Raw genomic sequence first — 72,089 nt, forward strand, 5'->3', positions numbered from 1 at the left:
TCGGTTACATGGCATGCCACGCATAATTGTCTCGGATTGTGATCATGTATTTATGAGCGACTTTTGGACTATGTTTTTTAGATTGCAGGGGACTCGATTGAACTTTAGTTCAACCTACCATCCACAAATGGATGGCCAAATTGAGTTGGTCAATCGAGGCATTGAGTAATATTTGAGGTTCTTTGTTGGAGAGATGCCGAGACAATAGTTGGAGTTCTTACCGTTGGTAGAGTGGTCTTATAACACCGCTTACCATAGCATCATTGGCATGACTCCATTTGAGGTAGTGTATGGACACATGGCTCCAACGTCATGCGCTTATGATCCGATGGCATCTGCAGACCGGACGAAGGTGGACTTAACGTTGATGGATAGAGACGCTATATTAAGAAGGATGCGTGCTCATCTTAAACTTGCTCAAAACCGCATGAAGTAAGTTTATGATCGTAGCCATAGAGAGCAGGAGTTCCACATCGACAGTTGGGTGTTTGTGAGAGTGCAACCGTATTAACAGGTGACCTTGCGTCCGATGTGTAACCAAAAGTTAGCACGTCGCTACTTTGGTCTGTTTCGGGTGTTAGAGTGTATTGGTTACATTGCATATCATTTGAAGTTGCTGGAGGGGTCGAGAGTGCATCATATCTTCCATGTTTTATTGCTGAGGAAACGTATTGGAGATCATGAGATTGTTGGAGCCCAACACTATTGCAGAAGGGGAATGATACGATCTCCCCTTTAGGCAAAAGCTCTGATACCAAGCTTGATACGATCTCCCCTTAGGCTAAGGTTCGATCTCTTTTAATTTCCTAATCTGAATTAGATCTGGTACAAAACTTTAAAATAAGATCCCGAAATATGCCGCCGTTGGATCAACGTGAAATTTTTATATGTTGTAGCCCTAGAAAAGAGCTTTCCAACAAATCTAGTTTTAGGCGAATCGGATGTGGGGATCTCAAGATATCATCCGATTAATGGATGAAGGTCAGGGTGGTATGTTTTGGATCTGTGGATGGAGGCACGTGATCCTAGGTATAGTGGTTGAAGGTAGACCGGCATTAATGGGGTGGCACCGGTGAAAAGTGGTGGTGGAAGGGTTATGGTTGATGGAAGGGTTAGGGCAAGTGTTGGATAGATTGGAAGAATGGGAAGGAGAGGGCCACCCCTAAGGGATTAGGGTGATTGGTCGGTCGAGGGGGGTTAGAAGCGGCGTCGCCGGGGATTGAGAGAATGGGAGCGAAGAAGACGAAGGAGGCAAGGCAAACTCAATTCTGAATAATAACTTTGGTTGCCCGCCACATCCTTTTAGAGGCTAACCACAACTCAAAATTAATCCTAACAATATAATTTTCGCCGACCGCGTTTGAACTCGCCTGACCGCGTTCGAACGCACCACGTTCGAACGCACCGAGTTCGCTCCTCTGGATTTGGGAACGTGATGCAGGCGTTCGAAAACGCGATCGAAAGCGCCTGTCGGTATTTGCGAACGCGATATAGGCGTTCATAGTGCATTCGAACGCATAGTGCACTCTCTTCACCTATGTTCACAAATCGCGTTCGAACTCACTCCACTCGCGTTCGAACACGACTTACAGAAAACTTATTTTAATAGAAATTAAACACTAAAATATGAAACAAAAATACTCCTAAAGTGAATCCATGCTCGAGACGATATCGGTGAAGTCTGAATCGTATCAGGGAAAGAACTATGGAAGAAGAAGAAAAAGAAGAAAGAAAGAAAGAAAGGAGAAGCAAAAGAGAAGAGAAGAGAAGAGAAAAGAAGAGAAAAAGGAGAAGGGAGGGGAGTGCAAACTCGGGCTGGTGAGTAGGGTACTAGCCATTGCTGACCAGCTAACAGCCGGCCTCTCGCCAGCGGCTCGACTCCGGTGAGCCCGAGCCCAAGGGCAAGAAAGAGAGAGGGAGAGAGAGAGAGAGGGAGAGGAGCTCACCGACGCTTAGTGGAGGTGGCGACGATGGGTTTTGGCGGCGGCACATCCATGAGAGAAAGAGAGAGAGAAAGAAGAGAGAGAGAGAAACCGAAAAAGAGAGGGGAAAGAAGAAATAGAGAGGTAGTGGAAGGGGGCTTGGTGGCAGTTGCATGGTGGCAGTGGGGCCCATCGCCATTGCATGGCATGGCCACGTCATGCCATGCATTAATTAATTTTTTCTTTTTAAGGGATAGGTTATTATAGAGGCGATCAAACCTTTTGATGGGAGACCGTATAACTCTAGTAATGGGCTTGCTCTAATATCAAATTGATGTGATTCGACTAATTATGATGCCAAAACTGATGCAAACCAACATGGGGTTCACACTAATCAGGATGGGTGTGCACTGAGGTCAAGTAGCCTATAGGTCGTCAACTTGCGAGTTTTTGGAAGTGGTGTGCATTAGGCTTCTTAGGTGCACACTCTTGTAGGTTGAATTGTTTGATGAGGCTAATCTAGGGCTGGACTTAAGATGGGATTCTAGGGATTGAGGGAGGCCATATTGCGGTATTGGGACTAAAGAAAAGGCCTAGTAAGTCTCAACTATGAGATGAGATGATTTAGGATTTGAATACAATAGATGAATGGCTAGGGATAATATGGATGCCGGTGGAAAATGGCTAGGGCCAAGATATAAATGATTAAAAATAGTTAAAAAAAACTATCCAATATTTTACCTAATAATATAGAAATGAAATATATCTTATTTTATATGAGATACAAATAATTTATAAATACTTTATTATCTACACTTACAAAATATTTTAGTCATTTATATGTTTTTGTTAACTTTAATAAGAATCTATTAAAAATTAACCATAATGATAGTTCTAAAAGAGTTAAAACACAATTCTGATATTATAGGTGATCAATTGGCCCAACTGCCTAATGGGGCTTAAGCTCGGCTTAGCCTGGCTCGGAAGCCCGACTCGAAGATGAGTTGAGTCTGGTGAGCTCCTTTAAATTCCATTCTAATATTTTATCCCTTTATTACTCCTCAATATTCCTCTAGTCTCCTCTTTGACTCCTTGTCTCCCTCCTCTCATCTAGCCTTGCCACAGCTATTCCAATAATCGATTCTAGCTCCCTTTCTGAAGACTAGTGTCGGAGATCACCATTGAATGCGTTGCAGCAGCGAGTTGGTTCCTAATCGTGTCGCTACTCATCCTTTTCTATCGCCACAACTACATCCCCTACGTCCCCAATCTCACCTCACAGTGAGGCCGAGTGCTATCAATTCGATCGCCAATGAAATAGAAACGGAGTAAAATGATGACGGAGCCCGTTTAGTATCTCACCCAACCCGCTTGTTAAATCCGATTCGGCCTGCCCAGTAGTCTAAGTCTGCTCTTTCACGAGTTGGTGGGCTTAACTAGCTAAACTATTCTAGCCCAGCACACCCGGACCCACCCTTGGGCGGGCTGGCGAATGTAATGCCCACCCGATTGGCTCAAATGGAATGCCCACCCGATTGGCAGTACAATACCCTTGGGCTTAACTAGCTAAAATATTTGATATGCACATATGATATTTTAAAAGTTCACCGGCAATTATTTAAAAATTCCAAACATTAATGGTATTTGGTTTACAGCGAAAATCGCTAATAAAGATTTACTCTCACTCGATTTTCTATAATTTTCATTTATCGCTCTTGCAGTTTCTCTCTCTGCTCTCTCCCGATCTATCCCCAATCTGATGTCGTCATTTTTTCCTCTCAATCTTCTTCTTCTTCTTCCCATCTAGAAGATTCCAGCAGCGAGAAGTGAAGACGACGACGTGGGCTCAAAGCAAAGTAATTTCTTGCAACCTATTTTCAGATTTTACTGCTGCCTAACTTAGAGAGTTGAGGAATTCATTCTTTATCTGAGTGTTTTTTTCTTCTTCCATCTAATAGCGATCATTAATCGGTTGGCTTCATATATTGCTTCCAGTATTTTGGTTTGTTTATTTGTTTGGGTCGATTTTTGTCCAAATAATTGCATTCATAGGTTTGCATTAAGAAGATTCATTTCTTTCAAGATTACCTCTCTTGGAAGTAACACAGTTATATCACGTCATGCTATCATAAACTGAAACACCCAAACCTCCAAATACACGTGTAAACCGCGTGGGTAAATCCTTCCACGTGGTTCATCACATGACCTGTCAGTACAAGGATTTCACAAGGCACACAACCACACAATTTCACCATAAATAACTCAACTAAAGGAGTCCGGATACAAGTTCCACAGGCCACAACAAGCCTTCCAAATATACATCCAAAATACTTTGTTAAAGTCCAAAAAGATACAACGTCATCATCATACCCTCGCAGGGGCTTAATACAACTAACATACGTACTAAAAAGAAAGAAAGCGGCTACTCCTCGCTACCCGCACCTGCGTCCCCTAGCTCTGAAATAATACGCCACGAGGGGTGAGCTTATAGCCCAGCGAGTAGGATCCATACAATCTAAAATAATGACATCACAGGTGTATATCCAATGTATGCCTATATTTGCTGACGATAACGACATGCTTATTAAAATGACTTACCATAATTTACTAAGTCAATGCAGTTGATAAAGATTACCAATCACTATCTTGGAACATGCTAGTTCCTAAACATATTATGATAAGTTCACACAGATATAAAGTTTGAGACAATCTCTTATTCGTACACATCTCAATCATAGGTTTACATGTTATGCATAGCAATAAAATAGCAGCTTAGTCATCTCATGTCTACCAAAACAATAATCATACTTATCATCGCTCACCGAGCTATTCACCACCCAGGGTAGATACTCTTACGAAACAATCATCCATCATCACATACATCGAGGGGGGATATATACACATCTAGCGGTAATGTCACCTACACGTGTATGGCGACACTACATGTGACCGGTTGTCTGTGGCCATCAGACTCAGGACCCCGGTCGTAAGCCCATATCTCACTCTCTCTAAATCATCACCGCCCTCGGCGGGAGAATCGGGAGCCCTCGGCTCATCAACAGACGCCCTAACCCTACGTCGTCGGGTACCGCTAGAGTTATATCCCCGCCTCACAATCATGTTCTTCTATCATCATAATCTAGTCCTAACTATGCAGTATAACTACCTGAATGCCACACAGGCTTCCCGACCTCAGGTGTAGGCCGCTAATAGTATAGACATATATGATACACTCTGCCCTTAACCCTGGGCTGAGTGAGTAGGGGTACTGCCTAGTCAGAATTCGACTACTAATGATAGGTGGAAGTGGTGCAGCGTTTATGCGTGTATAAAGCATGTTATAGTCATCATGATCATTATAGTCCATATTCACAGTAATCATACATCTATGCAACGGTATACCATACAGGACACATGTAAAGCATTATCATACACATTAACATTCTCATGATACTATGATGAACAGGTTATAAATAACTACATATGCAAAAGATATAACATGGAGTACCAACTGCATGCATTAATACTGACATTTCCTACTGTATCATGTTATTCTAGATTTGTATAACTCTACTCGCCTGGGGGATCTCCACGGTATGGTAAAACTCGTCAGCTAGTCTGGGATCCCAAAATCTTCCTCACGCGGTGTCAATCCTATTAATTCACGCAAGTAAAGTCATTAGCGAACTAATAGAATTAATTATCTTATTAGCACATTTATGTTTGGTACGAGTCAAGGGTATCCTAGGAATCTTATGTTATCCCGAAATTAAGAATCAGGCTAATCAATTTAGGTGAAAATGATAAACAGGGTTATAGGGTCCCAAATGGGCTAGGCTAGAGGCAAAAGGGTAGGCTCAAACCTAACCTAATAGGCAAGGGGCCAAGGTGGGCTGCAATTGGACTGCAGCCCACAAGTTTGGCCGAAGTGGGCTGGGTCCAACCACAGCCCACCAAAGGCTTGGTTGGTGGGCTGCGGTCTGCAGCCCACCCAACCCAAGCCTAGTGGGCTGGGGTCTGGACCGCAGCCCACCAAGGGGCTCGGTGGGCTGCGTCTGACCGCAGCCCACCCAGGGATCAGTGGGCTGCGGTATGACCGCAGCCCACAAAAGAAAAGGGGGAGGGGCACGGGGGGTTAAACAAACCCCCCCTCCCACCCAACCACCCACCCTCCCTCGGTATTCCCCAACCGAGGGAGGAGACGAAGGGAAGGTGGAGAGGCTGATGGGCTGCGGGGCTGCGGCGGCGCAGCACGAGGCCGGCGGCGCAGCGCGGGGACGGCGGCGGCATGGGTCCGGCACAGCACGAGGCTGAGGAGGGAAGTAATAGGGAAAAGCAAAAGGGAACGGGGAGGAGGGCTTACCGAAAAGGGGGCTGGTCGGCAAGCTCGGCGGCTTCGGCGTCGGCAACCCACGATAAGAGATGGAGAGAGGTAGCGAGGTGGAGAAATGGCGCGATCGAGGAGGGGAAGATGGGGTTTAATGGCGGTGGGAGCAGGGTAGCGTGCACGGCAAGGGAAAGGGAAGAAGAAGGAGAAGAGAGGACGCGCGGGGTGTGGGGGGTGGCAGGTGCCTGTGACGCACGTGCTTGGCGCGTGCGTCACGGGATTTTTTTTTTTTTAATTATTTTGGGGTGTTACATAAACAATGACATGAATAGTGTTGAGTTAGTTTATATGCTGAAGTTAAGAGTAAATAGTTTATGTATTTGAGGTTAGCCTGTCAAGTATTCTGGTAAATGTTTTTCGACTGATGAAGTATCCATATAATAAATTACTTTTCTTCCTTAAAGCCTTATAAATTGAAATTGGTGGGAGTGAGAGCTTGTCATAACCATCTAAGATCAAACAAATTCTATCATTTGATCTGCAAGAAGCCAAATCTTATTCTTGTTGGACTTCTGTTTTTTCCTTGATTGATGTCCCTTTTTCTTATTTAAGAAAAAATAAATTGTTCTCCGTCATCCAATATGCTTTGTGTTTTGTTCTTCTAGCAATCAGCTTTTTATCTTTTCCTACTAATAGAACTAGGTCCTAGTAGTAGTACAGATGATCTCACCAGATCTGGACTCACTTGTGTCTCTTAATTTTTATGGAACTTAACTATGGGGTTTGGGAGATTACGGTTGAATTGATCAATGCTTCTATTCAGATGATATAGGCCTTTAGTTGAGTAGACCTCTTGATTCTCAAGCTGGATTTGCCGGGTTTACTTTTCTCTAAAAACCAGAGTTTGAGTTTATATCTCTTAAACGTACTTTGAACTAGAAGATTTATTTTTCCTTCTACAAGAACTTTCTGTTTTAAGATCATGCAATGATGGTCTTAGGTGGGTCTCTGAAAAATTTGGACGACACATTTACATCATTGTTATCTGTTTAGATGCAAACAAATTCATAATGAGTTGTATATATATTGTATTGGACTTGCACATGGTTCTGGAGAGCATAATTCACTACTTTAAAGTATCTGACAAGATATACTAGAAACGGAAAATCTTCCGTTGTCACTTGGTTTGGATCACTGTTGTTAAGTTGCATTTCTTTTTGGCCTTTTGCCTTAGTGACTGCTTCCTGTCTATGATCTGAGACTTTTGAGTTAGTACACATGATAATTTGGAACATGATTTAACAACCTCCAGGTTTTATATTTGTTCTATATTCTTCCTTCTCATTTGCTGTGATAAGAAGTTATGTTTCTTGTTCATGCACTTATATTGAGGTCTGCAAGAATCAAGCATGTGGTTTTTCACTTATCTGCAAGTCTTTGTGTAAAAGTTCATGATCAATCTAAGTAATTGATAGTACTTTGATCAACTGGTCATTTTTCTTTCTGTGATTTTCCTATGTAAAAGCTTTCAACATATTGATGAGTGCAGTACAGTACACAAGACAAAAATAAATATTGGCAGATGCAAGCACTATGGTTTACACAGGATAATTTCTTGGACACTAGAAGCATGGCCATAATTCATTAAAGCTAAAACAATCAAATTAGATGAGAGGTATTATGAAAATGTTACTAAACTGGAATGAAATTAACTCTTGCAGTAAGAAATAAATGATCTATGAGGTTGCCAAGTCATTTTTCCACCTTTTCTTATTGAGCTACTGTCCTTATCATCAATCCGGTTTCATTGTTAAAGTAACTAAGGGTACTCTTGTTGCAAATGGTTCATTAGTGAGATGAACTCTCATGTTGAAGCTGTAAGAAAGAAAGTCTGAACTTATTAGCTGGTTCATGCAATCTATAGGCAGTGGCTTAAAGTGTTAAGTATTTGCATTCTTATCTACTTGTGGTGGCTTTGATTGAGTCAAAATTGGTACAAGAAAATTTTAGATTAACTCCATATGAGTTGATTAGAACTTAAATTTATAATTTTTAGCTAAATTTTAGCATTTGGGTATTGGATGAGGTCAACGTAGTCGAGCTGGATCTTCATGACTAGTTACTAGTTGAGTTGGATCATCTTCACTATTGGTTGATCTCTTAGAAGGCTTAAATACAATTGATGATGATGAGACTAGTGATGATAATGGTGATAATAATGATGATGGTGATAATGATGATGAAACTCAGTTTAAGATTGGTAGTGATGGTAATAGAAATGAGACATACGTCCCTGTTGTACAGTAGAGAGATGGTGTTTCCACAAAAGAAAAAAACTATACATATGCGACTTAAGATCAAGATCATGAGGTAAGACCTAAACAAACACAAAGAAAAATTTATTAGAGACAAAAGAAAGGAGATGAATCATCTTAGGCTCAACATGATTGCAATGGGATGAGAAAAGGGCTTGAGTTTATATGTAGCAAGATATTAAGGGATGTGTGTTTACATGATGGTATGAGTTCATCATCATCATTATCATCATATTAGTTACACCCACTATAGTACAACACCCTTATTATGCTCCACATTCACAACTTGCATATGACTATGGTGTGCCTGGGGCTGGTTGTTCCTCTGCATATTCAATACATATTTTATATGAAGAGTATGTAAGGCATTACAATAAGCAATACTATTAATGAATAAGTTTTAAAGATTATTGATAGTATTTGATGCAAAATTCTCGTGTTATTCTTGTGCCGACAAATAAATATTTTGATCCTCTTTACTATTCTATATTGAACCATGTTTTAACTTTAATTATAAAGTTATTGCCAATTAATGAATATATTGAATCATATTATGTGTTGAATAATGTTTTTACTTGACTATTGTGTATCTTTAATAAAATAGATTATTTATAAAAGTAATCTAAAGATAAAGACTCTAATGTAGGTTTTAGTAAATATATTCACACTAAAAACATCTAAATACCTTTAAAAATATATTAAAGGTGTGCCAAAGACATTGTCAATATGTGTCAATGTATGTCAATGGCACATAGGGAGCATTGCCAGCGTAGCACGTGCCTTCGACACGACAATCATTAGAACCAAGTATGCTAGTTCATGGCAATCTATAGGTGGTGGCTTAAAATGTTAAGTGTTTGTATTCTTGCTTTCTTCTAGTTTTTATCCTGCCCCGCTCCACAAGTGTGCGTGCACGGGCACGCGCACACGCACGTGCACACGCACGCATGTGTACATGCCTGCCAAAAAAATCTTAGCTTCCTTTTCAAGTTTCAAATCTCAAAACTTTGGGGAAAAGCAGAAAGTGTGTAAACCTATTTTATTGAACGTTAACCTTCATGCTTTCCTTTTCTTGTTTTGCTCGTCTTTGTCTTTAACTCTTATTTCATTTTCTTATCATATCTTTTTCTCTCTCTCCCTTTTCTGAATCCTTTCTTTCCTATCTTAGTTTTGCTGTTTACATATTCTTATATAGTCTATTCACTCTTTCTCTTAGAAAAATGATTTTAAAAAGAACATTGTTTATTTAGGTTCTAAGACTTAGGTAATTCCTACTTAGCTTTAGGTTTCTGCAGACTAGTATTGCTGACTTTGGGACATGATCTATCTATTGCTGGTATCAAGTCTTCCTGCATTGCTGCGTGCCAACGCATGGAATCTGTCACAGTTATCGTTCATGCTTGTGTAATACCAAGTCATGTTGGCTGGTTCTGTTTTTACTCTATTTGGTATCAGTACTTACAATCCACCTGTGTGATGACTTATACACTTATCTGTATTTGTTTATGATTTGCATTTCTTTTCATGTAAATGCATCTTTACATACATCACTTTTGCAGATCAGAGGTCATTATAGTTTCATCAAAAGCAGAAGGCATCGATGGCTGCTTCAGAGGAGAATAGTTCTCTTTTCCTTATATTTGTCTTAACCATGATCATGCTACCTTTAGTGCCCTACACTATATATATGCTCTATTGTGCTGTAACTAAAAAGGCAAAGACTATTTATTGTCAGTGTTCTGAATGTTCACGTTCAGGAAAGCACCGAAAATCCTTATTCAAACGGGTAATCTTTATTAACATTCTCAAAACTATAATTCATGTTTTGGTTACTTTAAAGTTGACACTTTCCTCTTTATCTTATGTCTTACTTGCAGATCTCGAACTTCTCAACATATGGTAATCTAACAGTTTTGCTACTTTGGGTTATTGTGGTGATACTGGTTTACTACATCAAACATATAAACCGTGAGGTATATCTTTATATATTTCTGAGTTAGTGTTAGCTCTAAGATGATTGCATTAATTACCTTGCAGTCAAACATATGTGCATCCCTTTCAACAATCGGCAGTCTTTTGCATTATCAGCTGATTGAGTTTTATTTTGTCACATAGGATGAAATAAGCTTTGACTTATGTGATACGATTTTTTTTTGGGCTAAGGTTAGATCTATTCCGTTTTTAAATCTGGACAGAATCTAGCATGGAACTTTGAAAATAGATTCCAAAAGATGCAGCCGTTGGATCAACGTGAAATTTTGATATGTTGTAGCTTTAGAAAAGAGCTTTCTAACAAATCTAATTTTAGGAAAATCGGACGGTGAAATCTCGAGATTGCATGAAAAGTAAACGAACGTCAGGGAGTCCGTCTATGGATCCGTGGATGGAGGCACGAGATCCTAGGTGATGATGGATAGTGGTAGACCGACAGTAATGGGGTGGCACCGATGAGTAAGTGTGGAAGAATTATGGATAATGGAAGGGGTTAAGGCAAGATAATAGAGAGATTGGAAGAACGGGCAGGAGTGGGCCGCCCTTAAGAGACTAGGGTGAGTGGTCGGTCGAGGGAGGCTAGAAGCGGTGGTGCCGGGGAACGAGAGAACAAGAGAGAAGAAGAAGACTAGGGCAAAACTCAATTTATTCAATAATGACTCTTTGGTTGCCATCCACACCTTTAGAGACTAACTAAATAATTCAAAAATGATAATTATTAACCCTAGAAACAGTGGATTTTTGCAGATCGCGTTAGAACGCGCTCGATCGCATTCGAATGTATATTTTGCGTTCTCTGTATTTGCGAACCTGATATAAACGTTCACAAACGCGTTCGAACGCACTCCATCCGTGTTCGAATGCGATATATAGGAAACTTTTTTTTCCTGAAATAAACACTAAAATAAAAATAAAAAACACCCCTAAAATGTATCCATACTCGAGACGACATCGGTGAAGCCCGAATCGTATCATTATGACTATAATTAAATGTCAGGCGTTAGTGTCATCAAACAAACATGTACAAGCTTGTATTTAGCATGGTTTAAAAATTAGAATTTAGATTTGGACTAGGATCGGTCTTTCGAAAAAATGATACATATCGGTCGTTTGGATCAGATCGGACTTTTTTAATTACGTAAATTTTAAATATTATTTAAAAATATAGAAAAAGGTAAAAAATTAAGAAAATAATGAAAGAAAAACTATGGTGCAGTGAAAACTGAAAGAAGAGATTAGAGAGAGAGCTAGTGGAAGATAACCAAACAAAAGAAAAAAGAACTATGGTACAGAGAAGAAGAAAAGAGAAGAAAAGGAGATAGAGAGTGGAAGAAATAAAAAAATTGAGAGAGAAATAAAAAAAATAAAATTAAAAAATGACAAATCAGAGTTTCCCAGAGTTAGATCTCTCTGTAAGAAAAACAATTGTTATATGGTAAGGAGAGAGAGAGAGAGAGAGAGAGAGAGAGAGAGAGAGAGAGAGAGAGAGAGTTCGGATCAGCCCTGGATCGGCCGATCCAGATCGGGATCAGCTGATCTTGTGAACCATGTATTAGTACATGCATGTGCCATGTTATTTTGCTTACCTTTGATGTTTCTTTTTTGTTAACCCGATTTGTTGGATATTTTTGCTTGTTTGACATGTTATAGCACATATAGGACAGTTATGAAAGACATACATCTTGATAGAAGAGATAGGAGAACTCTGGGTAAAAAATTAATAACATGAATTGGTAAATTTGCAGATATTGGAATGTAGAAGCTTTAAAGTTTAAACAAATTTAATTTGTAGTGTACATAGTTTAGTTACTCTTGCTATGGAGCCAAGTAGGACAATTATGAGAGAATACATCTTGATAGGACAGAGATAAGAGAAGTCTAGGGAAGAAGTAATAACATGGATTGGTAAATTTGCATATATCAGCATGTAGAAGCTTTAAAGTTTAAACAGATTTAGTTGCAGAATGTAAACAATTTAATTTTATGGAGCCAACCCTTTCGTTTCTACAGAGAGGGCTACGGAACAAAGAATGAAAGATGAGAAGAACATTCAAGAACCAATTTTGTAGTTATATAATGGTCCTTTTATTCTTTACGGAGGCTATACTATTTCTAGATAACATGGAGCCAAGTTGTTCTGTGGCATATTTGACTATTTTCTTCTTTGCAACCATCTGGGACATTTATTTGGCATACCAAATAGAGAAAGACATTTTATTACTTTTATTATTCTTAGAAAAGTTGATTGTCCCATATACTTGCTGGCATTATTTTGGAAGTGGCCGTGCAGACCACATGTGAGGTTGCATAGTTGTGACTATGGGTCAACTGCCTCGCATATGCATTATGCAAACTGCATACACATACTCGCATATTAATTATGTAATGCAGATTGCATACTCATGTGTGCCCGGATATTGACCGCCAATGATCGCATATTGACCGCACATGCATATGCTCCCTTATATGCATATGCAAGCACTATGTCATAATAATGAGATATTTATACTTTATAGCACTTCATAATAATTTTTTATTGATTAATTTTGTTGGTGCAACTTACCATTCTCGAAAATATTTATTAAATAATTATATGATTTGAAAATAGCATCTTTAGTAGATAGTATAGTTTGAGAATGATTCTCCATATAATACTGTGCTACTCTTACCTATTTATTAACTTGTTATTCTAAAATTTTCAATGAACTAGATAGGTAAATTATATATAATTTGTTTTTAATATTTTTTTGCTAGACAGCATATGCGCATGCATACTGCATAGGCACTATGCGATGACATGCTCACCTGCATACCTGCTTTTGACCAATTACATTGTGTCATCTCTCTCCATTCTGATATAATGTGTTACATCTTTACTTGTTGAACACAAACAAGAACATCTGAGAAGTTTACTTCTTAGAACAAACAGCACATTGGTGGATGCCTCGGAACATCTTCCTTGTTTAGGGCTTAGAAGAAAAGACAGACAGAAAGCATATGTACTACTTGACAATCTAGGCAAGGTTAATATTACTACATCTATCAATCTATGTGTTAATTGATTATCAATCTTAATGAATTATGAGTTCTCACTGAAACCTTTAAAGGTCCTGCTCACTATCTTGCAGAATGTTTCAGGTTTTTAGCATTCATATACCGTATTTATGGAAAATCTCAATATATATGTATCATGTTAAATGTTTTTCAATTTAGTGAATGAATTGCTCATTGAAATTCTCAGGTTCAACCATTTGAACCATTTAGTATTCTTGGGCTAGAATCAGGAGCATCAGAGTCTGATATAAAGAAGTCATATCGGAGGCTCTCTATCTTATATCATCCTGACAAAAATCCTGATCCAGGTTATAGGTGTTCCTTGTGCTCTTCCAAGTTCTATGTTATCATCTTAGCATAAGTATGATAATGTCTGCTCCTTTTCTTGTTGTCTTACACTTTATCCTTTTGGTTCAGAGGCCCACAAATATTTTGTGGAGTTCATATCCAAGGCATATCAGGCTTTGACTGATCCTGTGTCTCATGAAAATTATGAAAAATATGGTCATCCAGATGGCCGGCAGGTAGTCTAGATGCTCTAGAACTCTATATTAATTATCATTTTTATATGATTATATTTATATGGAAATTAAATATCTACACTTGTGTCTAACCAACGATCATTTCAATGTTCTTGTGGTTCAGGGTTTTCAAATGGGGATTGCTTTACCTCAATTCTTGCTTAATATAGATGGAGCATCTGGAGGGATACTTCTACTAGGAATTGTTGGAGTTTGCATTCTCTTGCCCTTATTAATAGCAGTTATATATTTGTTAAGATCATCAAAATATGTTGGGAATCATGTCATGCATCAAACTTTGTCCACATATTACTACTTCATGAAACCTTCTTTGGCTCCAAGGTTCAGAATATAGCATGTACAACAATTTCATTTTGCATTATGGTTTTCAATTTTTTCTGAAATCTAATGCTCTCAAGTTCCAATAAGCTATCTCCTTAGATATGCTTTTGCTAACTTTTTGTCGCCCCATTTGCTTAATTTCTTTTTTGACTTGTGGACTTCCTTTGCAAAAGATAGTGAATTTTGAAATACTGAAATAGTATCCTCAAGAAAGATGTAACGAAAATCAGTAATAGCGGCCACCTAGGTGGCCACTTTGGTGGGGCGGCACACTGGCCGCTCCGGAAACAAGCTGCCTTGGCAGTCTTGGTGGACCGCCAAGGCGTTTTGCTAGCCTGGAGGGCTGTCATATGACATTGCGGGTCAAAGCATAGCGGGTCAGGTCGAATGCAAATCGGATTTTTTTTACCTAGTTTACTTTAAAAAAACCCTTACTTCCACTTTCTCAATCCTCTTGAGAAAGATCCCTATTGTAGTTTTTGATTATAATACAAATTGGACATGACTAACTCGCCTCGAATTGGTTTATTTTTTGTTTTTGATAAAAATAAGAAATTCTAACTCGTGCGTTCGAATGCTTGCACAAGGTTTGCATATACAAAAGTGAAGGAGGGTGGTGATTGGGTTTGAAAGTGTCTGGGTTGAGTTGATAGGGCTAATGGGTTAAGTGGAAAGAGTTGATGGGTTTGGGCTAATGGTTGAGTGTAGGAGTGTAAACGAGCCGAGCCTGAGTGAGCCGGCTCTAGCTCAGGCTCGACTCGAAATTAGTTTTGAGCTGTAACTTGATGTTTAAGCTTGGCTCAGCTCGGCTCAACTATAGTTGAGCTAGACTAAGCTCGAGCTGAGACTAAGCTGAACCCGAGCTTGGTTAGAGGAGGACAAGGCAGCGGCAGCGACGAGGATGGTAGCTTGCTGAAGGAGGAGGAGGTGGCTTGCCAAAGAAGGAGAAGGGTTTGGAAAATAGGAATTAGTGATTATTGGGAGAGATAGTGGCTAGGAAAAATAAAATGGAGGCTAGGTCGGTCATATCAAGAGAAAGAGGTATAAGTATTTAAGAGGGTTTTGTACCCCTAGCCATGTGTTGAATGGAGATTTAAAAGGGTTTTGTCCTTTTAGCCAACAATGGCCGTGCCACAGGCACGGACTGTGCCGATCACCGGTCGGCACGGCACGGCACGTGCCGCGGCATTTGCTGGCCGTGCCGTAAGAGGAGAAGAAAAAAAAAAGAGATACTCATGTGCCGCGGCACTTGTTGGCCGCCGCTCGCCGCTCACCTGTTGTCGCCGATCGCCGATCGCCGTCGCCCAAACGCATTGGGTGCCCTAGCCCAAGGGAGAAGGTGAGATCGAGAGAGAAAGAAATCGAGAGAGAAAGAGATCGAGAGAGAGATATATAACCTGACGGTGATCGGCAATGGGTAGTTTGACGGCGAGCGGCAGAATTATTAGGAGGGGTGCCGTGCGGCACCCCTTGTGCCATGTGCCGGTAGGTACGTCGTTGGCACGGTAAGTGCTGATTGGCATGCCCCGTGTTGGTTGACATGGCCATCCATGCTTTTAGCCATGTGTTGAGTGGAGAGCAAATGAATAGATTAAGAGCCGAGCCTGAGCTGAGCCCGAGCCGAATATGAGCAGCTCGTTTATTTTGACAGCCCTAGTTGAGTGTGGGTTTGGTTTAAGTGAGGGTTGATGGGTTTGGGTTTCTGGGTTTGAGTGGGGGTTTGGTTTAAATGATGGTTGATGGGTTTGATTAGTGGGTTTGGGCTCTAGGTTAATAGGCTTGGGTTGAGTTTGGTTTGAATGGATGATTGGGTTTAGTTCAAGTTAGTGGATTTGGGTTTGGGTTAGAATTCATTTGGAGGCAAGAAGAGAAACTTGAATTTCCAAATTTGAAAAGGTAATTTGAAATTTAGGAGTTTTGGGAAGTTATAAAATAGGATTTAACCCAAAATTAATGAAACTGTTTTGAGATAAATTAGGGAAAAAAATCTTCTAAATCTGAAGTTTGAAATTCAAAATTCAAATATAAAAGAAAATAATAAAATTGAATTTCAGAATTATTTTCAAATAGAGACGCCCTTTGTTTGCTTTTTTATGATCTACAATGAAAAGAGAGGTTGATCTATTGAATAACATAGCAACTTACTTTTAATGATTTTGGAGACTCATGCGGAGATTTCGCAATTAAGACGGATTCTTCTTGTCCCTTGCTAGCTAATAGTGATCTTCTCGTGCGACTCAGATTTGAAACTCGTCGTACTCCTACGTCGGACTTTGTAGTGCTCCGATGTTTGTGGGGTGATTGATCGAGCAAAGAATAGGTGTGGTGTGGCATAGAATCTGAGAGGCAGAGTATTCATAAATTAGGAACTTTTAACTCTGATATCAAAGTTGATGTAGAACAAACTCTTTAATTGCAGATTTGAAAAGAAACATAACAAAAGTAACTAAACCTAAGGAATCAATAAACCGGGGTTTTGGAATCACCAGCAGAACACTCAGTATATCAGAACTTTCAATATATTTATTAATAAAAAGAGAGGACTACAAGCCTTTATATAAGCAAAGTAATTTAAAAGACCAAACTAACCGTGATGCCCTAATAAGCAAAAGGCAAAGATAGCCTAGTAAGCAAAAATAACAAAAATAGCCCTGCAAGGCTAGTTAAAACCCTCGTTAAGCTAAAGACCCATGAGCGCAAATCTCTTGTGCCTACGAGAATAAACATGATGAATAGCGGAGTCCACACTAGGTGTTGGTGTTGGGTTCGTTGTAGAAATTTTAATATGCGCAGTTATTAGAGAATATTCAGGAAATATTCACGACACTAAAAAGTTATGAAACTAGATCAATTGGCTCCTTAATGTCTCGATCTACATTTTTGGTATTCAGATCCTATTTAGATTTTGACTCTATTGAGGGTCTAATTAGGATCTAATATGAGATTGTTAAGGGAGTATAGGCTGGAGGCCAAGGTAGTTATAGTGGATGGTGTTGTTTGGGGCTATGGTTAGTGTTGTTGGGCGGGCAGCAGGGGGAGGACATAGTGAAGGGTGGGGTTTGAGGTTTAAGATGGCAAAAGGTGGTCGGGAGGTGTAGTGGGGCTGTGAAGTAGGGCAGCGAAGGTGTGATGCAGTTAAGGGAGGAGATGGTGGTGATAGCGTTGGTGGTGGTGATAGTGTGGATAGTGATGGTGGAGGGGGTTAGATTTTGATACTTATAGGGAAAGAGGAGGGAGGAGGGATCGACCCTAAGGGACTAAGGAGGTACCACAGTTGAGGAAGGAAGAGGAGACCGTCCACTGGTTTGAGAGAAAGTGAGGGAGAGATGAGCTCAAAAGAGAGAGAGAGAGAGAGAGAGAGAGAGAGAGAGAGAGAGAGAGAGAGAGAGAGAGAGAGAGAGAGAGAGGAAGAGATAAGAGATCCTCCATTGATTTCTTAGATTAGGTTGCTCTTCACATATATATATAGAAGCTAAATCTAAATTTACTCGAACTCGGACTCTTATTACGTCAAGCAACTTGACTATACCGAGTAATACTTGGAGTCATATAATTAACTTGATTGGACCAATGTAACTAAGTCTAAGACTCACTAAAATAGCAGGTGATCAAATATAGCAAATTAATAAACTAAGATAAGTAGGTTCAACCTGGCAAACCCAATGTCTTCCTTGAGGTAATTTGATCGAGTCCATATCACATTATTTAGAATTATCTAAAATAGTTAGAGACATGAGGATAGAATAAATGACTTTTCTTAGTGTGTTTTATTGTTCTATAGAGAATTTCCTCACAGCAAATTTTTTCCTTCTCATGGATTTCTGTTTACATATTTATTTGTGGCCACAGATGTTTTGCTATGCTTATTCTTTTATGTATCTATGAACTGTTAATGATGCAGCAAGGTTATGGATGTGTTCCTTAAGGCTGCAGAATACATGGAAATGCCCGTTCGTCGAAGCGACGATGAGCCCCTACAGAAACTGTTTGTGACAGTTAGAAGTGAGTTAAATTTGGATTTAAAGAACATTAGGACAGAACAAGCGAAGTTCTGGAAGCAACATCCATCACTAGTGAAGGTGGCTTTTATTTTTATATTTGAAACTATCATGATCTAAGCAATACTCACGTGCCGATTCTTTTACTGAACATGTAGTCATTTCAGGCTTAATTATCTCCATATCTTCTGCAGATGGAGTTACTGATTCAGGTGCACTTAATTCGGGAATCAATTGCTTTGTCGCCATCTTTACAAAACGATCTGAAAAACTTGCTTGAACTTGCACCTCGTCTTCTTGAAGAACTAATGAAGGTGCTAGATAAAAATTTCAATGTTTTCATCCAGTCTCATATTTTAGAATGATTGCAATTTTTCTTCAGTTGTTTGTGATTCCATCTGTCTTTTAGATAGTTCTCAAACTAGAAATTTCTTTTACCAGTATTTGGTGTTCTCCAAGCAAACCATTTATCAAATATGATATCTTCAATTCTTCATGTTCACCACATTTCAAGTTTTTGGGAGAGTGAATGCTTCAAATTACTTTTTTGAGAATGAAATTTAGAACATTTTCATGCAAATGTGTATTTGACAAACCTAGAAGATGATCTTTCTCCTCACATTCATTATTTTAAAAATTGACCACCTTACGATGCACCAGTTTTGATGGAGTAAGCGAAGGACTTGCTTAGATTCTGCCTAGTTAATTACCTTAGTTTCTTTGTAATGTTTTTGTATGTGGGTTGACTTTGAAATTCAAGGTCAAGCTAGTTCTAGATATTTCTAATATGTGGGTTCTAATGGTTTTGTTACTTTAGTAGTGTTCTTAGTATAAATGTGTTGTTTTATCTTATTAACTTTTGGTTTTAAATTTTTACATGTTAATTCTGGTACTTGTTTATTTTTGAGCTGCCTTAATTTTGTGCGCCCACCTAGGTAACCACCTAGCATCTAGGCATTACTGTGACCCCTTGTCCGCCTGTCTTCAACTACATTCTTTTGTAACCTCATTCACATCTACAATGGCCTTGGTTATAAGAAGGTATTGGAAAGATCTCTTTCTTGAGGCAGGATACATAACTAGAATGCCCAAAATTATCTAGGCATTAGAATCTATTAAATTCATGAGTATAAGCATGTGCATCAGCTGCTTCATTCTTTCCATCTTTTCTCAAGCTTGTATAATTAAACCTGGTTAAATATCATGTTCTTTTTGGGGTCTTAATTACCATTATGTTAGAATTTAGGAGACTCTTTAAGTTTCTCTACAGCATCATCATCATCATCTTCTCACCGCATTTTGAAGTACGTGTTACATGCAGATAGCTGTTCTACCTCGCACTCCTCAAGGACATGGATGGCTCAGGCCTGCAGTTGGAATGGTTGAACTTTCTCAAAATATTATTCAGGTGCATCATAGTCTTGTTTGAACTTTCCATTTTTAAGCCAGAGATTGTGGCATTCCATACTTGTCATTTCTCATAATCTTGACTTATATACATGGACAGGGATATGGTATACAGATATGCAAGATAGTGGTGCACATGACACAATATATGTATATATATATATATATATATACAGTTTGGCCATTAATTACACATTGGGTTTTGTAGGAAACTACGTGGAGAGAGATAGGTATTCTTATTTTTCATTTTTCCTCGGGATTAGTTTTTTTGAATGTTGAGGTGTGCAATTTTTTGGCTATTGAATATGCCTTTGGATTTGCAAAAACACATTCCAAGTGGGAGAGAGACAAGTACTCATTTTTTTCCTCACCCGGGATTAGTTATTGTGAACTCCGAAGTGTATTCAGTGGCTACAAAATTGTAAAACTATGTTTTCTTGTACCTCTATATATGTATGTGTGTGTGTGTGCGCGCGTGTGTGTGTGCATATATCTATGTGTGTAAATTTACATACAAGGGACATAATTAAACATGTGATACTTGTTATGTTTTATAATTTAGAACCAGTGATCTATTTCAAATAAGCCCCTATGATTTTTGGAAAGTTAAATATTATCCTTGTTGTTTAACTTAATGAGATCTAATACAAAAGCATCAAAAGTGTAATATTCTATTTGATTCAAATTTATACAACTTAATGCCTAAGATAATCTAAGCTACATCTTGCCAGAGGAGCCAAGGCAATTGTTGCCACTGGAGTAATAACTGTCCTAACTATGCAGTAGTGGTGATATGGATACAGCTTCGACACCTAAGATCATCATGCTAGAACTTGGTAGCATAGTTCTAAGTTTCGGTTTGGTTAAAAATGAAACATTTCGGTCATTTTCGGTCAATCTCGGTTCTAGTTTTGTTGTATTGATTTCAGACTTCTTTTGATAATTAATCTTCTTCTTTATCTTATTTTCAATGCATCACACAAAATTTAATAGCATTTAAACAATGAAATTGATATTGAGTTAGGTATAAAGTTGGATTCAAGTCAAATCCAGCTTAGAACTTAAAACATGCATTAAAAAAATTTATTAGGGTTGTTTTGGTTGGGTACTAGTTTCAAGGGGCAGTTTTGGATCGGATAGGACTGAAACACAAAACATTTTGGCGAAGCATCTCGGTTTGGGATGAGACTTCAAACCATGCTTGGTAGCCCTGGTTGCTGGATTTTGGCCTTGGCAGCCTCTATGACTGTTGTATTAGAACTACAGATTTCACCATTGTAAAATAAGATGTGAAGTGTTCCAACCTTCATGCTCTTTCATAGTTTTGTCTATTCAAACTTAGCATATTGATTTCTACATAGAATATTCAATTGTAGCTTAGTGAAATTGATTTACATCTATATCTTTGTCTTCTGTGTACTCTGCAGGCTGTTCCTCTCAGTACCAGAAAAGCAGGTGGAGGAAACTCTGAAGGCAGTGCACCCTTTTTGCAGCTTCCTCATTTCAGTGAGGCAACAGTCAAAAAAATTGTTCGGAAGGTACTTTTTAAATCATGTAAACCAATGATTGACACTGGCTACTGTTTTCACTGGGAAATAACAAACAGAAAATAGAGTTATACTTGACTTGTTAATAGATGTGCTGAATTTCATATCATCACTTATATTTATGCTTGCATTTGTATTGTATCATATTATGTGTTCTATTGTCACTCATAGCTGCTACTCATTTTGACTTTCACTTGATTGATGCTGCTCATTTTTTCACTTGGAAAACCGTTAAAAGTACGAAGCTTATCGAAAAAAGAGAAAAAAGAGAAAAAAGAACTCAATACTATTATTTAGGAAAGTCTATTTCCATTCTATGCTACATGTGAAAATGATATTTGGTGGGCTGGTTGCATCATTTAGAATATATTAATCCTAGTCTGCGTAATATAGAGGAACTCTTGTTTATTTTTTTTATTAATATTCATTACATAGGTTCCTTTCAAATAAAAAAAAATATATCTATTAGAGCAACTCCAACTAGACTCCAATTCTAGCTTCAAATTTGGAGCTAGCAACAGTGGGATTCCAAATTTAGAGCCCTACCAAAAAAATGGAGCCCGGCTCCATTTGTCTTTTCAGCTTTTTAAAAATACTAAATTTGTCCAATAATTATTGCATTCAACAAATTTAATTTCATTTGTATCCTTTATTAAATAATCTAGTTAGTTAAACTGAGTATATAATTAGTTTTACTAATCAATTTTTAACAAAAATAATATCATTGAAAAGGTCTCATCGAGACCTTTAAAATGAGTCTAATATTAAATTATTTTTGAGTTAATTTAAATTTTAAATTTTTTATTATTTATAAAAATGAATCTAATAAATTGTGTCCTAAAATATAATTACTTAAAATTATTTCCTAATGTAAATATTAAATATTAAATACATCATATATGAAATACATCAAACATGAAATACATCAATAAAAATTACATTAAAATTTATATTCCTTCATTTTCGTGCCTTTATCATAGGTGTTTAATTAGTGCATTTCGAAGCTCAAAATGAGCCTCTCTATCTTAGATTTTCCTATGTCGAGCAAGGAATCATTAAATTCGTTTATTATCATTGGCTTTCAATTGAATATTGATCGTGATCGTAAGGATAGAGAGCTTGTCAATTGATTTAAATAAAATTGAAGATCCAAATGAATGTGCTTTCTTTTAAAGAAAAAGACATGAAATTTGTAGAAAAAAGCAATATTTATTTTTAAGTCGGAGGTTCATCGGAAGATTAATATAGAGGAGGTGGATACAGTCAAGAGAAAGAAGGTGGCTACGGAACTGGAACCGGTGGCTACGGAACCGAAATCGGTGGCTATGGAGATGACTTACCAGACTATTAAACATCTATTATTTTTATTATAAAATGTTAATTTCTGCTTATTTTATGTAATGTAATTTTGATATTTTTAGTTAATAACATGTAATGTTTATTTTGATGTTTATTTCGTGTAATGTAATTTCGATGCGTTTAATTAAAAAATTAGTAATTTAAAATTACTTCTGAAACTATTGAAGATTAGTCTTATTTTAAATATCTCGATGAGAGTTTTTTTACTATATATTTTTTATTAAAAAATAATAACACTAAAAGGACCAATTAAGTAATTTAAAATAGCTAATATAAATATATATATTATATTATTATTTTAATAAATATGGAGCTCGGTGCGTTGGAGTACATCGGGCTCTTGCTCCATTTTTGGCTCCAATTAAGGAGCATCCGTTGGAGATGTTCTTACAAAGGTATCTGAATCAGAGGATAAAAATGGTTATTTTTATTCAATGACCACCTTTTGTTTATCCCACTATTTATGAGATTGTGGCATAATCATGGTGTTTCTTATATGTTTATTCTTCTAAATTTTATATTCTTATGTATACCCTTCGAACCCATACTTTTTGCATGGGTACTTTTCAGGTTCACTCTATAAGTCATGATCAAGGTTCCAAGTTAATGGGATTAGTTGCCTTAAAAATTTTATGTATTGGCTGCCTATTTCAGTTGATAATAGTATCATATTATTTTTTAATTACGTAAAATTTTAAAAATTATTTAAAAATGCAAGAAAAATTTTAAAAATTTAGAAAAGTTGATAGAAAAATAAGAAATTAAGGCAACTTAGGACTTCAATTATTGTTTTCCCTAATCATTGGCCCCTATTTCGGATCCAACCCGAATCTTTAAACAGCCCCTATTGGGTCGCTTCGATTGATACAGCCGATCCCACTGAAATTGATCCAAAACTAGCTAATTAGTTGGTTTTAGGGTGGAATTGGGATTGGCCAAAACTGCTAACCTTGGTTAAAATCTCAATAATTTAATTGATGAAAAGACAAACGATTCACTCATATGATAGAAATATATGCAAACAAGAATAAGGATATTTTTATCTTTTACAATTAGATCAATCATATTATAATAGTTAGTTAAATTTGAGGGATATCTACTTGAAAGCATGGGTTTTTACAGTTATCCATGTAAAACCCAAGCATTTTTAAGGATGTACACACAATTATCAACTTTAGAGGGGTATGCCCATAAATGAGATTTTAGAAGGGTATACATTAAAATATCCTAAAAATTGGCTCAAGTCTGTTACGTAACAGCGTGATATTGATTGATGCTTTACTAACCGACATATGATCATAATTATATATGGTGCTGCTTTGAATTTATATCTCCTGTATGTTTAAGGTTGTGTTAGAGCATAATGACTAAACAGCACAAAAGTGCAGAAGATGGAATTGAGGTTGAATGCACTTAGATAATTATTATTGATTAAGAAGAATAAAGGTTCTTAACCCTTAAGTATGACAGAAAAGCATTTGCCCCAAAATCCTCAATCTATTTCTTTTGATTTCTACTGTAGTATTTGCATAGCATAACATTCCATTTTACAGAAAGTTTGTACATTTCAAGACCTCCGAGGTATGCAGGTAGAGGAGCGCACTGAGCTATTAACTCAGGCTGCTGGGCTTTCTGCTGCTGAAGCACATGATGTTGATCTAGTACTAGAGATGATCCCTTCTGTGTCAATTGATGTCACATGTGAGACTGAAGGGGAAGAAGGAATACAGGAGGGTGACGTTGTCACAATGTATGCTTGGGTCACACTCCGACGAGGCAATGGCCTAACTGGTGCCCTTCCCCATACTCCGCTTTTCCCTTTTCACAAGGAGGAGAACTACTGGGTGCTTCTTGCGGAGACAACCTCAAATGATTTATGGTTGTCTCAGAAGGTCACTTTCATGGACGAGGCCGCTGCCATTGCAGCTGCATCCAAGGCAATTCAAGAAACAAAAGAGGCCTTGGGTGCAAATTCTATTGATATAAATAGTGCTGTTAAAGAAGCAATTGAGAAAGTGAAGAATGGTAGCAGATTAGTGATGGGCAAGTTTCAAGCTCCTGCAGAGGGGCACATATAATCTGACCTTGTACTGCTTGTGTGATGCTTGGATAGCCAGTGACACGAAGATGAACCATAAATTGAAGGTTCTGAAACGAAACCGTGCTGGGATGAGGGGCCATATGGCTGAAGAGGGACCAGTGGCAGATAATGGCATCGAAGAAGAGGAAGAAGAGGAAGTGGAGGAATATGATGACTATGAGAGCGAATATAGTGATGATGAGGTTGATGATAAGAAAACAAAGGGAAAGATCTCTAATGGAGGGGTGACTCATCAAAGAGGTAGCTCAAGCGAAGATTCAGGCACTGATGAGTGATCATCTTTGTACTTGGAGAGAATTAAAAGAAATGTTCTCTCGTTTTCTATTTATTTTTCTTTCTCAGTTGATAAAAGAACAGATTAATCAATACATACTCCCCTTTGTTGTCAGTATTCTAGTTGGATATTTTAGGTCAGAATTATAATGCAAAAATGTGCAATAAGATTTAGTACTACGTCCAGTGGAGGCTACAGGAACCAAACTCTTGTTTCTTCGTTGGATACTTGATATCTTGAATAATGTTCTCAAATAGGTGCAGAATTTGCAGTGCTGCATTGTGATAGTATAAGCACGTCAATTGCGATTAGTGAGTTGGACAAGATAATCTACAATGGAGGGGGATACATACCTCATAAAGTCAGCATTTCCTTTAATTGCTATTACTTGCTGTTGGAAGCTGAAGGCCTTTGGTCATAAGAATCATGGCTATTGCAAGCGAATCCGCATGTTACAAAATCTACACAATGGATTAGCCAATCAATATATAGATAGGCTAGTTTTGCTATTAAATTATTGTTGTCACCTCTGGTATGGGATATCGTGTTCCTTAGAATTGCTCAAGATATGAGGAATGACGAAGTATATATAACGTTAATTTGTTCTGTTCATCATTCAAGCCTTTTTCCTAACACATTTAAAACAAAAGAAGGTCCTGAAATTAGTGGTTATCAACCTGGTGTTAATCTTCTAATATTCATGTAAATACTCCCAACACATAACGAAGAAAACTCTGCCATTAATGCTCCGATCTAACACATGACATCTTGTTGATGCAAGAAAATTGTATATCAATGCGACAGCTTCCTTAGGATGCACGGCAGTCCAATGTGACAGAAAGTTGGTGACGAGGACCAGGTGGACCCGAACTAAGGCAGATTGGATCCATTATCATTTCATAACAGGAATTCTTAAAAAAGTTACCTTTTACTTTCCCAAAAGCCAATACACACGAATCAATTAAGCAACGTTAAAATGATACATTAGTAACAAAAACCTATGGCTTTCATCATTACTAAATTAAGAAAAAAAGAAGAAAAAAAAAACCTACAGCTTGGTATTAATAAAAATGTCACGCGTATACACATTCTCCCCCTCCGTATGTACGTACATAAACCTCCCCTAAAAGCAAAATGAAAAAAAAAAAAAAAAAAAAACAGTGTGGGGGAATTCAGCCACCAGACACCACTATACATACACTATCTTGATTGAAGCTTCAATTAATTCCTAAGAAGCAGCCAAGAGGAGGTCATCCCCAAATAGATAGAGAAGCCGCTCCACGGCCCAGCTGGGCTCCGGCGAAGGGCACGGCGGCTGAGTCAGTAGCGGGGCGCGGCACAGCGGACACGAGATACGGTCGTCGTGGTCAAGCCACCTGTCCAGGCAGCACGTGTGGAAGACGTGCCGGCAGTTGCGAAGCTCCCGCACGCTGTCCCCCTTGGACACGTCACTCAGACACACGGCGCACGTGGTGGTCGCGTCCTCCGGGTACGCTGCCACCGGCAGCCTCTCCCTAGCCGCCTTCCTTGCCGCCGCCGATGCGGCAGTACTATTAGGATCACCGGATGAGGTGACTGGAAGCAAGCTCAGGAGATATTGGAGGAGGAGGGAGAAGGTAAGGGAGGCTCTCGAGAGGATGCGAGTTAATACCAGGCTTGAGTAGTAGTAGTAGTAGGAGGAGTACTCCATGGCTCTAGAGAGGGAGAGGATGATGATGGTCGAGAGGGAATTTGGAGAGGGAAAGGGGAAGTATTTGGAGGACCAAAGCAGGGGATTTAAAGGCATCGAGGAGGTGTGGGTGGGTGGATGGATGGGTGGGTGTAAATTACTTTTAGCTTTATCGCAATCTCGGTGCATCTTTTGAAAAAGGAGAGGGTGGAAAAAAAAATAGAAAAGAAAAGAAGGGCACTGCGAGAACTGCTAACCCCACCACTGCGTGTGGGGGAGCCATTTTTAGGCCTAGGGGTAGACGAAATAGAAATGTAATAGTAACGTAGACTTTCTTGCATCAAAGTGGTAATTCTTGCATACTGATAGCTGTCTCCCCTTAAAGAGCGGTCAAAATTTTTTTTTTTTAATTTTTTTAAGAAAGAAAATCCAGACAACTCAATAGGAAAAGATTTCATTATTGATATTTGAAAATCTGGAATAATTCAATAGGAAAAACATACAGTAACAAGCATTGTAGCAGTGGGCATAATTTTCATCACACGTACGTACATCCAAACAGATAGATTTAGTGAAACATATCGTATCATGATGATCGAGCAGGACCAACTGCATGCGCACATTCTCTGAAACTGGAAATTAACGCTTTTCTTTTCCCCTGAGTTTGGACCTTGCTTCGCATGCATACTACTTTGGCGTTACAAAGACAGATAAAAGGAAAAGCAAATCTCAGATCATGTGCAGCCACAAGCAGTTATGTTACCTGCTCTTCCGATATTCTTGATAAATAACAGTGGAGTCTTCTTATTGCTTTTGGTTTACAACTACGTGATTTGTAGTCCTTTTCTTTAATATAATTTTTTTTTAAAATTTTAAATCTTTTTGAAAGAGATATGTAGTAGTCATGTGACGTGGTTGGGTAGTCTCAGGATGATCAACAGACAAACACGTGTTTCGATTGGCAACAAGAGGTGGGACCCGAACCAAGTCAGATGTGCATCAGATCCAGTTCGGATCGCACTATTATCACATCATCACGATTAATGCTTCTTCCATTCGATAGGATATGCAGATGCAAGCGTTCCATGATGAGATACAAATTCGTAAGTGACGATCAGACAAACGGCCTGGAGTCTAGTAACACGAACATCACTGACCACATGTGAAAGATTAAATCAAACTTTTACATATTATTGGGTCGAGTGTAGAAAACAAGGAGAATAATATCAAAGTAGTGGTCAAAATTGCAGAATTGAAAGGTTTGGGGTTTAGGGATAAACAGAAGAAAGAGAGATGAGGAAGAAGATGAGATTGTATTCCTCTTTTTTCGATATGTCCTCCAATGACTAATATAAAGACTTATTTATAGAGCTAAGCTTAACCGAACTCTAACAAACTTTAGTTAAATTGCTAACAACCTTACATCCCCCCTCAACCTTATGTAGAGAGACTAGCAAAGGTTGCTGCATAAGTATTTGAACTGAGGTGAATCTAACCCTTTGGTGAGAATATCAGCTAGTTGCTGCAAGGATGGTATAAACTGGAGAGTAAGTTCACCTCTGAAAACCTTTTCTTTAGTAAAATGTATATCAACCTCAACATGCTTAACCTTGGAATTGTGTATTGGGTTGGAGGCAAGGGCAAGAGCAGAAATATTATCATAGTGTAAAGTAGGAGAAGAAGGTAGATTAACATGAAGATCATTGAGCAAATGACGCAACCACAGAACCTCAGATGTACGATACTCTGCCTCAGTTGAAGATCGAGAAACAGAAGTTTGTTTCCTTGAACACCAAGATATAGGACAGTTGCCAAGGAAAATCACAAAACCATTAGTACTAATCCTATCATTAGGGTTTCCAGCCCAATCAAAATCTGAATAAGCTCTCAATTCCAATGGTGCTGCTAGATATGCAATCCCACAATCCAAAGTTCCTTTAATGTAGCGTAGGATTCGTTTCACTACAAGAAAGTGAACCTCAGTAGGATTTTGCATGAATTGGCAAACTAAATTAACACTATAAGCAATATCTGGATGAGTAAATGTTAATTATTGAAGGCAGCCAACAATACTTCTATAAGTTTTCACATCAATAAAAGGAGCTCCATCATCCTTAAGTAGCTTGGAGTAGGGAAGACAAGGAGTAACGCTAGGATTGCAATCAACCATACCAGCTTTTTCCAAAATGTCATTTGCATACTTAGCTTGTGAAAGAAAGATACCATCTAGAAGATAGGTGACTTGCAAGCCCAAAAAATAATGAAGAAGACCTAAGTCTTTCATTTCAAACTCTTGTTGAAGAGCATCTTTGACCTTTTGTATAGTAGAAGCATTGTTCCTTGTGATTATTATATCGTCTACATATAATAGAAGATAAACATGGCAAGATCCAGAAGTAAACACAAACAAGGAAGGATCTGCAATAGATAGTCTGAAACCAAGTTGGGGTAAGAAAGATGTGAACCTCTCATTCCAAGCACGAGGAGCTTGCTTCAGCCCATATAGAGATTTTTGTAATTTGCAAACATGATGTGGAAACCTTGAATCTCAAAACCTGGTGGCTGTGACATGGATACCTTCTCTTTCAACATACCATGTAAAAATGCATTTTTCACATCTAATTGATGAAGCTTCCAACCAAACTGAGCAGCCAGAGCCAAAATAAGACGCACAGTAGTGTGTCGAACTACTGGCCTAAATGTTTCTGCATAGTCAATACCCTCCTCCCGACTAAAACCTCGAGCTACAAGGTGTGCTTTCTGCCTTGAAATTGAGTTATCTGAGTTTCGTTTAACTTTGAAGATCCATTTACAACTGACAATGTTCTTGTTAGCTTGAGGAGGAACTAAAATCCATGTTCCTTGTTTGGTTAAAGCATCAAATTCTTTTTGCATAGCAGCCTTCCAAACTGGTATTTGCAATGCCTTTTTGTAAGAATTAGGCTCATTAGTTGTAGGATTAGACAAAATATTGACTAGAAAGGCCTTTGGTTTAAATATCCCATTCTTACTTCTCGTAATCATAGGATGAGTACCTTTGTCAACAGAAGTGGACACAGATTGAGGTTGAAATGCTAAAATAATACTAGAAGTAGCCTCAGATGGTGGATCCAAATTAATCTCAATATCAGATACAGGAATATAGACTTTTTCAGGATGTAAAATAAATTTCATAGAAGAGTTAGGAATATCATTTTGAAGCTGAGATGAAGCTTGAGGTTATGCAGTGTCAACCAAAGACGGAACCTCATTAGGAGTTGTAGCATTTTGAAACTGAGATGGTGGAGCTTGAGGTTGTATAGTGTCAACCACAGATGGAATCTCATTAGTAGCTATAGGGACAAGTGAGGTATGGTGCTGCTTTGAGATGGTCTTGGAGATATATGTATGTTTATATGGATACCTGAGAAGAAACTGAGTAGGTGGAGGATAAGATGGATGGGAAGAAAAAGTTGTCTGGATGGGTACAAATTGATAAGGAAATGATGACTCATCGAAGACAACATGTCTTGATGTAAGGAACTTAGAACTTGAGTAATTGTAACACACGAAACACTTGTACCCTAGTGCATAGCCGAAAGATATGCACTTAGATGTTTTGACTTGAAGTTTGTCGGAATTATATGGTTTAAGCAAAGGGAAACAAGCACACCCAAAAACCCTTAGATTATCAAGACATGGAGGTTTAGAATAGAGTAGGTGATGGCATTCTGTTTATAAGAAAGACTGAGATAGCACAAGCATGGAACCAGAATTTGGGAGGAAGATGAGCTTGATGAAGAAGTGTTGATGCAGTTTCCACTATATGTCTATTCTTTCTTTCCGCAAGGCCATTTTGCTGTGGTGTACATGGGCACGAGATTTGGTGAATGATACCAGTTTGAGAAAGAAAAACTTTAAACTTGTGACTCAAGTATTCACCTCCCCTATCAGTTTGTAGAACTTTAATGGAAGATAAAAACTGATTAAAAACAAAGGAGTGAAAGGCAATGAATAAGGAACAAACTTGTGATTTATTATTCAAAGGAAAAATCTAACAAAATCTTGTACAATCATCTATAAAGGTGAAGTAATATTTGAAACATTCAACGGACAAATGAGGAGAAGGACCCCACACACCTGAATGTATAGTATGAAATGGTGCAGATGATCTAGTACTAGACTTTGGAAATGGTATCTTGGCAAACTTACCATCTAAACAAGATTCACAAACAGAAGTAGATGAAGCTATAGTAGGACATATTTTGGTCTTTGTTAACATGGAAGTTATAATGATATTGGATGGATGACCAAGGCGTTGATGCCAGAAAGACTGAGATATCTTGGAGCCAATGTAAGCTATAGGTTGTAATGGAAGTGAATGGAATAGGTTCTTGGACATATACATTGGAATAGGATAGAGACCATTCTCACTAAGGCCTTGAAACAGCACCTGACCTGTCACCTTGTCCTATATAAAGAAACAAAACTCATCAAAGATCATTCTGCAGTTGTTGTCCTTGCATAATTGAGACACAAAGCAATTTCGCTGCAAGTTAGGAACATGTAAAAATATTCTTTAATGTAAGAATAGCATGTTTATTAAGAAAGATAGAGCTATTGCCAATATGCTTAATAGAAAGACCAGCACTATCCCCAATTTGAACTTGAGCACCATTAGAATATGTGGTCACATTGTTGAGACTATGAGCATCTGAAGTCATATGTGTAGAGACTCCAGAGTTTGTGATCCATACTTCTTGAGAAGAAGAATTTGGTGTGTGCAGATGAGATGCAATCATTGCTGTAGGTTGACCTTGAAGAGTAGCAAATTGCTGTCTCTGATTAAAATCTATAGTAGTATGATTTGTTAAACCACAAAATTGACACACCATAGCAAAAGATGTCCCATAACCTTGAATCTTATTGAGATGCCAACAAATTTGTGTAGAATGTCCAGGTTTGTTGCAAATTTGACAAACAATTCGAGGCTTGTATGAAGAGAAGCCACAATTAAATTGATACACTTAGTTAGGATCTTTTCTTATTGCATTAGGTGTTTATTTTTATTAAAATAAAATTTTTGTAGGTCGCGTTCGAAGGCAAGTAAGGTCGCATTCAAACGCCCTTATGAACGCCTACATTAGGTTCGCAAATACAGAGAACGCATATTGTGCGTTTGAACGTGGTCGGGCGAATTCGAACGCCCGCGTTCGAATGCCTGTATCGCGTTTGCACATCCACATATAGGGCTTTTTGAGTGCGTTCGAACGCGATTGACAAAAATCCTCTAGAATTAGGGTTTCATATTATTTTAGGACTTGTTGGCTAACCTCTATAAATATGTGGAAGGCAGCTAACATTATTATGCTATTGGATTATTGATTTCTTGTCTCATATCTTCTCTCTAGACTTCTCCCTCCTCCCTCTTCACCATTCTTCCACCTCTACCGTTGGCAAGGTTTCTTCTAACTTCTAATTTCACTCGACTATCGAGCCACTCCTCTTCTTTGGGATCTTGACCACTTCGTTTTCCTCGTCTACTTCCCTTAATTACTTCTACAATCCACCCTCATCTTCATACCCATCCACTTCACCCGTTACCACCACTATCACCCACGTTATTCCGTGTTTTTGTCCCTGTTACAGTTTGAATCTGCGAAGGGCATTAATATGAAAGTTGTAGATTAGGAAGTTACGGATCCAATCCAATTAGTTTATAACTACTAGAGAATATCTGACGAATATTTTCTCATGATTGTGCGGATTGCTTCCTCCAATAAATTCAGATCTTAAGGAATTGTTTCATAGCCGATCTTTTGGTTCCAGATCCTATCAAGTGGTATCAGAGCCTATTAATTTGGTATCAAAACCCATCAATTGGTATCAGAGCAAGCGAACCTCAGACCTCCATTAATGGTTGAAACAAGGAAGATGACATCAATAAGGAGACCTATGGGGAGCACACCGACAAGGGAGAACTCAATGCACGATGATCCTAACCATGAGGCCGATTCCTTTGGAGCGACCATGGCATGACCGATTCAACTAACGTCTATGTGTTCGAATATGAATGAACTTAGGAGCCTGTTCTACATATTATTGCATAGAGTTAATAACATGCAAAAGGATCACAATGAATTCAATGAATATATCGTGAATCGATTGGGTTCGTCATCTCCTCGACGACGAACGGAGTTTCAAGAAGGACCAGCGGTAGGACCCCATCGAACCGATACTCCACAGGTCCAGGTGCGTCATATGAGTGTCAATGATCCCCTCCTACCTATGCCTTAACATCATCCCCCACCTCTGTTATAAAACTCAAGACCGACGGTGGTGGAACCCGAGAGGCGTGAGGCACCAGTGTGTTTCGTTGATGAGGAGGTTTGACACTATGAGGATGAGGTTGATCCCTATGGAGATGGTGATGGACGTGCTCGAGGATTTAGAGAAGATGATCAACCTGCACAAAAAGTTTAGACCTGAACCAAGGATCTTTCACGAACCCGACAACGCTATTCAGGGGAGAACCGCACGCTTGGATTTTCTAAAATTCCAAGGCGGTGATCCAACGGATTGGGTGTTTCAAGTTGAATAATATTTTGATTATAAAGGTACAACGGAAGATGTAAAAGTCCAGATGGCAAGCTTTCAACTCTAAGGAACGGCATTGCATTGGTATAGATTGGTTATTCAAGGTGGTGAATTTACTAGATGGGCTAATTTTTATAGGAGGATTACACGCAGATTTGGGACAGCAGCATATGAAGATTTTGCAGCCACATTAAGCAAGATGGTTCAGAGGACTACCATATTGGAGTACCAAACTGAGTGTAAAAGAGTTAGTTATTATTGTGAGCCACCGTGGCCCGAACGTACATTGATGAGTACATTTATTTCAGGGCTGTGAGAGGAGATACAAGTGGATGTTCGTGCTTTATGTCCTACTACTCTTGAGGAGGCCTTTGAGAAGGCCGTGAGGATGGAACAAAAGCATAGGGCTCTAAAGATGGCAACAAAAACTAATTAGGGCAACCGAGATGCATAGTTTGCACCTAGAACGCCGGCTGAAAATTCTGCTGTTTTAAAAACAGTGGCTGCGAGTACTAGACCATGACCACCTTTGAGACATTTTTCAGATGTTAGAGGAGGCATAAGACCCCCCGTTCGAACTCTTACACCCGCCCAGGTGGAGGAGCGAAGAGCCTTTGCTTTGGATGTGATGAGTGTTTCACCCTCGGTCATCGGTGTTCTAAACCGATCGGGAGTGTGATGCTTATCGATGGTCCTAAGGAGGATGATGAGATTGATGATGATGGAGAGTGTCTAGAGGAGACCCATGAGAAGACCGTTGAGAAAGGCGTAGAGGAAGATATCCAAGCTGAAATATTGATTCATGCATATTTGGGTACTTCCGCGTTGAGGACGTTACGAGTAGACGGACTCGTTAGAAAGCATTATGTGCACATCCTCATCGATTCGGGGAGTACACACAACTTTCTAGACGAGAGGCTAGTGAGGAGATTGGGTTTGGATGCTGAACCGACTATGGAGTTTGACATTACTATTGGAAACGGGACGAAGCTTAGGGCAGAGAGCTTGTGTCGCTGAGTCGGTATGCGGGTGCAAAGACACGACATCATTGTGGACTTGTATCCGTTGGCGCTACGAGGAGCGAACATTGTCCTTGGTGCTCAGTGGTTACAGAGTTTGAGATCCGTCACATTTGATTTCCGGAGCATGTGGATGAAATATATGCAAGGAAACAAAGATTTGCGACTTGATGGTGTTCGGTCTTCGCTGATTCTTGTGATGAATTGTCTAATTTATTAGATAACTTTTTTGGACTGTTTGAGGAGCCGCAGGAGTTGTCACCGAGGAAAGCGGCGGACCATTGTATAGAGATTGTACCCGAGGCCATATCGGTATCCACATGTGCAAAAAGAAGTTATCTCAAAGATGGTAGCCGAGATGTTGGAGCAAGACCTCAACCAAGTCATAGCTCATACTCATCCCCCGTGCTTTTAGTGCAAAAAAAGGACGAAACATGGCATTTTTGTGTCGACTATTGAGCACTAAATGCTATTACCGTCAAGGACCGCTATCCCATTCTAGTTATCAAGAAGTTGTTGGATGAGCTTACAAGGGCGACTATATTTAGTAAGCTTGACTTGAGGGCCGAGTATCATCAAATTAGAGTTCATCCGGCGGTTGTGCACAAAACTGTATTTTGGACTCCGGACGGGCATTACGAGTTCCAAGTGATCCCTTTTGGTCTCACCAATGCTCTAGCTACTTTTCAAGGGCTCATGCATGATATATTTCGGCCTCTCTTGCGAAGGTATGTCTTGGTATTTTTTGATGATATTTTGGTGTATAGCAGGATTGAATTGGAGCATTGGCGGTATTTAGAGGACGTGCTGAATTTGTTGGAGCAAAACCAATTCAAGAAGTCCAAATGCTTATGGGGAGTACCAAAGGTGGAGTATTTAGGACACATCATTTCAACGGATGGTGTAGTGGCAGATCCTCAAAAGGTTGCATGTATGACCGTTTGGCCTATTCCTACTACTACCATAGGATTGAGAGAATTTTTAGGGCTGATCGGATATTATCGTTGGCAAGATCGCTGCTCCTCTCACTTCTTTGTTGCAAAAGGACTATTTTAGATGACGGATGAAACCACTTTAGCCTTTGAAAAATTGAAAACAGCAATGACGACGACACATATTTTAGCACTACTGGACTTCACCAAAGAATTCATTGTAGAATGTGATGCGTCGGGTATTGGCATAGGAGCTATACTAATACAAGAAGGATGTCCCATTGTCTATCTTAGCAAGGCTTTATCACAAAAATCTCAGCAATTATCAACTTATGAGAGAGAGATGTTGGCAATTTTGCATGCGGTGATAAAATGGAGGCTTTATTTGATCGGTATGTGATTCATTATCCGAGCCGATCAAAGGAGCCTTCCATACTTTATGGGACAATGCATACACACTCCAGTATAGCAGCGATGGATCACGAAATTGTTGGGGTATGATTATGAAATTCAATACAAGAAGGGAACGAAAAATAGAGCGACGGATGCACTATCGTGCCAACCCGATACCGCCGAGCTTGCAGCTTATTCATTTCCTACCTTTCCCTTCCTTGATGAGTTGAGGTATGCATGTACATCTGTCCAGATATTTTGAGATTGTTGCAGGAAGTGATGGATGATCCAGAGCACCATCCCGAGTTAGAGAATCAAGGCGGTTTACTGCTAGACTGCGGATGCATTCAGATGCCCACAAATGATAGATTGCGATTGAAATTATTGGAGCACTTCCACCACACTCCAGAGGCTGGTCATGAGGGTGTCTTGAGGACTTATAGGAGGATATCTCAGAGTTGCACGTGGCCAGGATTGAGGCGGGATGTGAGGAGTTTTATCCGTGCTTGCGAAGTCTGTCAAAGGGCTAAAGCAACCACATTGAAATTGGCCGGATTACTATAGCCTTTACATATACTGGACCGTGTTTGGGAGGGCATTTCTATGGATTTCATAGAGGGTCTTCCGCTGGTACGTGGTTATTCTGTTATCTTTATGGTGGTTGACAGATTGAGCAAGTATGTGCACTTTTCGGCATTATCACATCCGTTTTCAGCCAAGTCGGTGGCTGAAATTTTTGTTAGAGATGTTGCTCGATTACATGACATGTCACGCACGATTGTCTCAAATTGTGATCGTGTATTTATGAGCGACTTTTGGGCTGAGTTTTTTAGATTGCAGGGGACTTGATTAAACTTCAGTTCGGCCTACCATCCATAGACGGACGGCCAAAACGAGGTGGTTAATCGAGGCATTGAACAGTATTTGAGGTGCTTTGTGGAAGAGATGCCAAGACGATGGTTAGAGTTCTTACCATGGACGGAGTGGTCTTATAACACCGCCTACCATAGCAGCATTAGCATGACTCCATTTGAGGTGGTGTACGGATGAACGGCTCTAATATTACGCGCTTATGATCTTGTGGCATCTGCAGATCGGACGGAGGTGGACTTAATATTGATGGATAGAGATGCCACATTGAGGAGGTTGCGTGCTCATCTTAAACTTGCTCAAAACCGCATGAAGCAAGTTTATGATCGTAGCCATAGGGAGCAGGAGTTCGACATCGGCAGTTGGGTGTTTGTGAGGGTGTAACCGTATCGACATGTGACCTTGCGTCTGATGCGTAACCAAAAGTTAGCACATCGTTACTTTGGTTCGTTTCGGGTGTTGGAGCGTATTGGTTCGATTGCATATCGTTTGGAGCTGCCGGAGGGGTCGAGAGTGCACCTTGTCTTTCATGTTTCGTTGTTGAGAGAGTGTATTGGAGATCATGAGATTGTTGGATCGGTTCTACCAGAGCCATTGGAGGAGATAGAGATCGTAAAGCCAGTTTGAGTACTTGCTAGACGCCGACGACGACATGGTGCCAGATTGAAGATGGAGATTCTAGTTGAGTGGCTTGGCAAACCATCTGATGAGGCGACATAGGTATTGGAGACTAATATCTTGGAGCGTTTCCCTGAATTTTCACCTTGAGGGCAAGGTGGGGGAAGCGTGGTGGGCTGATACACTTAGTTAGGATCTTTTCTTATTGCATTAGGTATTTATTTTTATTAAAATAAAATTCATGTAGGTCGCGTTCGAACGCAGGTGGGGTCGCGTTCGAACGCAGGTGGGGTCGCGTTCGAACACGGTCGGGCGTGTTCGAACACCTGTATCGCGTTCGCACATCCAGAGATGGGGCTTTTTGAGTGCGTTAGAATGCAATCGATGGGAATCCTCTAGAATTAGGGTTTTATATTATTTTAAAACTTGTTGGCTAGCCTCTATAAATATGTGGAAGGCAGCCAATTTCATTATGCTATTGGATAATTGATTTTTTGCCTCCTATCTTCTCTCTAGACTTCTCCCTCCATTTTCACTATCCTTCCACATCTACCGTTGGCAAGGTTTCTTCTAACTTCTAATCTCCCTCGACTGTTGAGCCACCACTCTTCTTTGGGATCTCGACTACTTCATTCCCCTCATCTACTTCCCTTAATCAATTCCACAATTCACTCTTATCTCCATACCCATCTATAACCCTAACATCCACTTCACCCGTCACCACCACCATCACCCATATTATTCTGTGTTTTCGTCCCTACTAAAGTTTGAATCTACAAAGAGTATAAATACAAAAGTTGTAGATCAGAAAGCTACAGATCCAACCCAATTAGTTTCGTAATTTGTTAACTATCGGAGAATATCTGATAAATATTTTCCTATTATTGCGCGGACTGCTTCCTGCAATAAATTCAGATCTTAAGGAATTGTTCCGTAGCTGATCTTTTATTTTCAGATCCTATCAAGTGGTATCAGAGCCTATCAATTTGGTATCAGAGCCCATCATAAATCCATTGCCATTGTTCCCAAATTGTGAATTTGCACCTCTATTATTCCAACCATTGTTCCCACCATAGTTACTAGGTCCACCATTGTGGTTTTTGTAACCTCCTCTAGAATTATGTCTAAATCCACCATTAGATACTCCATTATGTCCACCATTATCCCTATAGCCTCCCCTATTCTATCTTGGACCATTACCTTGAGCCAATAACCCATTGTAATTAGGTGTTGACAAGATTCCTTTATCTTGATTTTCTGAAAAATAAGAATTGTTCTTGGCCACCATGGCAGACATAGAAGGCAATACAAGAGATTTGGACTCACAATCCAATTTAGATTCAGTAGCAAGAAGCAAAGAACGTAGCTCAGACATGGATATTGGAGCATGTTTAGCCTTAATCATCATCATCATTCTCACAGTACTAAACTCTGAGGATAAACCCTTAAGAACAAGAATCATAATATCTTCATCTTCAATCATAACACCAATAGCTGACAATTGATCCTTAGCATTCTTAACTTGCAGCATACATTTATCAACACTATCTAACCCTTTTCAATAGATTGCAAATTAGACTTTAGCTGAACCATATTAGAACGAGACAAAGTAGCATACCTATCTTTTAGAGTATTCCATACCTCCAAGGCTATGTTACAGCCAACCACATGAGACAAAGCTTTAGGAGATAGAGTTGCAGTAAGCAAAGAAATGAGATTGCAATCCTGCTCTAGCCAATCATCATGATCTTCAGAGGAATTTTTTGTGAGACAACTATCATCTAAAATGGAGTACTGAGATAGACAAGGATATGAACCATCAACAAACTTGAGCAAACCATGACCTTGAAGAAGAGAATACATCTGGAAATGCCATGTGGTATAGTTGTTGTCATCAAGCTTGACAAAGATGATGTTAGAGAGATTTGCAAGAAGAGAGACAATAGTAGAATTCACCATTATTGTAGAGAGTTCTTGATCTTGAATCTTGAATCTTGAGGATTGAGAGATCGAAGAAGAAGAAGAAGCAAGCAAAGGAGGACTTAAGAACCACTTGGCAGCAGCTCAAAGTCGCATGAAGTAGGTGTACGACAAGGGCCACAAAGAAAGAGAATTTGCGGAGGGAGATTCTGTCTATGTGAAGGTACAACCGTACCGGCAAGCGACGTTATGACCACTACAAAATTAGTAGTTGACACACAAATTTTCTAGACCATTTCGCATTGAGGTGTGAGACAGACTAGTGGCTTATCGACTCAACTTGTTGGCTGGGACTTGAGTACATTCAGTCTTCCATGTGTTGAACCGGATCTAGTTGTGAGAACTAAGCTACCAAAGCTCTTGATATAGGATGCAGTCGAACCCGTGAGAGTTGGCCAAACGGAGGTGTCGAAATGGAGCTAGACTTGAGATGGAGGTGTTAATCGAGTGGTTGGGATAAGTGACTAACGAGGCTATGTGGGAGCTTGAGACGGAGATCTTGAAACGTTTCCCTCACTTCACACCTTGAGTACAAGGTGGGGGAAGTGTGGTGAACTATTAGGATACGACTTGTGGTCCCATTTCTTGTTTAATTTCTAAATTTCCTTGGAAAATAAGGTTTCTAGCAGGCGTGCTTGAATGCTTGAGTGCTTTCACAAATACAGAGACCCGATTTTGGGCATTTGAATGCACTTGAGAGCTGTCCAAATGCACTCAACGAGGGTGCTTGTATTAGGACGACATTATTAGGTCATTTTTGCTAGGTTAGCCACCAATAAATAATGTAGAAGGCAGCCTCATTAAGGATTATCAAAGAAATTATGGTTATTTATCGAAAACCCATTTGGTATTCGATTTGGCAGGCAAGGGTCATTTTGGGTTTCTCTTACACTTAAAGCTTTTTTCGTACTTTTCTTCCAACTTTGCTTTTTTTATTGTTTAGTGCCTTATTAAATATTGACAAGACACTATAAGGAGAGAAAAATGACCCGTACTCATCATCTTCTTTATCTTCTACTTCATATGCTATTGGTAATTCTTCTTCTTCTTCTTCTACTACTTTTTTTTTATCTCTTAATCTATTTTTTTATACAAGTCTCTAATCGCTCTCTAATATTTAATCTTCTTCTTATACAAGTCTCTAATCACTCTTTCTACTTCACCATTGAAGTTGTTAAAAGACAATGAAATATGTATTGAAATAAAAATAAAAGTTGTTAAAAGACAAAGAAATATAAATTCACACTACTCTCTCTAATTAATATCTTATTTTATTAATTAAATAGCGATTATACAAACTTGTATAGAAAAAAAAAGATAATGATTAATAGAGACTTGTATAGAAAGCGTATTGAAAAAACAATGAAAGTTATTATTATATTTGTGAAAGTTGTTATTATATTTACAAAAGTTATTATTATATTTACGAAAGTCATTAATATGTTTCTTCTTCTTCTTATTTTCTATTGTTGCTTCTTCTTTTTAATCTACTTCACCGCTGAAGTTGCTAAAAGATGACGAAATATGTATAGAAGAAAAAAAATAAAAGTTGTTAAAAGACAGCGAAATGTAAATTTTTACCATTATCTCTTGGCAGTGGGTTAGATAGTCTTTGTACGGGCACAACCCTACTGCCAAGCATCATTAAGGCCGATTTAAAATCAGAAGTTGGTTTTCAAATGCGTCGTACCGGATCGTGGAGCAGATTGGTCCAGTAACATATCTCTTGGAGTTACCTAAGGGACCAAGGGTCCACCTGGTTTTCCATATTTTGGTCTTTAAGGTATAGGTTATACACGAACAACTCGTGGGACTAATTTTGCCCAAACCAACCATAGGAGATGGACCCCTTGAGCCACTCTAAGTATTAGGACCAAATTGGAGACCAAGCCACTAATTGAGTGGCTTGATAGGTCGATAGGTGAGTCCACTTGGGAGCTAGACTAAGACATCATGGATCACTTCCTAGATTTCACACCTTAAGATCAAAGTTATGAAAGCATAGTGGATTAACACAATTTAGGTCAACTCAGTTATCTCGAGCTAACCAGATAGTAGCCAAAACCCGTTAGTTTATTTAATTAATTTGCTTTCACAATTTAGCCCATATATTAGCTGAATTTGTTTTCAGCTCTATTTGATTTCACTTAAGTTAATTTTGTCGCACTAACCGAACTGTTTAGTACCGTGGCCACCTATATATACTTGGGCAGACCACATTTCATTTTATCAATCAAATTATTCTCTTACCCTAATACTCTCTTTCTCTCATGTCCCAAGCTCGACCGTGGCCATGGCCACCAAACTACCCCTTCGTCCGATTGACCCCTCTTGTCTTGAAGACAGTCATCTTTTGCTACCTCGTCTAATTCTCTCTCCCATACTCACCATCACTCTCTTTCTCTTTAGCCCCGTCCACCTTGCCCACCGAGTCCACCCCGTCCATCCCATGGTCCTAGAACTTTGGTCATTGTTCTGAATATATCTCTCGATTTAATTGGCCAAACATCGTGATCTAGGATCCATTGGTCCGCCCTAAATTTTACATGGCCTGTCCTAAATTTTACAACGGTTAGATCTCCTGAAATCTCACATGGTCCACCTCAAATTTTACGAGGTTCCAAAGGCTCCACGGTTAGATCTTCCTTGTATTTTGTTCCTCCTATAACTGTGTATTGAATGAACAAGTCCAGGAGAAAGCGTGGTGTTGTTATATTAAACTTGTAGTGTGGCATCATTATATTGACCAAACAAAGTTTAAGCTTTAGTATAAAAAAATTCGTTGAGAACTATTTCAAGTCCATGAGAGTAAAGACGCATGTTTCCATAACCTCACAAAAGTTGGAGTGTAGGTATAAAAGTTCGTAGAGAACTGCTTCATGTTCTTGTGCGCACTTGACTTTTTTTTCTATTTAAATTTTTTCCCCATAGTTATATATACAGTTAAACAAAGTTTACTAGTTTGGTAGCAAACTATGGCCACGTTTTATGGACGTCAACGAGCATAGGTACAATAAGTTCACAGAGAAGTATTTCAAATTCGTGGGTCCACTTGATGTTTTATAAAATTTTCACATAATTTTGTACTAACTCAAACAATCCATAGGAGTATAGAGGCAAAGTATCCTTGTTTTTCACAATAATTGAGCATAGCTGTAAAAGTTCTCTGAGACCTTGTGAGTTCTCGCAAACAAGTCCAAAGGAGCATCAGGGAAAAGTTTTGCCTCTGTCCGTTGACATCGCACAAATCCGGGAGCTTAGGTACAAGATTTGCAGAGAACTATCAAGGTCATACGCCCACATGATATTTATAATATATTTATTTTTCCAATAACTGTGGTCTGACGGAAACCAAGTCAATCGGTATATTAAGGCAAAGTATGGCTTCGTTTCATTTACCTCACAAAGGTTTGAGATTCCTAATTGGACTGCATAACATAGCCTATACTTCTCTAAGCAAGATTCTCTTGGACGATTAATTTTTGAAGCCAGTCGTGTCCCAGATGTGGTCAAATTCCTTTTTCACATTAGTCCAACGGCCGGAGGCGGGGACTCACAAACTTTCCAACATGGTGATGATGACTGATGACAGAACGTGAGTCAATTTTGATGGCAAGAGATACCCAACTGACGACAGAGCAGCAGAGCAAATAGTGAAGCAGAAGCACTTGGAGAGGCGGACTGACATCATTCCTCGTGGAGGGGGGACCTTATCATGACTTCTTTTCCTTTACATTTACCTTAACCTTTACCTTTACCTTTACCTTTATGCTTCATGAATATATACGCACTTCAAAGGCTAAGATTTTGTCAGGAGGACACTACTTTCCAAATTCTCTACCCAGTTAAGCACTTATCACTTGTCAAGATGACAATATATATTTCGGACAACCTTATCTGTTGCTTCAAAAGTCACCACACTACTTTCAATTGAATGGGACTTTGATGACGCATGGATAGAGACCAGCTAATTACAATCCTGTGCACCCACCATATTATCATGGGTTTTCGACCATGTTTGCTAAAATGTGATTATAACGAAAAAGTAGAAGAAATCAAATTCGATTCCACTTCTCATATGTAAAACGGATAAACTGAGCTTTCTTGATGTTCCTGGAAAATAATGAGAACAGGATAAAAGAAAAAGAAAAAGGGAAAAGGGAATACTTCAGGAAGGGGCATACAGACCAATAGCTTGACCAGATCAGTATTGTCGAACAAACAGAGCTCATTCGGCGTAAATCGTCATGTAAAGACCATTACAAGATCCACATGAATATAACATTTTTTTTTTGATAAATGGAAGTGGGAAAAAAAAGAAGATAAGATAATATATTTCCCACGAAGAGCATCCCACAAAAATGAAACTCAATACATCTCATGCAGTGCACAATGGCTAATTTAGCAGGTAGAAGGACTAACGCAGGATCAGAACTCTTGGAGACCTGGAAAGATCAAGAAGCCTTCTGAATGGTCAAGATCCTTGGGTCTTGGTAAGTTCTCATTTTCATCTTTAAGTTGTCTATCCAAGATTGGAGGTGAACAAGGATTATAGAAGCTTCAAACCACCAGTCACATCGTCAACCACATCAGCCGGTCCTGTGCAAGCATGCTAAGAAATCAGCTATCAAAAAGTAGTTCTTTTATTTCAAGTCTTCAATGCAAATACGTAAATGGTCTTCAAGTAATATGTGAAGTTTTTCATATACTAATAATTAATGTATAATAAAGGAACTCATTTTAGAAAATAAAATACAGAAATACATACATCTTTTACCACTAATGTACCTTGAAATGGCTTATATCAGTAATAATCTCAAAATGGCTCCATGTGCTTCTAACATATAGTTTTATACTTTCCACAAGGTCATTGCTCTGCTAATAAGCATGTATGACAATGACCAAGTTCATCCTAGCAATTTCCTGGCCAGCTCTACGGTCTCATGTATTCTGTTTCTCATAATTTTAAGGAGGCTGGTACAAGCTTCTCCTAATGATCAGGTAGATATTTCTATCTTACCAACCTTTCCGATCCATTTGTTTAGAGGAGAACAAGATATTGGACCATTAGACAAGTTCAATACAAATACAAAGCATTTTATATTCTTCAAACCTATAACTTTTCTCCTTGTGTTATTTTCTTGATTTTCTAGTCTATTGTTGTTTCTACTATTGAAATATATATCTTCTATCTTTGACTTTTCTACTTTGAATCCCTCTCTTGCCCACAGTGCAATTTGGAATTTGGAATTTGGAAACATTAGCTTGGTGTAGTTTGGTGGACTTGATCCCTTCAGGCTTGGTTCAGTTTAGTGGAACCCAATCTTGTTGATCAATCTAAAAGGGTTCGGATTAATCTTCTCTAGCCTGAAGCCTAATCACCTCGGCTGGTCCTTCCAAGTGGTCACCCTTTCGGCCTGAAACACAAGGTAAATTGCAATGCAAACATTTAGTCAAGTCATCCAGCTCAACTAGGTGTGGGTCTGCCTTGAGTTCCCATGGAACTACATGTAGCTTGTCCTCGTGTGAGACCTCCATCATGCCCGCCACCTTCAGTCCTGCCCATTGTGTTCGAGACAGCCCCACCATGGAGTGCAAGGTGGGGTTTGTCCTTGTCTTCACGCCTTCAAGCCATTCTTCTCGCCTGCCCCTCCAAATTGCTATCCACACGCGAACGAAGTCAAATGTTACTACCCTCAAACTCTACGAGCATTGAATGTCTAGGACTGAGTCCACTCCTTGAAGAGCTAGTGGCTACAAGTCCATGACAAAAGTAGAGTCTTGCATCTGCAGCAAGATGCCTCGCACAACCCAACGGCCTTGAGCATTGAGCCTTCGCCTACCATCACCACTAAATCCACCATCTACTCCACTTTGAGTCCAACCTCCCCTAGGAGCCTTTTGTCCAGGAAGTTGTGGGTACTTTCTATGTCTACAAGATATGAACCATGGCTCACTTGATCATTCCATTCACTCGCAGCGCTCTTGGTGTTGTGATACGATTCAGACTTCACCGACGTTGTCTCGAGCATGGATTCACTTTAGGGGTGTTTTTATTTCATGTTTTAGTGTTTAATTTTCATTAAAATAAGTTTTCTGTAAGTCGCGTTCGAACGTGGTTTGTGAACGGGGTTGTGAACGTGGGTGAAGAGAGTGCACTGTGCGTTTGAACGCGGTGCATTCGAACGCACTGTGAACGCATGCATCGCGTTTGCAAATACCGAGAGGGGGCGTTCGATCGCGCGTTCGAACGCCTGCATCGCGTTCGCAAATCTAGAGGAGTGAACTCGGTGCGTTCGAACGCGGTCTGGCGAGTTCGAACGCGGTCAACGAAAATTATATTTTTAAGGTTAATTTTGAGTTGTTGGTTAGCCTTTAAAAGGATGTGGATGGCAACCAAAGTGGGAATTGATTATTGATTATTGAGATTGAGTTTTGCCTTGCCTCCTTCATCTTCTTCGCTCCCGTTCTCTCAATCCCCGGCGGCGCCGCTTCTAACTTCCCTCGACCGGCCAATCACCCTAGTCCCTTAGGGGTGGCCCTCTCCTCCCCCTTCTTCCAATCTATCCAACACTTGCCCTAACCCTTCCATCAACCATAACCCTTCCACCACCACTTTTTACCGGTGCCACCCCATTAACGCCGGTCCACCTTCAACCACCATTACCTAGGATCATGTGCCTCCATCCACGGATCCAAAACAGACCATCCTGACGATCGTCCACTAAACGGACGATATCTCAAGATCCCTAACTCCGATTCGCCTGAAACTTGATTTGTTGGAAAGTTCTTTTCTGGGGCTACAACATATCAAAATTTCATGTCGATCCAACAGCGGCTTATTTCGGGATCTTATTTCAAAGTTCTGTGCCAGATCTAGTCTAGATCAGGAAATTGGAAGAGATCGAACCTTAGCCTAAGGAGAGATCGTATCAATTTGGTATTAGAGCTCCATAGTCCAAGGCGTGATCGTATCAAGCTTGGTATCAGAGCCACCGTTCCTCGGACAAGCGCTTCCTATGACGACCACTAGATCCATGGCTGCACGGAGAGATGATGAAGAGATTCTCCCAATAGAGGAGAGAGAAACGGTTGTAGGGACTTCCACCCACGGAACCGCCCGATCTAATCGGAATACGGAAAAACCTAGCGTTCAAGCCGTGTTGGGGTCTCTTTCCGAGCAAATGGCCATCAATAATCAAATGATGATGGAGATGATGCGGGAATTACGAGCGACAAGGGAAGCAATGGCGAACGGGAATGCACTCTCGACCCCGCGACGCGAGTCCACCCCTTTGAACCCACCGCCACCGGTTCAGCCTTTGCAACCACAAGAGCCGCTACTACCACCACCCTATGGGCAGAGAGGCAAGCAAGGATGGTTACACCAGGTCCAGTTGCAGGTGAACCCATCCGACGAGCAAACCACTATGGAGACCACCTTGGAGATCAAGATCTGTGAGCGGGTCAATACGAACCGGAACCACGGCGAGTTAATCAAAACCGAAGGAGGGATCATCAAACCTTCATGGTGCATCCTCCCTCGGTTAGACAAGGACTTGGACATGATCCGGAACGAGACAACGGCATCCGTGGACAAGTCGTGCGTCTCGAATTCCCCAAGTTCAAAGGTGGCGATCCGATCGATTGGTTGTATAGGACGGAGCAATTTTTTGCATACCAAGGTACGGCGGAAGAATACAAGGTGATGCTTGCGAGCTTCCACCTTGAGGATGCGGCGCTTCATTGGTTTTGAGCAACCAATGCCATAGAGGCCATCGAAACTTGGGCTGAATTTTGCGCCGATATCACACGACGATTTGGAGCATCGGGGTATGAAGACTTTGATGCTCTCCTCTCAAAGACCATGCAAAAGACTACGGTTGGGGCATACCAAGAAGAATTTGAGAGGATTAGTAGCCGATGTCATCCACCATGGACGGATTAGCAACTTCGCAGCACCTTCATCTCCGGGCTGCGGGGTGACATACAAGCCGATGTGAGGGCTTTAAGGCCTAGAACCTTAAAGGAGACCTTCGAGGATGCAGTGCTTATGGAAGACAAACATAGGGCCATGAAGATACACCTGAAACAAAGTTGGACGAGCCAAGGAAGCCACAATCAATCCCAACCAAACATAACGACAGGAAACATCACCGAAGTACCAAGAGTTGCTGCTACAGTGGTACCTCCTCGAGCACCCTTGAAGCCATCCCAAGATGTGAAGTATGCACCTAGAGGTCTGGGACGAGCACTCACACCTTCCCAAGTAGAAGAAAGAAGGGCCAAAGGCCTATGCTTCCGTTGTGATGAGAAGTTTGTACCCGGGCATCGCTGCGCTAAATCGATGGGATCGGTGATGCTAATCGATGAATTGGAGGAAGCTAAGGATGAGTTTGCAGCTGAAAGTGCAGATGTGGCTAGACGTCAAGGAGAAGAAGCTGAGGAGCAACCTGTGGAGGACATGATAGCCGAAATCTCCCTCCACGCCTATTCGGGAACAGCTGCGCCAAAGACCTTGCGGGTGAACGGTGTAGTCAAGAAAACCACAGTGAGAATCTTGATTGACACCGGCTCAAGGGCAAGAAATGGCTCTACCTACTATACCAAGGGGGTATTATATTATAGAAGAATTGTCAAATTCCTATTAGTATAAAGACTATGTGGGATATTACAATAATCAATACTATTAGTAGATGAGTTTTGAAAATTATTAATAGTATTTAACGCAACATTTTTATATTATTCTTCTACCAACAAATTAAGTCTTTGATCCTCCTTGTCATCCTATGTTCAACAAGATATTAGTTTGTTTTATTAAACTATTATTAAATAATATTATTTGTTTAATTCTATTATAGAGTGTTCAATCATTAATATTAGTTTTAATGAATGTATTCAATTATATTATGTGTTGAATAATATTTATATTTAATTGTTGCTTTATTTTTAATAAAATAGGTCATTTACAAATATAATCTAAAGATAAAACACTATAATGTAATTTTTAATACATATATTTAAACCAAAAACCAAAAATTGGCATGCTGAAAACTTAAAAATATCTCTAAATATCCTAAAATTTTTATTAAAATTATTATAAATACATAGCAGTGGCACATCGAGGCATGCCGATAGTAGCACGGCACGGCCATCGTTGCTACTAAGACTAATTAAACCACATAAGCAAATAAAATAAATAAGGTAAATAAACTCAATCTATCGAATCCAATGCCTTATGATGTGACATTACTAATATTTGGTGAGTGACAAGTAACTTTTATTGTAATATTTGACAAGTGATAAGACTTACAACTTGGATGTCAAAATTTCGATTTGCTTTGATCCAAATTTTCATGAATAGTTCTATGTTAAAATTTGAAATTGGTGTGGTGCATATTTTTATTTTGATAATTTGATATTACTTTATTGTATTAGAGGTGTATTGTTTTTATAATTTATAGGTTAAATCTTAAATTTCAAGCTTTATTTTATTTAACTATTTAACCTTAATTCAGGTTAAATAGTCCTTGGGCTCATTTTAAGGCTTGGCTGCTTGGGCTTGTTTTAACATAGAGGGCTCAATTGGCTCAACTTGAAAAATTGGTTCGAACCAGCTCGGGATGAAAATATGCAAGTTTTAGGGTTGATCTCAGTTCAGCTCAGACTAATTCAACTTGAAAATAGGCTCATTTCAAGCTTAGGCTCCACTCAGGCTCGTTTTGGCTCAGCTCGACTAGAGCTAAGCCGAGCATAAACTAAAATATAGGCTTAAAAGTAATTTTGAGCCAAACCTGAGCTAGAGTCAGCTTGTTTGGGAAAGGCTCATTTAAACCCTAAACTCATGTAGCATATCATATTAAACAAGACTGACCAGTGCAATTCTTATCATTAACAAAGCAATATTAGAACGATTTCAAAGTGATATAACTATTTAGAAAGTACATAAGAAGAACAAGAGATCATGTTCTGAAGGTTAAGTACAAAAGTATATATTTAAAAAAATACAAACAAAAATAACTTACCAAGAATAGCCATGACTGTCCTTGAATCTGCAGGAAGAAAACAACTGTGTCAATCGCTAGAATTTGAGTTTGGTTCCTCAAGACTATATTTGGTCATGCAGTAATCTTAATACAAGTCAAAATAGAGATGCCCGTGTTAGTGTTAAGTCTGTAAAGTTATCAATGAATAACAGATAGAAAATTATCAGAAAATATCACAACAAGAAAGAGCTAAGCAACTCACTTGGTGCAATTTGTGTCCTACCAGCATCAATAGTTACATGGGTTGGGAGCTTCAACGACTTCGCTCTTTCCTGCCAACAAAAGATGTATAATAATTTTGGAAGATTAACTTTCTAAGTATCATATTTTAATACACCAAACAGCATCGCTTCCATTAGTTAGAGATACAAAAGAATCATAAACATAGGACAAAACAATATTATGTACAAATTACTGAATCTTAGAATATTTAAAAGTAGTCCAAAATTGACTGTATCTGACTTGATATTCAATGTAAAACTTTAAGAGTTAGCTCACTTCTAATAAAGCAGAAAGAGAAAAAGCAATTCAACGTCAAAAATTAATAATTATAAATTTGGCAAAGTAACAAGATTCTGGTATGAAATGAAAATGATTCCAGTCATCCAGAGTATCTGATTGAGGTTAACTGCAATACTAAGGCTTACATTATTAAATTCAGTAACTACCATTGACTTCAGGCAAGATGCTTTAATCATCATTAGCCTGGATTCTGCAACAACAGATCTACTAAGATGCCCCATTTTAAACATTACCAAGTCAGCAAAGAGGGTTTCTGGACAGGTGCAACTTGAAGGAAGCATTTAGATCATGGATAGCCATGCCATGGCACAACCGCACAGCACGTGTCGCAGCACTTGCCGGCTGTGCCACAAGAGAGGGAAAGAAAAAGACGAGGGAGACTAGTAGCACTGCGTCGTCGTTATCATCGCCGCTGCTCACTGTCGTCGTCATTGCCAACCTCGTCATCCCCATCGTGCTCAAGGTCACCAATGATCCACAACTTAAGTTTCTATTCGAAATCAACTCGACCCATTAGGGTCATCTTCTTCCTCGAGCCAGCAAAGGCTAAGGCATCCACATCATAATCAGCAACCTCAGGCACAACGGGTTACGGCAGAGACGACGACAACGAGCAGCGGCAACGACGACGATGACGACGAAGAGTCTTCAGTAAAGCGTTGCTAGGAAGGGTGCCGTGCGGCACCCCTCATGCCACATGCCAATACGCTGCCGGCACGGCCATCGTTGATTTAGATATGCATATATTGATGTAAGTTAAGACATGCCAACTAATTAATAACTCATGATATTTTGCTTTTGTGTCCATGCAAGTCTATGCTGATATATGCGTTTTCCATATACACTTCCAAACAATTGAGAGACAAATATAACTTTGCATTAATTAAATATGTTACTGAGTGTACTTGTAAAACGAGCAGCTCCTCTTCACTTTCAATCTTCAGAACTACCTTAACTTGTCCACACATTTCCCACCTGTAATGAAGAAACAAAAATAAATCAAAACAAGGTAAATAAACCTGTTGTAAAAGTTATAAATTCAACTTGCACATTTATCTTAAGAAGTGCCCATACCTGCTCAATGCTTTAGGTGCCCTATGAACGAGCTTTTTATATAAACCCAAAGTTGCATGGCTGGCAAGAACATGCACAATAAACACAAAACAATACTCATACAACAGGTTGCTTTTGATGCTTGTAATCACAAGAAAAATATCAAATAAGCAAAAGAACATGCATTATGAACAACATAATACACAATAAGCAAAAAAATATAACAATAACCAAGGCTCTCAGTATCGGGATTAGAATCGGGAGATTAGCATCGGCCGTTCATATCGGATCATACTATTTTTAATTACATAAAATTCTAAATATTATTTAAAAATGCAGAAAAATTTAAAAAAATGACAGAAAAATAAGAAAACAAAAATTATTTACATATGAAGTCTATAAACTTAAAAAAAGTATTAACTTATTCAAAATTTAAAATTTTGATGAATACCGAGCTGGTTTTTGTAAATTTCTACAGTCTCATCCTCACAATCACCATAAGCTTATAAATAATGATGCCTAGGACCTGATACTCCAAAGGTGATTCTATCATACTAGTCATATTAAATTAATCTTGTTGTGTGACTTACGTCTAAGGAGGTTAATAACCAGCATATGAACCTTGTGTCTGAGAATACTGAGGATAATAACTAACATATGGATCTTGTGATAGCTCCAAACAATAAATACTCGATATACCATAATCATAAGAAGCAACATTCTCATAATAATGTCGCTGATATGTATATACAAACTTAGTTTCTCTGTCTTCACTCATTATGCCTCCTTGACTTTCCTCAACAAATGTAGATGGGATGATCTCACTACCAGATATATCATCAGAATTATGACTAGTACTAGTAGGTATACTATTTCTCGCTGCTGAACAACTTGTACCAGCCTCTATCCTCGTGGTCTCCCTTAATATCTCATCTAACCATGAGTTATCGCTATCATCTAATAATCTATCATTTATTTCTCTGATCCATGGAATTAAGGGTCTTCTTCATCAAAAACACGATTTAAATCAATCAGTTGTTCATTTTCTACATTTCTTCTTAAATTTCTCCCCCTTAATCTCATATTATAATAATAAAAAACTAACTTCTCCAATCTTTCCATTGTCAATAATTGCGTGTTTTTATATGGATTAAAAAGAAAGTAGTCCAATTTCTTTTACACAGAGATGAAGACACAGTTTGACTTAAAATCTTATTTGCTATTAGCGTCAAATTTGGTGCCTCCTCCCATTCATAAATAGACCACCATTCAGATAAAGTGTTATAAGATATAGCTATAGTAACTTTAGCAATACTAAATTGCCTAACTCTCAATCTATATCTCCATCTGAAATCAGGAATATATTATTACATACTGATTATATTGAAAGTTAAAACTTGAAACAAATAATAATAAATCTATATCTCTCCATCTGAAATCATGAATATATTATTACATACTGATTATATTGAAAGTTAAAACTTGAAACAAATAATAATAAAATTATTTAATTGAATCATAACTCACTTCTTTATCGTAAAGATTTTTTTATAAATATCGGGCTCAGGCCTACTAATTACCTTCCTAACTCCCAAAAAGACTTCATTATCATTATTGACATTTGTAGCGAATTAAAATCTTGGATTAAGAAAATACCTTGTAGAAATTTAAAATTTGTAAGCATTCAAATTTTTAAATATTTATAAATAAAAGTAAATTAGTAAATTAAAACTTAAATCTTAAAAGTATGCCTACCAGCAACGTGTACATCTCTATGTAGTTGTCTGTTCCAGCTAGAATTAATCATCTCTCACTACACTTCCTATAACTTTGGCCCATATTTTTTTTGAATGATTCTTTTGTTATGTTAATTGCCTCATATAAAAAAAGTCATCTTAGACTTATCATCACTGTTTACAAATCGTAATACTTTAACAAGAGGCTCAAACACTACGGTGGCAATTGTAATATCATCCCAAAATATAATTCCAAAAGCCATATTTTTCAAAGTTTCACCTAAAATTTATGTTTAGATTTTATATTCTTAATTTTTATAGACCACTCCTATGATGTAAATATCCGCATAATATCATCCTTGTAGCGCATGATGCTCTTCAAGACTAAAAAATAAATGGCAAATCTAGTGACGCTGGGTCTAATGATCTCCTTACCACCAGTCATCTACCTAAGTAAACTAAGAATCTAACTATGATTATATATAAAATTTCTTAACCTCTAACCTTCATATATGACTATCAATTTCAGGCTCTTTTACAATATCCTTTAACATTAGATCAATACAATGTGCAGCACATGACGTCCAATATAAATGACATATTTTTATCATAAGTAAATTTTCAATAGTTTTATAATTGGCTCCATTATTAGTAACCACTTGGACTACTCTTTTTTCACCGATTTTTTGCACCACCTCATCCATCAACTGACAAATATAATCTGCATTTTCAAAATGAGCAGTAGCATTGTTACGACCCGATCACGTGGGTTAAGTCGAGTCGAGTTAAGTCTATTTATTTTTTAATTATTTCATGATGTAAGCCTTTTAGGCAAATCTAATTTAGTCATGTGAGCCATTAAGACAAATCGAAATAAGTTATGACAGCCCTTAAGGCAAGTTTAGTTAAGGCAAGTCTAAATAAGTCAAGACAGCCCTTAATGCAAATCTAATTAAGTCATGTAAGCCTTTAAGACAAATCATAATTCGAGTCGAGTTAGCCTTTAGGGCTAAATCCGAGTAGGACTCATTATACCCCACCTCTATATATAGAGGGCAAGGCTTCTTTGTTATTCATCTAAGAATCCAAGAATCGAAGAATCCAAGTATCCAATCATTGAGAGAAATCTGAGTTTAGCCAGCTATTATTTTCGTCCTTATCTTTTTTACATTAGCCGTTGGATTGTTTTTATCTTCGTAAGAATAGATCATAACCGTAGATCCCTTTCAAACATCCAAACCGTAACCATCTCCTACCTCCAACAGCCACCCTACTACACGGCCGTCCACCACTACCCTTAGCCGTCCATCACCCTCAGACGACCACCACAACGTTAGAAATTACCGTTCTGCCCTCCTTGACATATCTCCACTATTTTATTTTTATCTTTCATCCCTACCTTTGATTTAGGTGAAACCTGAGCCATTAGAACCCTAATTCACGAGGCTACCTCCACCTAAATTTTCATAATCATCCTACGAACGAATCATTCCAGATCTGGTCCGTAACAAGAATCCACAGACTTCAGAAATATTGTTCATATGCCTGAGTACACTAAAAAATTAATTATATTACTCTATTTTGTGTACTCCACCCATCACACATCAGTGTACAACTAAATTCATCTCAATACCATTTAGATGTCCCATTATAAGTACAAAGCTCATCTACCTCTAAGTCAAAATATCTAATAGCAATATCATTTGTACTAGGAGGCAAAACACTAGGCCCTACTAATTATATAGCATCCACCATAGTATGATAATAATGACTATCAACTACATTGAAAAAAATATTGTTGTAAAAAAATTTAAAGATAGCTCTACCAATGGGTTTCTTTGCATTTTTAATTCTTTTGAGAGCTGTCTTGAAGGAAGTCTGAGTACGACCCCTTTTTTTCTAAAGATATATATCTATTGGTCAAATATTTCCAGACTATTGTAACACTAGGAGTCCTACGGGTAGAACTACTGCCCTTATATTCTCTTTCCTTGTATATTAACTGATCTAAATCTCTAAAAGTTACACTAGTACTTCTTCTCATCTTTTCCTCTCCTCTATACATATTTCTGCTCTTTTTTATTGCCCTCCTTATCTGTCTCTCATTCCCATCCTCCTCACTATGCTCATTGCCATCATTATTAATGTGTATATGCATTGATTCTTCACAAACCATTAACTCTCTCTGTTGTATAAATTGTTTATCCTTCTTGCCAATTAGATGAGCCAACATTTGATTTCTAACTTTTAGCTAAATGTTCTTTCAAACGACTAACACCATCACTCATTTCTTTTCCACACCAATTGCATTTAACATGTCTTTTATCTTGCCCAATAATGCTGCAATGTTGCCACCCGATGTCGGTATTATATGACTTCTCTTTTGGAGCTATTGATTTTTTAACTCTGTAACTAAAAAACATAAACAAAATTCAAAATAAAATATAAAAATAATTTAAAATTTACAAAAATAATACCCTCTTATTTTTTTTGCTATTTTTTTCATTACTTCTTTCCAGTTTCCACCCCTCTCTGCATCTCTCAGCTTCTCAGCAACAACAGGTGCTGCTGCTTCACCACAGCAGCACCCTACTACTGCAAGTGCTGAGCAGCAGCAGTAGTAGCACATGGTGCTGCTGCTTCACTACAGTAGCACCTTGCTGCTTCACCACAGCAACAGCAGCAAGTGCGCAATAAAAAAAAAAAAAACTCACCCGAGGTTGATGTCATCGGATCTTCATCGGAGAAAGTCGCAGAAGGTCAAGGTCATCAGAGATCTACTCAGTCGCCGGTGAGAAAGAGAGAAAGAAAGAAGTATAAAGATAATAATATATTACTATAAATCAAGCATGTCAGTGAAGTGTGCAATATCATACTGAAATAAAGTATTTACGTATCAAATGGCATTCGCAAAAGGACAAAGAACTTGTACTCTGAACAAAAGTAATCACAAGGTGCCTTACCTTGCAAAATCTTTTTTCTAGGCAAAATTTTGGAGTATTCGTGATGATTTTATGTAAAGGCCTACTTATAACATGTTCAACCCGGAAAAGTACTTAACTAATTATCAAATTGCTTTGAAAATAAATGAGGAGAGTTCTTCCACGGATTTGAAATAAAATATGGTAATTCATTTTTAACAAAAAGACAACTAGTTCCAACCAAAATTGATGTATTCAATGTAAAACCTTTTGAAAGATATTCAAATCGGAAGCTTAAATATCCAATTGCTTGGAAAACAATTGTGGAAACTGAAAAGTTATCTCAAGGATTTAAAATTGCATTTACAACCTTTTTGCATCAAAAGATAAGTAGTCTTCACAATAAATCAAAAACTTCCTGTATAGATATAAATTTAATTAAAATCCAAATAGCCAGAGAAGTGTGATCAGAGTTTACTCCAATTGATCAGCTCCATAGCCAAAGAAATGTGATTATTATGTGGCATTAGTTCTATCTAATTCAACCAATCATGGATTTTTAATCAATAACGGATGGCAAAATTGATGGAGCAGATCAATTTGTGAGCTCATGCAGTTGGTTCTCATTCATGATGTGATTCGAGTTAGATCAGACCACCTTATAGACATTAGGCACATGAATTGAGTCACTTATCTAGATAGAGTAAATTTCAACACTTAGTTTAAGTTATTTTGAGATTATGTTAGTCGAGTCGATTTAATATTGAACTTAAAGTGGTTTGGTTAATAATTGTGGTTTGAGTTGACCAGTTAGCCTCTAATATATAATGTGGAGTGCAACCTAAATTAAGGATGTTTTAATTAATAAGGTTTTCTAACTGGGGAGTTAGAACACCTACATAGTGTTCGGAAAGTCCAAGACCCTGTTTTGGCCGTTTAAATACCTCATGAGGCCATTTGAATGCCCCGTACCGAAAATGATTGTATTGTGGTTATTTTTTTAGTTGTTTGGCTGTTGGACTAGCATCTATATATGTGAAAGGCAGCCTCATTGTATGGGTATTGAATCATGGAATGAATTATCGGTTTAGCCTATCTTCTTCCCTCTAATCTGAAGCTTCTCCCTCCACGCTCAAACCCTAGCTGTGCGCCATCTTGCCGCGAGTTACTTTAAGTAACCTATTTCAACCGTCAGATCTCCTTGACTCCATGGGAACTGACTACCTTCTCCTCATTCTTCCTTCACCCTTCTACACCACATGCAAAACCTATCTAAAACCCACGTCCACTCCATCTCACCTTCATCTTCACCACTCATCATCAACACCTCTACCGTAACTTTGCCGATTTTTACTTTGAATATAGTTTGAATCTGCGAAGGGTATAAATATGAAAAATGTAGATTAGGAAATACAGAACGAACCCATCTAATTTCATAATTTTTCAACTACGAGAGAATATCTGACAATATTCTCGTCCGACTACGCAGACTGTCTTCCTGCACACAAACTCAAATCACTAGTCGAGGTTGGGCCATAACAATTCAAGTTTGGGATAGAACAAAATTAGTAAATCCTAGTAAAGGTCTCACTCTAGAGACATTAGTTATTCAAGAAAACAAATGCCGAGTTATTTATCTTATTTCATAAATAGATCTTTCTGGATTAGAAGTTTGGCATTGGTTACAACATCTACTGAAATTTAATACTACAATGATATTCTGAATATTTCACCAACTTTGTTTGTGTTTATAGGCCTGATTAAAGAACAAAGAGATGAAGACAGTATATGTTGATAGATTTGTATAGATATGAATAATAATTGAAATCAACATGACTAGAGAAGTGTGATCTGATTTCTCTCCAATTGATCAGCACTGATGATTAGAGAAATGTGAGTATTTGCGAGATTAGCTTGATCTGATTCAACAACTCATGGATACCTATTGGCAATGGACGGAATTGATGTAGCAGGTAAATTTGTGAGCTTTATGTAGATTGGTTCTGCCCAAGTATGGGAATGGAACAAAATTAGTAAAACCCTAATAGTGGTGTCACTCTTGTGTGTTTAGAGAACTGATTAAAGGAAGAGAGGAAGATTGTATCTATTCTTTCACAAATATCCTCTTTCTTCCATTATTTAACTCACACTCTCTGCTTCCTCTTTTTCAATTTGTAGCCTCCCTGTCTGGTTTCTCTCATGTCCTCTAACGAGAATTACTTAAGTCATATCTCTGCTTCTTCTTTTTCAATTCACAGCCTCCCTGTCTGGTTTCTCTCATGTCCTCTAACTAGAATTTCTACTGGAAATCTGGAACCTAGAGTAGGGCTAGAAGAAATTAGACAATGGATAATCTCTCTACACTTAAAATATGTACATGACTACCTTTTAATAATTTATTTTAAACTTTCGGTTATATGAGATTGTTGAATGAGTTTTTATCAACTGGATCTATTTAAAAGTTCATAAACATGCCATGTTTGTGAAAACAGGACAGTGTGACATGCATTATTAAGCCTATCAATTGTCACATATTTCAAATAGGAAAACTATGCCCAGCGATTGAGAGAGTAACTCAAATTTAAATTTCGACAGCCAATCTTCATTCCCATTTTATCAGGATGAGAACCCGACCACCAATAAGCCAAGATCCGTCTTGGAGCAATTTGGAGCCATTTTCCCCCAGCAGGAATTGAAAGAGGAAAAAGCCGTTCATTTATGAAATGAGAAAAACAAGAAGTACTGGTAGTCTATTACCAAATTTTAGCAAAGGTGTTCAAGTCAAGCGCATGTACCCTTTCTAGCTGCATGTACCGTGCCAACTTATCAACGGCAATAAAAAAGAACATGTAATTCCTTCTATTGAGCATGTCAATACTTGGTAAACAATGGACTATATTTGAGATCAGATGTACATTAACTGCCAATTGAGCATGTATCAGACCGATGGTACACTGTTAAATGTCCATGCCACAATAAATCAATTTAAAACCTCTTGGAGACAGTCACTCTTTTCCCATCAAAATTGAACTCATTTGGTTTAGGATTATATTAAAAAGATTAAATTAAATAACATAAAAAATTTCCTCCATAACTCATTATGGCATCCAATATCATATTGAATTAGATATCCAAAGATTTTGTCAGTTATTATTAGTTTACTTAGAAGCGGAGAGACTAAATATAAGAGAGGAAGCTTAGTGTAGGAAGAGGTTGGAAGCTTTTCTAGGTTGATCACTTCTCGGGAGAACCTCTTTATTCAACTACACATGTTCAGTCATATAAAAATAGGACTTATTAAGTACTTGAAGCCAGAAACTTGGACTTCTTTCTACTCGGAGCAACTAGAAAGTGATGTAACTTTGAATCTTTCCATCTATACGCAAGAGTATAGTGACTGACAGAGAGAAATGGCACCAAAAGGTATCCAGGTCAAGAGCCAATACAGCGAATGGAAAGAGAAAAATATGCATAACATTAACCCCCTTTCTACAGAGGCTATTACTTGAAAATAGAAAAGGAGTTACCTGCATTGCGCAGCAATCTTCCCCTTCCCCATCTTCAAATCATTCCTGACGACCAAGACCTGCAAATTAAATAATTGTCCAAACACCGAAATCAAGGACAGTCGAATAAGTACCAGGTTTTCGCGAAAATTACCCAAATAAGATGGCTCTCAAGTTTAAGGAGAGATGGAGATACCATTTTAAAGTCTTCGAGGATTTCCGCGAGGCTTTCGATCTCAACAAGAGTGGGCTTCTTCTGCTTATTACCTCCCTCGTCCCGTGCGTCGGCAGCTGAGACGGCGGCCTTGGTTACTATATTTTGGGCCCAAGAGAGGATTCGAAGGCCGGTCCTCTTCTTGGTCTTCTTCCTCCTTTTCTCGTCGTCATCGCTATCAGCAGTGCCAAAGGATCGGCGGTGGGAGGCAAGAAGGTAACCGAAGGCGAAGAACCCCGCCCCGATTAGGAGGGTGGTGGAGACGCTCAATAACGAAACGGAGGCCCCCATCAGCATCGCCGTCCACCACCGCCGACAACGAAGGGATTACTATTCTTAATTCTATTATTTGGATGGTTAAGTTGGAGAGTGGAGATGAACGCCTAAAATGCTAAAACGACCATCTTAGAGATATGGTGGCCCAATAGGCAATAGAACATTGCTACTTGGGCTAAACAATTTGTCCGAGGTTTTTCTTTTCCTTTTATTTTGAGAGGCAAAATGGATTACTTAGCTTCTACCAATCTACTGAAAAGCAGCCGCACTCCCAACGCGCCTGGGCAGAAGAAAGCAGGTGCCAAGGTGGGCACTACAACTGTCAAGCATTTTTTATATAAAAAAGTTAAAAGTAATTAATTTAATATATTTTTAATACTGCTATAATATATATATATAATTTTTTTTAATAATGTATTACACAAAAATATCAATTAACATGATCACGGTTCACAATTCACAACTATAACTATAAGTTCATAACAACCACAACCAAAGTTCCAAAACAAAGAAAATTTGGTCAAATTATTAAAGAGATAATTACATTTAGACCCTGAATTATTATCATTTTCTGAAATTTTATTTTTAAATTTTTTTACAAATTACACCTTATATTTTATCTATCTTGTGATTCATACTATGTCATTAAGGATTTTGTAATCCGATCCTTTTTTCTATATAATTCTCATTTAACACTCTAAAGTTAATTTAGACGTTACTACAAAAGCAATATTCTTTTATAATATTAATACACTTAGTTAGGATTTTTTTTCTTATTGCATTAGTTGTTTATTTTCATTAAAATAAAATTCATGTAGGTCACGTTTGAACATAGGAGGGGTCGCATTCAAACGCCCTTGCGAACGCCTGCATTGATATGATTTTCCCTTTGGCTAAGGTTCGATCTCTTCCAATTCTCTGATCTGGAATAGATTTGGCACAAAACTTTGTAATAAGATCTCCAAAGATGTCGTCGTTGGATCAACGTGAAATTTTTATATGTTGTAGCCCCAAAAAAGAGTTTTCCAACAAATCAAGTTTTAGGTGAATCGGAGGTGGGGATCTCGAGATATCGTTCGATTAATGGACGAACGTCAAGGTGGTCTGTTTAGGATCCGTGGATGGAGGCACGAGATCCTAGGTGATGGTGGTTGGAGGCGAACCGACGTTTGTGGGGTGGCACCGGTGAAAAGTGGTGATGGAAAGGTTATGGTTGATGGAAGGGTTAGGGTAAGTGTTGGATAGATTGGAAGAAGGGGGAGGAGAGGGCCACCCCAATGGTCTAGGGTGATTGGCCGGTCGAGGGAGGTTAGAAGCGGCGTCGTCAGGGATTGAGAGAACGGGAGCGAAAAAGACGAAAGAGGCAAGGCAAAACTCAATTCTTCAATAATCAATTCTGACCTTTGGTTGCCATCCATATCCTTTTAGAGGCTAACCAACAACTCAAAATTAACCCTAAACAATACAATTTCGTCGACCGCGTTCGAACGCATCGAGTTCACTCTTCTCTGGAATTGCAAATGCAATGCAGGTGTTTGAACGTGCGATCAAACGCGCCTGTTTCCCACTTCTCTGGATTTGCGAACACAATGCAGGCGTTCACAGTGCGTTCGAACGGGGTGTTCGAACGCACAATGCACACTCTTCACCCATGTTCACAACCACGTTCACAACCGCATTCGAACTCACTCCACCCGTGTTCGAACGCGACTTACAAAAAACTTATTTTCTTGAAAATTAAACATTAAAACAAGAAACAAAAACACTCCTAAAGTGAATTCATGCTCGAGACGACATCGGTGAAGTCCGAATTGTATCAATCCACCACACTTCCGCAACCTTGTCCTCAAGGTTTGAAATTTGGGAAGCGATCCATGATATCTGACTCTAGCTCCCATGTAGACTCGTTAGTAGGTTTGCCTGCCACTCAATCAGCACTTCAGTCTCTGATCTGGACCCATGGCGTCTTCTCCTGCGGCTTAAGACTCGGACCGGTTTAGTGGGACCATCTTCCTCCATTGGTTCGGGTAAGGCCGAACCCACCACATGGTTAGGCCCGATCTGGGCCTTCAATGCCGATACATGGAAGACCGAATGTATCCTGGTTCCTTCAGGTAGCTCCAACCGGTAAGCTACTAGACAGATTCGTTGTAGTACTCGGTACAGACCATAGTACTTGTAACCCAACTTTTGGTTCAAAATTGGCCTCAATGTGGATTGCCAGTACGGTTGAGCTCGAACGAACACCCATTGATCCACCTTAAATTCTCGCTCACGCCAGCCTTTGCCATGAGTTTGCTTCATGCGATTTTGGGCTGTTGCTAGGTGAGTCTTGAGTCGTCTCAATGTTTCATCTCGATCAGCAAGTTCCAAGTCAAGCTCGGTCCTATCCGCTGCCACGAGTCTATCGTAGGCACGCAAGACAGGGGGAGTACGCCCATAAACCGCCTCAAAGGAGGTCATGCCGATGCTAGAGTGATGAGCGGTATTGTATGACCACTCGACCCATGGAAGGAATTTGACCCAATCCTTTGGTCGGTCCGCCACAAAGCATCGCAAGTATTGCTCTAGTCCGCGATTCACCACCTCGGTTTGGCTATCCGAGGTGATAAGCTGAACTAAGGTTGATTTGAGTCCCTTACAATTTGAAGAACTCGGACCAAAACTCGCTGATGAAGATGCGATCCTGGTCTGACATGATCGTCCTAGGCATCCCATGCAAGCGCGCCACTTCTTGAACAAAAATTTCAGCAACCCTTTTCGCTGAAAATGGGTGAGACAATGCTAGGAAATAAGCATATTTACTCAGCCTATCCACCACAACAAACACCACTTATTGTCCTCGGACCTCCGATAGTCCTTTGATGAAGTCCATGGAGATGTCCTCCCAAATATGCTCCAGTATAGGTAGTGGTTGCAACAGTCCGCTGGGTTCGAGCGTCTCTGATTTGACTCGTTGGCAGATTTGGCATTCACGCACATTACTCTTTACGTCCGACTTCATCGCTGTCTACGTACAGTTTTGGGCGAGTGGCTTGTAGGTACGTAATACCCCTTCATGACCTGCTATAGGAGTATCATGGAAGTGCGCTATCAATAGTCTCCGTAGCTCTTCTTTCCGGGGTATCTTGATTCGCCCGCTCTCAAGGCGGCTTGAGAGGCTCTCTCTCAACTCCTCCATGAGTCAAACTAGATCACTATCCTCTGCACTGGCTGTAACAACCCAATCCAAAAAAAGAAAAATTTCATGGGCACGACGCGGCCGGCCACACTATGGCTAGCCTCGTGCCCATGCCAGCTGCTCATGCAGCTTGGTGGGGCGCCACGCGCCTGCGGCCAGCTGGCCGCGATGGGCCCCGGCGGGCCCCTGCGCCGCCACTACTTCTCCTCTACCGCCTTCTCTCTCTCTCTTTAAATCTCTCTCTCTCTCTCGATGCTCTCTCTCTCGATGCTCTCTCTCTATCTCTCTCTCTCGCCGAGGCCGGTCATCGCCATCGCCACCTCCACGAGCGCCGGTGAGCTCCTCTCTCTCTCTCTCTCTCTCTCTCTCTCTCTCTCTCTCTTTCTTGCCCGAGGGTGGGCTCGTCGGAGCCGAGCCACCGGCGAGAGGCCGACTGCTGGCTGGCCAGCAGCGGCTGGTGCCCTCCCCGTCGGCCCGGGTCCACAACTGCCTCCCTCACCTCCTCTCTTTCTTCTCTTTCTCTTCTGTTCTTCTTCTTCTTCTTCTTCCTCTTCTTCTTCTTCTTCTTTCTTTCCTTGTAACGCCCCCGCCCGACATGGGCACGTGCACGCACACGCGCCCACACGGCACGCGTGGCGCACGCGACAGGTCGGGCGGGGCCCGTCACGCACAGATACACTCCTGTGCACATATGTTCATGACATCATCAAATAACACCTGCTAACATATCCATGATCACATAATCCATCACCAAATAAATCATACTCTTAACCAAATAAACCTGTTAACATATGAATATCAAAGTCCACAATAATATACACTAGACCGCTACATAATCTGGCAGGACCCACACAGGCCACAACAAACCATCAAGATACAACTAAAATAACTAATACAAGGGTACACTATGATTCGACCTGTATTATACAAATCATTGTCTAATACAAAAGAGTACAAATATCAAATATTGGTACAACTCGATTTCTATAAAAACTATCATCTATATCATCTCGTATCTATAGCTCACCTCATCATCGCTCTAAAATATCTTCTCAAGTCGCTATCACGTACCACATATCTGAGGGGGTTAGAAAAGAAATAAAGAGAGTCATGAGCAAAAGTGTAACAACCCAACCAAAAAAAAAAAAAAATTAATTTTCCATGGGCACGACGTGGCCGGCCACAGTGTGACCGGCCTCGTGCCCATGCAGTGGGGCTGCGTGGGGGAGGTGCCACGCACCCCCCCCCCTCGCATCGCCGCAGCCAACCGGCTGCGGCCATCTAGCAGCGGCGAGCCCCAGCGTCGCCGCAGCCACCGCCAACCTCCCACCGCCTTCCCTCTCTCTCTTTAAATCTCTCTCTCTCTCTCTCTGGATGCTCTCTCTCTATCTCTCTCTCTCTCTCGCCGAGGCCGGTCGTCGTCGTCGCCACCTCCTCGAGCGCCGGTGAGCTCCTCTCTCTCACTCTCTCCCTCTCTCTCTCTCTCTCTCTCTCTCTCTCTCTCTCTCTCTCTCTCTCTCTCTCTTTCTTGCCCGAGGGTGGGCTCGTCGGAGCCGAGCCACCGGCGAGAGGCCGGCCGCTGGCTAGCCAGCAGCGGCCGGTGCCCTCTTCGTCGGCCCGGGTCTGCAACCTCCTCCCTCACCTCCTCTCTTTCTTCTCTTCCTCTTCTCTTCTTCTTCTTCTTCTTTCTTCTTTCTTCTTTCTTTCTTTCTTTCTTTCTTTTTCTCCTTCCTCAGCTCCTCTTTTCTCTTTCTGCACAGTGTTGGGCTCAGCCTAGACAGTGCTGGGCCGAGCCAAGCATTGATGGCAGTTGTAATTAAATTATTAATTAATTAGTTTATTTATGTTATTTATTTAAGTATTTTGCTTCTTAATTAATGCAAATAGATTATTTAGACATTAACTATTTTAATAATATTATATATCCTTCAATGTAATTTTATTAATGATAATTTTTATAATTAATGATTAATTAGGCATAAATATAGGTAATACTTATATTTATTTATTTACTTACTTATATGTATATTAGATTAATAGATAAATTTGTAAATTATAATTATTAGATTTATATTCTAATATTCTTATGATATACATTTTTTTAAGTAATTCTATTAATTTATTATACATTATTATTTTGTAACAAAGAAGATAATGGCTACATAGTCCCTAATTAATCAAGATATAATTTAATTATAATTAGGTTTTTATCTATATTTATATTTTATTTATAATAAAAATCTAGCCAATTATAAAAATAAGTAGAAATTCTAAAATCTAATAAATCATCATATTTTACTCGAACGGATTATAATGGGATAAACAACTAACTTTATGTTACTTAAACATTTTCAGACGATCCCGAACCCCTTATTTGAGACCCCGTGGACCTTGCTAGCGATGAGTGTCACTCGGTTACCTGACGGACGTGAGAGATGCGTGGTTTGTATCTTCTGATCAGACGGTGAGTAGTTTTATCCCCTAGATCCCTTTCTCAAATTAGGATTCATTATATATTATGTACATGCATGTTTTGGCCTCCAGCATGATTATATGACTTTATATAAAGATGATTTCAGTCGAGCATATTTTATCATGCACTTGATTAGACTGATCTGGGATATGAGTACATTGGTGATATATAGAGATGATTGGAGATGAGTATGCTGTTATGGTTTTATGTCGGGATGATTTCTATCATGAGTATGGATGTGATAGATTAGCATGAGTATGCATGTGTTAGATACATGGTTGGAGTTTGCATTACATCATTTTGCTCTTGATTCCTATTCCACCTAAATTCCTGTTATGCATTGACTTGTTATTGTACTGGATATATGCATATGATTTGTCATTTAAAAAGGAAAGCATGAAATGTGATTGATAGGATAGTTGATAGAAAGCGTGAGGATACCCGAGTGGGCGCGAGGGTTAGGACGCGCTTGGTGGATGATTGATCGCTCGACATGGTCGCGATCCTGTTGGCCTTACGTCCGAGGTCGTTAGTCTGTGTGCGCAGCAGACATTCGGACACATGCCGTTCGTTAGGGCATATGTGGCGAGTTATCCTCACGAGATTTCTATCAGCTAGAAGGGTGCCCGGTCTTGATGGATGTTGATACCCTTAGCGGATGGCAGGGAATGATTATATTTGAGATACTCCTTGCGAATGGCAGAGTATGCTCTGAGCCTTCGGGCATGATGTTGAGATCGGGTACCGGGTGTTGACTGTGCACAGTGGTCTAGTATGATGATGACATATAGAGATGACATTGATGATTGAGATGTTGAGAAATGCATATAATTTCATTATCATCTGATTACCTGATTATCGAGTGGTCAATATACATCACATATGATTGCATTTGATATCATAACATGGTCATGGTCGGCATGCATCATGTGTCATATTTGATAGAGAGTTATGATGATTATATGACATGGAGATTTATTTATTCATTGTCGAGGATTGTATATTTTTATCAGTATGACATGTTATCTACTTTTTATTTATGTATTATTGAGGATACATTCATATACTCATTCATGACATGATGGTGCTTTCTGATTCATATTATCCAATACATGATTTACTCTCTGTTTGGCATCACTCATTCGGGGTAAGGTCTATTGACTAAGCCTTTTGCTCATGACTCTCTTTATTTCTTTTCTAACCCCTCAGATATGTGGTACGTGATAGCGACTTGAGAAGATATTTTAGAGTGATGATGAGGTGAGCTATAGATGCGAGATAGTATAGATGATAGTTTACATAGAAATTAAGTTGTACCAGTATTTGATATTTCTACTCTTTTGTATTAGACGATGATTTGTATAATACAGGTCGAATCATAGTGTACCCTTGTATTAGTTATTTTAGTTGTATCTTGATGGTTTGTTGTGGCCTGTATGGGTCTTGCCAGATTATGTAGCGGTCTAGTGTGTATTATTGTGTATTTTGATATTCATATGTTAACAGGTTTATTTGGTTAAGAGTATGATTTATTTGGTTAAGAGTATGATTTATTTGGTGATGGATTATATGATCATGGATATGTTAGCAGGTGTTATTTGATGATGTCATGATTGTATGTGCATAGGAGTGTATCTGTGCGTGACGGGCCCCGCCTGACCTGTCGCGTGTGCCGCGCATGCCGTGTGGGCGCGTGGGCGTGCACGTGTCCGTGCCGGGCGGGGGCGTTACAAAAAGGCTCAGTGAATAGACCTTACCCCGAATCAGTGATGCCAAACAGAGAGTAAATCATGTACTGGATAATATGAATCAGAAAGAGTATCATGTCATGAATGAGTATATGAATGTATCCTCAATAATATATAAATGAAAAGTAGATAACACGTCATAACTGATAAAAGTATATAATCCTCGACCATGAGTAAACAAATCTCCATGTCATCTATCATCATAACTCTCTCTCAAATATGACACATGATGCATGCCGATCATGACTATGCTATGATATCAAATGCAACCATATATAATGCATATTGACCACTTGATAATCAGGTAACCGAATGATAATGAAATCATATGCATTTCTCAACATCACGATCATCACCGACATCTCGGTATAATATCATCATACTAGACCACTATGCATAGTCAACACCCGGTACCCGGTCTCAACATCATGCCCAAAGGCTCCAAGCATATTCTGCCATCCGCAAGGAGTATCTCAAATATAACCATACCCTGCCATCCGCTAAGGGTATCAACATCCATCCAGACCGGGCACCCCACATAGTTGATAGAAACCTCGTGAGGATAACTCGCCACATATGTCCTGGCGAACGGCATGTGTCCGATTGTCTGTGCGCACAGACTCAACTGACCTCGGACATGGGCCACGAGATATCGCATATCAGCGACCATAATCATCAATCCAGGCACCCCTAACCCTGGCGCCTACTCGGGTATCCCCACGCTTTCTATCAACTATCCTATCAATCATATTTCATGCTTTCTTTTTAAATGACAGATCATATGCATATATCCAGTACAATAACGAGTCAATGCATAATAGGAATTTAGGTGGAACAGGAATCAAGAGAAAAATGCTGCAATGTAGTCTCCAACCATGTATCTAACACATGCATACTCTCGCTAGTCTATCACATGCACACTCATACTAGAAATCATCTCGACATAAAACCATAACAGCATAATCATCTCCAATCATCTCTATATATCACCAATGTACTCATATCCCAGATCAGTCTAATCAAATGCATGATAAAATATATGCTCGACTGAAATCATCTCTATATAAAGTCATATAATCATGCTGGAGGCCAAAACATGCATGTACATAATATATAATAAATCCTAATTTAAGAAAGGGATCTAGGGGATAAGACTACTCACCGACTGATCAGAAGATACAAACCACGCATCTCTCACGTCCGTCAGGTAACCGAGTGACACTCATCGCTAGCAAGGTCCACGGGGTCTCAAAATAGGGGGTTCGGGATCGTCTGAAAATGTTTAAGTAACATAAAGTTAGTTGTTTATCCCATTATAATCCGTTCGAGTAAAATATGATGATTTATTAGATTTTAGAATTTCTACTTATTTTTATAATTGGCTAGATTTTTATTATAAATAAAATATAAATATAGATAAAAACCTAATTATAATTAAATTATATCTTGATTAATTAGGGACTATGTAGCCATTATCTTCTTTGTTACAAAATAATAATGTATAATAAATTAATAGAATTACTTAAAAAATGTATATCATAAGAATATTAGAATATAAATCTAATAATTATAATTTACAAATTTATCTATTAATCTAATATACATATAAGTAAGTAAATAAATAAATATAAGTATTACCTATATTTATGCCTAATTAATCATTAATTATAAAAATTATCATTAATAAAATTACATTGAAGGATATATAATATTATTAAAATAGTTAATGTCTAAATAATCTATTTGCATTAATTAAGAAGCAAAATACTTAAATAAATAACATAAATAAACTAATTACTGAATAATTTAATTACAACTGCCATTAGTGCTGGGCTCGGCCCAGCACTGTCTGCTACAGTGCTGGGCCGAGCCCAACACTGTGCAGAAAGAGAAAAGAGGAGCTGAGGAAGAAGGAGAAAAAGAAAGAAAGAAAGAAAGAAAGAAAGAAGAAAGAAGAAGAAGAAGAAGAAGAAGAGAAGAGGAAGAGAAGAAAGAGAGGAGGTGAGGGAGGAGGTTGCGGACCCGGGCCGGCGGGGAGGGCACCGGCCGCTGCTGGCCAGCCAGCGGCCGGCCTCTCGCCGGTGGCTCGGCTCCGACGAGCCCACCCTCGGGCAAGAAAAGAGAGAGAGAGAGAGAGAGAGAGAGAGAGAGAGAGAGAGAGAGGGAGAGAGAGAGAGAGGAGCTCACCGGCGCTCGAGGAGGTGGCGACGGCGACGACTGGCCTCGACGAGAGAGAGAGAGAGATAGAGAGAGAGAGAGAGATTTAAAGAGAGAGAGGGAAGGCGGTGGGAGGTTGGCGGTGGCTGCGGCGGCGCTGGGGCCCGCCGCTGCCAGATGGCCGCAGCCGGTTGGCTGCGGCGACGCGAGGGGGGGGGGTGCGTGGCACCCCTCCCACGCAGCCCCACTGCATGGACACGAGGCCGGTCACACTGTGGCCGGCCACGTCGTGCCCATGCAAATTTTTTTTTTTTTTTGGGTTGTTACATTCCTTCTTTCTTTCTTTCTTTCTTTCTTTTTCTCCTTCTTCCTCAACTCCTTCTCTTTCTTTCTGCACAGTGTTGGGCTCGGCCCAACACTATAGCAGACAGTGCTGGGCCGAGCCCAGCACTGATGGCCATGGTGATTAATTTATTAATTAATTAGTTTATTTATGTTATTTATTTAGGTATTTTTCTTCTTAATTAATGCAAATAGATTATTTAGACATGAACTATTTTAATAATATTATATATACTTCAATATAATTTTATTAATGATAATTTTTATAATTAATGATTAATTAGGTATAAATATATGTAATACTTATATTTATTTATTTATTTACATATCTATTAGATTAATAGATAGATTTGTAAATTATAATTATTAGATTTATATTCTAATATTCTTATGATCTACATTTTAAGTAATTCTATTAATTTATTATACATTATTATTTTGTAACAAATAAGATAATGACTACATAGTCCCTAATTAATCAAGATATAATTTAATTATAATTAGGTTTTTATCTATATTTATATTTTATTTATAATTAAAATCTAGCCAATCATAAAAATAAGTAGAAATTCTAAAATCTAATAAATCATCATATTTTACTCGAACGGATTATAATGGGATAAACAACTAACTTTATGTTACTTAAACATTTTCAGATCCCGAACCCCTTATTCGAAATCCCGTTGTCCTTGCTAGCGAGAAGTGTCACACGGTTGATAGGCGGATGTAAGGGATACGTGGTTTATATCTTCTGATCAGTGTGAGTGGTCTTATCCCCTAGTCCCCTTTCTCAAATTAGGTTAAATTATATATTATGTACATGCATGTTTTGGCCTCCAGCATGATTATATGACTTTATCTAGAGATGATTACAATCGAGCATATTTTTATCATGCATATAATTAGGCTGATCTTGGATATGAGTATGATGATGAGATATGATTATATTGTGGTGAGGTTATGTCCAGTTGATCTGTAGCATAAGTATGCATATAATAAATTAGCATGAATATGCTGGTGTTGACTATATAGTTGGAGACTACATTGCATCATTTTTCTCTTGATTCCTATTCCACCTAAATTCTTGTTATGCATTGACTTGTTATTGTACTGGATATATACATACGATCTGTCATTTAAAAAGGAAAGCATGAAATGTGATTGATAGGATAGTTGATAGAAAGCGTGAGGATACCCGAGTGGGCGTGAGGGTTAGGACGCGCTTGGTGGATGATTGATCGCTCGACATGGTCGCGATCCTGTTGGCCTTACGTCCGAGGTCATTAGTCTGTGTGCGCAGCAGACATTCGGACACATGCCGTTCGCTAGGGCATATGTGGCGAGTTATCCTCACGAGATTTCTATCAGCTAGAAGGGTGCCCGGTCTAGATAGATGTTGATACCTTAGCGGATGGCAGGGTATGGTTATATTTGAGATACTTCTTGTGGATGGTAGAGTATGCTCTGAGCCTTCGGGCATGATGTTGAGATCGGGTACCGGGTGTTGACTGTGCACAGTGGTCTAGTATGATGATATTATACCGAGATGTCGGTGATGATCGTGATGTTGAGAAATGCATATGATTTCATTATTATCTGACATACCTGATTATCGAGTGGTCAATATGCATCATATATGGTTGCATTTGATATCATAGCATGGTCATGGTCGGCATGCATCATGTGTCATATTTGAGAGAGAGATATGATGATAGTATGACATGGAGATTTGTTTACTCATGGTCGAGGATTATATACTTTTATCAGTTATGACATGTTATTTACTTTTCATTTATATATTATTGAGGATACATTCATATACTCATTCATGACATGATACTCTTTCTGATTCATATTATCCAGTACATGATTTACTCTCTGTTTGGCATTACTGATTCGGGGTAAGGTCTATTCACTGAGCCTTTTGCTCATGACTCTCTTTATTTCTTTTCTAACCCCTCAGATTTGTGGTACGTGATAGCGACCTGAGATATCTTGGGAAGATATTTTAGAGTGATGATGAGGTGAGCTATTGATGCGAGACGGTATAGAAGATAGTTTAACCAGACATTGAGTTGTATCGTTGTTTGTTATATTTGTACCTTATTGTATCAGACGATGATTTGTATAATATAGGTCGAATCATAGTGTACTCTTGTATTAGTTATTTTAGTTGTATCTTGATGGTTTGTTGTGGCCTGTGTGGGTCTTGCCAGATTATGTAGCGGTCTAGTGTATATTATTGTGGACTTTGATATTCATATGTTAACAGGTTTATTTGGTTAATAGTATGATTTATTTGGTGAAGGATGATATGATCATGGATAGGTTAGCAGGTTTTATTTGATGATGTCATGATTATATGTGCACAGGAGAGTATCCGTGCGTGACGGGCCCCGCCCGACTTGTCGTGTGCGTCGCGCGTGCCGTGCGGCCGCGATGGTGTGCACGTGCCGTGCCGGGCAGGGGCGTTACACTGGCTCTCCGTAGATCTGAGAAGAAAGGAAAGGTGGCCGAGTAAGAAGCAAGCTCCCTTGCATCCCTTTCATTTGGAAGTTCAAGCAGCGGTTGACTTTCATCCAGTAGCACTCTCTGATCATTTCTCCAAAATATCAATGTGAGGCTTGTAAAATCAAATGTCACGGGCCCCAAGCTTCGAAGCCATTGTGTCTCCAAAACAATATCGGCACCTTGCAAG

General features: G+C 39.0%; 1 protein-coding gene, 2 long non-coding RNA genes and 1 pseudogene across 6 annotated transcripts; 1 reads left to right on the plus strand and 3 right to left on the minus strand.

Annotated features, from left to right (window-relative positions):
- Nucleotides 1-4,143: 4,143 nt before the first annotated feature.
- LOC140778576 (uncharacterized) lies at nt 4,144-7,088 on the minus strand. Its single transcript, XR_012107207.1, has 3 exons — nt 6,286-7,088; nt 5,501-5,576; nt 4,144-4,379 (listed from the first exon to the last, which is right to left on the minus strand). It is a non-coding gene; the product is annotated as an uncharacterized lncRNA (long non-coding RNA).
- A 179-nt stretch (nt 7,089-7,267) lies between these two features.
- LOC140777009 (dnaJ protein ERDJ2-like) lies at nt 7,268-25,273 on the plus strand (annotated as a pseudogene).
- Nucleotides 25,274-25,320: 47 nt separating this feature from the next.
- LOC140777010 (uncharacterized) lies at nt 25,321-25,781 on the minus strand. Its single transcript, XR_012106966.1, has 3 exons — nt 25,687-25,781; nt 25,513-25,620; nt 25,321-25,433 (listed from the first exon to the last, which is right to left on the minus strand). It is a non-coding gene; the product is annotated as an uncharacterized lncRNA (long non-coding RNA).
- Nucleotides 25,782-43,426: 17,645 nt separating this feature from the next.
- On the minus strand, nt 43,427-59,637 carry LOC140778909 (uncharacterized). Of its 4 annotated transcripts, none has more exons than XR_012107259.1 (7): nt 59,197-59,637; nt 59,022-59,080; nt 50,859-50,918; nt 50,690-50,759; nt 49,465-49,529; nt 49,242-49,268; nt 43,427-43,815 (listed from the first exon to the last, which is right to left on the minus strand). XR_012107259.1 is itself a non-coding variant. In XM_073123810.1 (7 exons), exons 1-7 carry the CDS (start codon nt 59,509-59,511, stop codon nt 43,806-43,808), a joined length of 624 nt encoding a protein of 207 aa, XP_072979911.1. In that variant the 5' UTR covers nt 59,512-59,636; the 3' UTR covers nt 43,427-43,805. The 4 variants fall into 4 exon arrangements, 2 of the variants coding, with proteins under 2 accessions (XP_072979911.1, XP_072979910.1); XR_012107260.1 differs by having other exon boundaries at nt 43,427-43,828; XM_073123810.1 differs by having other exon boundaries at nt 43,427-43,828; nt 49,465-49,534; nt 59,197-59,636.
- Between the last annotated feature and the right edge of the window lie 12,452 nt (nt 59,638-72,089).

The sequence above is a fragment of the Typha angustifolia genome, chromosome 15 (assembly GCF_048772165.1).
Source record: "Typha angustifolia cultivar Huaian chromosome 15, ASM4877216v1, whole genome shotgun sequence".
Classification (NCBI taxonomy): domain Eukaryota; kingdom Viridiplantae; phylum Streptophyta; class Magnoliopsida; order Poales; family Typhaceae; genus Typha; species Typha angustifolia.

Bases quoted from the DNA above. Each gene is read 5' to 3' on its own strand.
- LOC140778909 (XM_073123809.1), bottom strand. From the start codon at position 59,511: ATGCTGATGGGGGCCTCCGTTTCGTTATTGAGCGTCTCCACCACCCTC. The intron at 50,919-59,021 runs GTAACTCCTTTT...TGTTCTTGCCAG, and splicing joins AAGATTGCTGCGCAATGCAG to CCATGCAACTTTGGGTTTAT. The intron at 43,816-49,241 runs GTAAGTTATTTT...ATGCTTGCACAG, and splicing joins GACAGTCATGGCTATTCTTG to GACCGGCTGATGTGGTTGAC.